We start from the raw sequence: 72,089 nt of genomic DNA, 5'->3' as shown, positions 1-72,089 counted from the left end.
TTCATTCATTCATTCCTAAGGATCATCCTAAGGAAACAACATGAAGTCCATTGTTGCTAATGACACTTTGGTCAAGCGCAGTGCTAATCTTGTCACTTAGGTGCAGCTGCCAGAATTGGGACATTTCCTATGAGGCGCTTCTGCCGGTATTGACCTTTTAACTCCACTGTCATGGTTATAAGGCTCCCTATTAGGCGCAGCTGCCGATACTGTCCTTAGAGCGCATCTGCTAGGACGTTTACCGTAGATCTAAAACATCTACGAGTTGTGGCGCAGCTGCCAGTGCCCATCTATAGGGTACTAGGTCCACTGCTGCCAATGTATACCTATAGGGCACTAGGTCCATGCTACTAATGTTCCTATATTTCAGCTTTTATCCCTCATCATTCATCTATCCATGTTCTACCCAACATATTTTGTAGATATAAAATACATATACAGTTTAAATCATTGAAAACATGTATAAAACGTTCATCCAGCATAGATAGCAAGTATTCAGATAATATGCACACATAGCACGTAATTTATATAAAATACTTCATATCTATGTGTAAGCTGAAAGTAACTATGCACTCACCTGAGAAGGTGGTGACTCGGTACTTGGACAGCGCTTTGTTTACTTTAAAATAATTTCCTTTGACGAAACATAGTATTATCACCACTAGATTTTAGTCTAATATTACCGTGACTAATTATTAGTCTTATTATTATTATTATATAAGCGTTTAAACAATACTTTCCAACTACTATGTACAGACAGGGGCCAGACATAAAACACCGGAGGGCAGGACCATTTTGGCGTATAGCACTTCTGAAATCCAACAACCCTATGCGGCCCTTTAAACCAGATTCTCCGTACCGCGAGTAGTTAAAAGATATTATAACAACACTTATATAAGTCATAATAATAGCTCAAATATTTATCATAAATTTATAATAACAATACTAATTTTAAATATAAACTATATTTAAAATAGGGTAAGCATAACTTACTTTCAAGGGGATTTTAGCTAGGAGTCGGACTCTGCAGGGGCAGAACTTCGTCGCTGAATTTTTCTAAGAAAGATTCGTGCAGCGCTTCAGCGCTCACCTTACTATACTAAAACTACAGAAAGAGAAGTCGAATCACGAGGGACCGAAATGCTCGGGGGATAAGGAGAGAAAGACTTTTGAATCAAAAGAATGGTACAAGAAATATGAGAGCCCAAGGCTCTTATTTATACTAATTGAATTTTCAAAAACTACCCTCCATAATTACTTAATGACCTTTTAGTTATATAAACAACTAAACACCCCTCTATAATACTATTTTAAATGGATTTAATGATATTTGTACTAAACTAATGTCGAAAGAACTCAACATTAGTATTATAATGACCGCATCGTCGATACCTTTCTAATGATATATACATATGTATATATATGTGTACGTATACATGATTTATACTTTATTTTAATACGTAAATATGCTATTATAATTTGTAACTCGTTCATACGAACTCCGTTTTTGACGTTCTTTATATCCACGCGTAGGTGGAGACGTACTCTACAACTTTCGTTTAGACTCCGTCGGTTAATTTTGACTTTATTTTTAAAGTTATATTTTTAACAGGCCGGGACAGGATTGGTCCGTTAAAATCTCATAACTTCTTTATCCGATGTCCATTTTCATCTGTCTTTTTATCGTTACGCTACTAATAACGAGATCTTCGATTCTTGTTTAGGTTGTATCGGCTAAAAATCAATCGATCTAAAATTCGAATTTCGGGCTGTACACCGCTAATCCGAAACTTCGAAAAATCATAACTTCTTCATACAAAGTCAGATTTGGGCGTTCTTTTTATCGATGTTCTTAGTTTAACATATTCTACGACTTTCGTTTAGAGCGCTAAGGCTAAATCTCTCTCTATCATAAATTTACTATTTACGCTTCCCGGCGTCGTGTCGGTTCCGACACGAAACTTCGACGGGTCATAACTTCTTCGTTATAACTCGGATTTCGGCGTTCTTTATATGTATGGAAACCTTGTGACATATTCTACATCTTGGTTATTCTAAATAATCTTTTTGTCGAAAAGTCGTTTTCGACCCCTATTACCTCTAAATTGACTAGCCCGGATCTGCGGGCGTTACATGTAAGTTCATGGATTAAAAAGTCAATGCTACCTTGACCGATTCAACTCCACCAAGCTTTGTACATTCCTCTTGAACATCTACTGCTAATTCAACGTTTAAATTCTCATCAATCTGTCATTAAGAAACAAATTTAAGGTTATGTAAGTTCATGGATTTTATTATTTAGTACTACCATCAAGCCAAATTTTACTAAATTGCCCTCATTTCTGTTGGAGAGAACATGTATCGGAGAACAACAGTAGCTGGAATTAATAATTTTGAATCATTACGCCCACCTTAATCATAAAAAAGAATATATATATATATATATATATATATATATATATATATATATATATATATATATATATATACATACAAATTCCTAATTCACGATTTGACAAAAAAGTCTTAAACTTTATTTTCCTTTACAACAATGTCGTAATTACCGGCTAACCGGCAAAAAAAAATGTAAGTGTGTCAAAAAATGTCGGTAGTTAGGAGTTTACTATCAAAAAAATAAAGTTTTGAACTTTCTTATCAAATCATTGAATATATTGGGACTTCAATGCATATATCCCTAAATTCAAAGAGTGTGATTTAACCAAAAAAAAAACAAAAAACAAAAAACAAACAAACAAACAAAACAGAATTTTTTAAAACCGTTCTTTATTTGAATCGGTATATTTCCGATTCAACGTCGGTGTGTGTGTGTGTGTGTATATATATATATATATATGTGTGTGTGTGTGTGTGTGTGTGTGTGTGTCGGTCTTTTAATTATATATTATGAATAACCTGATTGATTGAGCTATTCAATTTTTTTGGAAATAAATTGTTTTTTTAATAGGCTAAGTGAAATACAACTATACAAATCCAATAATTGGTTCTATCACACCGGTTCTACAAAGGTTTTTGAAGAAACCTTCTAGTTCAATCCAGTATAAAACATAGTATTAAATTGGTCGTCGTTGAACCGTTTTCACTTCCCGTTCATGCTTCAAACCGGTTTTTAAAACACTACAAAATAAGCTATTCATGTTATTTTTTTTTCTTAAATATAGACACACCAATAAAGTATTAAACGAATCTACTTATATTTTTTATTATTAGAATCCTGATTAGTTTGTAATATTATAATATTAATCATTTTTTTAAATTATAAACATGTCGATATAAATATGGATGTATTCGATCAATAGCGAAGTTATGGTCGATATCACTTTCGGGAATTCGTCCGATAATATCAATTGGTTGAACCAAGTTTGGGTCCCAAATTCAAAATCCTACATAGAGTTGTCATCGCCGTCAATCCAACCATATTTATCAACCAAAATCCATTATCGACATTGATAGCTATTTCTAATATTGATTTGGTAACAAAGTTATGGTCAATTGAACTCACTTTTTTAGAGTTGTAAATCACAAATACTTAGTTCCGGGTTTAGCAAAGGAAAAAAAAAAAGAGAGAGAAAAAAATGAAAAGTAAATTGTGTTTTGTGTTTCGGAATTAGAAAGTAATGAAAAGAAAATTAAAAATTTTGTTCATTTCACTCCAAATCCTTTTAAATTTGAAGGAAAGTTAGAGGGAAAGTTTTTATTCCACTTCCTTTCATTTCTTTCCACTTATTTCTTTTAATGAAACTCAAAATACATAAATTACTTTTGATTTCTTCTCACTTCTATCAATTTCATTTTTTCCCTCGTTAAATTGAACTCAAGAACAGGTAAATCCCAATTTGATAACCATCCATTACAAATTCATTTAATAACAAAATTTTAGAAGAGAATAATTGCAAGTCTATTAAAGCGAGTGTATGATATAAAATATATATTTTTAGCAATCGATTAGGAATACGTAATCATCAGGTTTCTCCTATCGATTATGCATAATATGAAGCAACAAAGAATTAACTTTGAATAACCATATTATGAATATGAAGATTGGTTGTGTGAAGATATGCAAATGGATATTTTAGTAATTTAGTTATAATATCATTTTTAAATAGATTAATTATGATTAAATTAAGAATTTTGGTATATATGTGAGTTTATATGGTTTTATAAGAACATACATGTTTAAATTTTAAAAGAATATAAACTTAATTATAAAAGTTTATAAGAAGACCGACGAAATTCTCCCTAAAATCTTAAATAAAATTAGTCTAGATTCCAAATCAAAGGTCATTTTTCCGTTCCGTTTATAATCAAATTATCGTTCTGGTTTTCCAACGGTAAAGGAAATTTGATCTTTAATAACCGTGTTTCTCATTTAGCAATCAAATCAGTTATTCATATAAATTATTAAATTTATTTTAAACTTAAGTTTTATGTATTGATTTTGAAAATAGGATTCCGACAATAAAATTCAACTAAAACTATTATACTATTTCTATGTTACAATTCACGTCCCTCAAAACTTGAATAAAATAATAAACAAACCATAACTATCCATTCATAAAAATTACAACACCACATAACATAACATGGACTCATTCTCAATCTCCCATTTATTGGACAGACATAAATACCCTCACCATCCTCATCATTAAAAAACAACCCTAAAAAGTATGTCTAGTCGAGTCGCCAGTCTCATGTAACAAACACAACCTTAAAGTTACAGCATCAAAATCAATCACAAGAGTAACTAAACAACAATCCTAAAACACGTAAACCATATTATTCAACTTCATAACACAACACACTCAAAAGAAATTGAAGATTCTGTAGCTATTAAGTAGTAGACATGTGTCTTGTGTATCATAATCTATATGTGCATTGATACTTCAGAAGTTATTAATTCATTCAGCCTCAAGTTCAGCCCCAAATTTCTCCAACTGTTGGGCATCATGATCCAAATCCCTAACCAAAGCATGGTTCACCAATCCATCATCCTCACTAGCATGCACTTGCCTACCTCCAAACCTAAAACATAACCAAACCAAAATAATCAAACACTTTCACTAATCACACTTAACACATTCATTGTTTATAAAATTCAAAAAAAAAATACAAAATTTACCATCTTCCATTCATCAACTCAATACACTTTCTTGCATCTTGCCTGTCCTTAAATCTTACCAAAACTACCCCTTGAGGATGATTTTCACAAACCTACAAAAACAACCATAACCATAATATATAATATTTTGCTTAAGAGTAATAAAGTAAATTGATAATTAAAAAGTCAATGCTACCTTGACTGATTCAACTGCACCAAGCTTTGCACATTCCTCTTGAACATCTGCTGCTAATTCAACGTTTAAATTCTCATCAGCCTGACATTAAGAAACAAATTTAAGGTTATTATGTAAATTCATGGATTTTTTTTATTATTTTAAGGGTTAATGTCATAAAAACCCTCAAGTTTTCAGGGTTTTGTCGGTTTTGCCCAAAGTTGAATTTTATGTCCGTTTTTACCCTAACATTTTCCAAAAAATGTTCGGTTTTACCCTTTTACCGGTAATAACAGGTTACCATTATATTAGCTTCGCAAAAAAACCCTTAAGTTTATAGTTTTTTACGTTTTTACCCTTAAGTTTATATTTTTTTACACTTTTACCTTTTGTATTTTTTTTTTCATATTATATGTATTCATGCAGAAAAATTATATTTATATGCGAAAAAATTTTAATTAAGTATTGTATTCACATTTTTTAATGTTATTTCTTCATATATATATATATATATATATATATATATATATATATATATATATATATATATATATATATATATGTGTGTGTGTGTGTGTGTGTGTGTGTGTATGGGTTTTTTCTTAGATAAACCATTTAAGATGTAAAAAAAACGCAAATTAATATGTTTTTAAAACTACAAGTACATATTTTTATGCATTTAAAAATATACATATCAATAAAAAAAAAACATGTTGAATCATAAACATGTTTATATAAGTATATACATATATTCTTAGAAGTGTAAATATGTATTTGATATATGTTTTTTTAAAGTATAAATATATTTTTAGAAGTATAGATACATATTTATATATAATAATGTAAAAAGATGCATTTATACTTCTAAAAACTATATCTATAAAACACGTATTCATAATGCTAAAAATATTATTTATCTTTTTAAATGGTATAACCTTGCAAACACACACACACACACACACACACACACACATATATATATATATATATATATATATATATATATATATATATAACATTAAAAAAAATATAAATACAATATTTAATTAAACATTTTTTCGTATATAAATACGATTTTTTTACATGAATACGTATATTATGAAAAGAATACTTAGGGTAAAAGTGTAAAAAAATTATAAACTTAAGGATAAAAACGCAAAAAAGGGTAAACTTAAGGGTTTTTTTGCCAATTAAATATAATGGAACCTGGAAAACCTGTTATCACCGGTAAAAAGGTAAAACCAAATATTTTTTCGAAAATGTTAGGGTAAAAACGAACATAAAATTCAACTTTGGGCAAAACCGACAAAACCCTGAAAACTTGAGGGTTTTTATGACATTAACCCTTATTTTAATACTACCGTTAATATCATGCCGGATTTTACTAAATTACCCTCATTTCTGCTGGAGAAAACATGTATCGGAGAATAACTGTAGCTGGAATTAGTAATTTTGAATCATCACGCCCACCTAAATCATAAAAAAGAAAAATATATGTTTATGAATTATGATCATAACATCAAAAAATATTAAAAATATATGATTATGATAATAAACACATACCCCATCCAAGCATCTTGTGTTCCACCTTCTGAAGCTTCTTCTTTTTTCTCTTGTCCACTTGCTTTGCTATGAATTTTTCCCCTGTAAGAAACAATTTAAGTGAATTATTACAAAAACGAATACCCTTTTATTAATATAATAATAATAATTTACCTTTTTGTTCAAATTTAGCTGGTGTGACTGACATCACAACCTTGTCACCAGGTCGTAAAGGAGATCCATCAAGAATTTGCAAGGCCAAAGCAACTGAAGGTTCCTGAGTAAAACACACTACACATATCAATATAAAGAAATAATAATATTTAAAAAAAAAAAAAAAAAAAAGATTATGAAGGAAAAATATATATACCTTCATATATGAAACAAGAGCATCACCCTTTTTCTTTCCAGTTTCTTTGTTGACATAGATCTTCACACGAGGTTTCTTTGTTTCAGGATCCTATAATATTCCAGAGAAGATAATTAAAAGATTGGATGTGAAGACTTTCATAAAATAGTAAAATGAAAACAAAAATAGTATATTACAATAGTTAAAAGTTCCGAACCTCCTTTATAATCCCACACTTGGAAAACACCTCCACAACCTGAACCAAATTTAGATTAAATTTTAATAAATAACCGGATTATAAAGGTCAACCTTATCAAACAAAGTAGAGTCAACATCAAATCTATATATATTTACCTCATCAAAGGTAACATCATCTGGCAACCCTGTAACATATACATGTGTATTAACTTTCAACTCAAACCAGCTGTCTGGAGGTTGATTGGCTTCCTGAGATACACCACAAGAAAGATTTTTAAAGATGAAGCAATCAAATAGACCAGTTATACAAGCAAACAAACACAGTATTGAACTAACCTTTTTCTCAGCAGGTTTCTCAGGCAATTTCCTCTTCCCATTTGCTTCTATCAGTTCATTTGCATTATCTGTATCTTTTTCGGCAATGACATCAGCATTTGCTTTTACAGAAGTGTTGGTATCTTCTTTAACAGGAATACCATCAGCCCCAACTGTGGGAAACAGCTCTTCTTCTTGCTGAAATGTCATATGGTCAAGATCATATGGCTCACTTCCAGCAGCCATTTCCTATCATAAGTCGTAACATTCCGTGAATAAACAAGAAATCAAGAAATGGTCAAAATTGACAAAAGTCAAACTAACTTGAGGAACCCAGGCTCTAAGCTTTTTGTCCCACTTGTACACTGTCCCATCATCATCAGTGAACTCATTCTGACCATCTGGAGGAGATGAAGGCCTCTCATCATCAGCAGCAACTTCATTGTCTGCCTCTGTCTCAGCACTTCTCACTTCATTTTGCCACCTTTCAAACTCATCATCAATGGTAGCCGATGAGGGCACTAAAAAATTAACCCTAAATTCAGATTCATCTTCACATATTCAAAGGAAGACACCAGATATTGGTACAAATGACGAGGTACCTTGTTCGGAGTTTTCAGAGATTAGTCCAGGAACAGAGGACAGGGGCTGCCACTCGCTCCTTCCTTCAGCCCATACAAGTGTGCTCCCTGTAATATATCCACTAGAAAAATGTTCTGTGGATGTGAAGAAGATAATCTTAATTAGATGACCGAAAAGCTTCCGTGAGCATCTGAATGTGATATGATTTAGAACTCCATTTGCAAAACAAATGGAGTGCAATAATCCTACAACTTTCAGATTAAAAAAAACCCGCCCTTCTGCAAACACGAAGGAGCGTCTAATTTGAAAACAAAATGAACATTCAAAAACAATCATCAACATTAACTATGGCATGAATGCAATACTCACCTCTCAATTCAGACGCAGCATATGGACCTACATGTTGTTGATCTTCGGATAGTATGAACCACCCAACTTCAGTGCCCATATCAAACTTTGAGTAAATCGCCTACAACACTTCAAAAGAATGATATAAACACATAAAAACACGCATGTTTATATAGAAGAAGCAGAATAGAAATCAGATAAAGAAGGCGTAAATTTATTTGTACACACATAAGACAAAACCCATAGCAGATTGTTGGGGTTATTTCTTCAATTTTTAACATACATCTCTACATAGAGATCCCGTTTAAATGCATTTAGAGATGTTAAAATCAACTAAGCACACTGAGAGGAATTGGTTAAAATTAGGGTTAGTTGCCGGAGATTCCAACCGACGGCATACCTTGTCAATCGACGGGTAAGCCCTCGAAGCTTCTTCGTTTCCCCTTTGTTGTATTTCGAAAAAGTTGCGCTTCGGCCCCGTTTAAAACTCCTTTCTTTCAATTTACTCCCTTCAAAAATATTTGTTTTTATTTTCGATGAATGGTAACTTTAGTCCATATAAGACAAAATTGCAAAAATGGTCCCTGTGTTTGTCAAAATTATGTTGTTTTAGTCCAAAAACGTTTGGTGGTGCATTAGTGGTCCAATTTTGGATACTTTGTGTGGTTTTAGTCCCTATGGTTCACATTGTTGTGTGGTTTTGATCCATACCCTACATGAAAAGACCAATATGCCCTTCAATAATTATTATTTTTATTTTTTTTAATTAATTCCTTATTATTTTAATTAAAAAACCAAAACAAAACCCATCGTACCCTTCTAATCCCTTTCCCTCTACGACTCTACCTTTCTTTCCTTTAAAATCCAACCAAAAAAACACTCATACACCGGCGACCTTAGCTCCCTGTGCCGCCACCGGCCTCCGTTACTCACACTGCCGTCACCAGCCTTCGTCGCCCTCCTTCTTCCTCTAGTACCGACGAATGAGATCGATTTATACCATACACCTACTGATTTTGAAGGTGAGACAGGGGTTGCAAATTGATGTCTCGTAGAGGACCTGCAAAACGATGCCAAGTAATGGACCTGCAAATCGATCCCAAACACTACGCATTCAAGAAAGTTGTCGTCCCAAACCTCCATCTCGCCCATTTCCTTTTCCACTTGCACTAACCTCCACCCAGATTGATGGAGTTGTTTATGGTCTTTTTGCTTCACTGCAATAATGCTTCCTGATAAACTTAAATCTGAATATTAAAGTCCATGTATCGAAATTTCCACTAAAATCGGATCTCAAAATCGTTTCCAATTTGGTTTCAGGAGCCAAAATCAAAAGTCGGGAGTGAAGTAGAGTATTAGAGTAAAGAGATTGAGGGGGTTAATAGATTTTACAGGAAGGAGCTTGTAGGACAGAGGATGCAGTGGTGATGTATGTGCAAGAAGTGAAGCTGGTGGTGTAGGTTTCCGGCCACTAGTGGTGTGGGTTTCCAACCTATTGTCGTCGGTTTCCGGTGTGGGTGTTCTTGAGACTGTGTGTTTGTGTGTGTATTTGAAAAAGATAGAAAGAAGTGAAGTTGAGTGATGTCTGGTAGAAAGATATAAAAGGGTGATGGTGGCGAACCAGGTAACTCCGGTGAAAATGGAGGCCACCAACGCTGGTTACAGACACTGGTGATGGAGGATAGTGGTGATGATTAGGATTCTCTCCTCCTTGGTATTATGACAGGGATGAAAGGGTGAGTTGGGTTTTTATTTTTTTGTCTTAAGGTAAATTAATTTAATTAAAACATTTCAGCAATTAAAAAAACAGAAAATATAAACTATAAGGGTATAAAAGTAATTTCAAGTGTTTAGGGACTAAAATCACTAAAAAGATCCAATATTGGACCACTTATGCACCATGAAACCATTTTAGACCAAACCCACATAATTTTGACAAGCATAGGGACCATTTTTGCAATTTTGTCTATATTGTTTGTTGATCTGTTAAAGCTAATTCAAATTTGTTTCATCCTAGCAGAAAAGTGTTTTTATCATATTTCTGGTTTTGGATGGACATTAAAATAACATGTAAAATAATAGAAAATACGGGTTTGGTAATCTAGAATATGGATTTCTGAAAATAATGTATGTCTTTTTTTATGTATTGATAGTTCTTCATTATGGGTTACTAATAAAATTCAGTTTAAGATAATCTTTAAGCAACAAGTATTTGTTTAAGGCACAAAACAGGAAACAAATAAATCACTTTTTCAGGAGAATATATGGGTTGTTAGATTTCCTAGAGAAATCTAAGAAAGTGAAATATAAATATTATGTATTTATTTTATCTAAAACATGAATAAGATCAATGAAAGTTACGAAATTTGCAGTTAAAAAACGATTTATGGAAGAATAAAACACAAAGTAGTTTAGTTGCACATAAAGTCAAGTTGTGTTGTCAAGCAACTTGGTTGTCAACAACATCTGGTTTTAGTTAGGCAACTTGAGTTGTCCTCGAGCAAACTCAAACTTATATATTTCGTAAAGTTTATTACATTTTGAATTAATTGTGAGACTCGTATATTATATGGGTTAATTTATATATATATATATATATATATATATATATATATATATATATGTATGTGTGTGTAAATATTTGAGAACTTTGAATTTATAAGAAAATCAAAAAAAAAAAAAAAAAAAAAAAAAAAAAAAACTAAGAATTATTAAAATGGAAATGTTTTTTTATCTAAATAAATAAAACTAAAGAGCTTTAATTTTGAGAATTTTGAAATTAAAAGTAAGTTCATTAATGAAAGACCCTAACTTACGTATCTATGAAATATCCGAACTTTCATATTTGACAATATAGTTACCCCAAAACATGTTACTTGCATATTCATAAAAACAATATTTTACATTGATAAAGAGGTTACAAACTATTGGATACAACCCGACTATTTTAAAGTGTTATATATTACATTACTTCCCAGGATTCTATAGTTTTATACATATGGGAATGCAAAATACAATGGTTTCAAACCATTCATAAGCTTTTATCGATACAATAGTTTCAAACTATTCAAAAATCTTCTACCAGTATATAACTATACTGGATGCTTATCTCTTACAATTTGTTAAACATTGAGAGGGTAAGCGGTGACGCTTAGTGAGTTCAATAATAGATACAATATAACGTTATGCCATATATATACTTCAATATGGCAGAAGCAAAGAGGAACAAAGAACAACAAGGGCATATGTGAATCATGTGACAAACATTTCATATCAATCATTGATTTGATTTAAAGATATACAATCAATGAGATATAACAATTTCCATACTTGATATACATCAATAAAGCTTTGGCCAAAATTGCACAAAAGACATACAACTTCGAATTAACATTTTGGTAGATTTTAGGTTTAAACACTGTGTAACCATTTATCAATACCATAGAATAGAAAATCATTCTCTTACGGAGACATGCTCTACATGGCCAGAGGCTACATACCAGTAGCAACGTGAATCTAAGTTTTTTCACTGATCATATGGTCAAAGGTATTTATTTGCTATTAAAAATAGTGAATAAAATTAACCTGGAAAAATGACTCGGAATAATAACACTGAAAAGCACATAGCACATATAACACATAACATACAATTGTTCATGTATATTAAACTCATCGTGAAATAATCGGGGGCTAAAATATTAATTTGGGCAATATTTTGGTTCTAAATATAACTTTCGTCGTTGAAAACCGGGAGTTTTATTGAAAATCGGGCTTTGCGAAGGTAGAGCTTCAAAACGAAAAGATAAATTTTCGGGCTTCTCGAGCACTTCGGGACGTATTCCAGGCTTTAAAAATGTTACCGGGGCCTCAGGGCAATTTAAAATAGTGAAAAATATTGAAAAAAGGGGCCAAAGATGCCAAATTCTTAAAAATACCCGGGTTGGTTCGCAACCTCCCTTTTATAGAGGCGAATCCGAAGTCGGCCAAAGAAGGAGAGTCAGCAGCGAGCATCTCGGTGACAACAATAACAAAGGACACGCGTCTATGCGAGGCGTCTTAGGAGACGTCTCAAACGTCGCCTCATACGCCAAAAGGCGCGTCGGATGGTCACTAGTCCGAGGTTCGGTCCTATCAGATAGCGACACGCGGCGTGATGACTCGACACTTCGGATACGTGGCGATCTCCGGCGACGGTGACGTGGCCGATGCGAGATTCCTCGGAAATTGCACCCAATTCTTCTAAGATTCATAACTTTCTCATACGGGCTCCGTTTTTGACGTTCTTTATATGCACACGTAGCTAAATTTATGCTCTACAACTTTCGTTTAGATTTCGACAACTAATTTTGACTTTAATTTTAATATTATTATTTTTAACAGACCGGGACTGGAAAGTCAGTTAAAAATTCATAACTTCTTCATCCGACATCCGTTTTCGTCAGACATTTTACCGTCGTACTACTAATGACGAGGCCTTCAATTCTCGTTTAGGTTGTGTCGGCTAAAAATCACTCGATCTAAAATTCAAGTTTTTAGTTGTCTACTGCTAAGCTGAAACTTCAAAAAATAATAACTTCCTCATACGCAGTCAGATTTTGGTGTTTTTTTATCGAACTTATCGGTTTAATGAATACTACAACTTTCGTTTAGATTACTAAAGCTAAAAAAAGTAGTTTATCAATAACTCACTTTTTACGTCATTCAGCGCTGTGCTGGTTTTGTCGCAGATCTTCGATTGGTCATAACTTCTTCGTTATAACTCAGATTTCGATGAGGCTTTTGCCTACATGTTTCTAACGAGATTATCTACAACTTTCAATAATAAAATTTTACTTATTTCAAATTTTATATTTTCGCTATATTTCACTATTTGGCTTTTAAATCGGAATCTCATGTGACTTCCAATGTTTTATGAGTGATTCTAAACATAGTTTACTTCATTTATCGTAAAAACTATCTGTTAGAAATCAACATTCAAATTCACATAATATTTCATAATATTATTTACTTAAAACACGATTTCAAAACGTGTATGTTACAATTACCTCCTCCTTTTGAGGATTTTGTCCCCGAAATTACATCGATTAAAATAAATGGGGATATTTTGCTTTTATCTCATTTTTATTTTCCCAAGTATAATTTGGACCTCGATGGTGTTTCCACTTGACAAGTACCAACTCCACTTCTTTATTACGTAGATTAGTTGTTCTTTCATTCACGATCTCTTCCGGCTCTTCTACATATCTTAACTTAGTATCCAATCTCACCTCGGATAATGGAACTGTCTCATCATTGATGCTTAAGCATTTGCGCAGATAGCTTACATGAGACACATCATGAATATCTGCCAAATCTTCAAGTAATTCTAAGCGGTATGCTTGCTTTCCAATTCTTTTGATGATTTTGAAAGGACCAACAAATTTAGGGCTTAGTTTTCCTTTCTTTCCAAGTCTCATAAGGTCTTTCCATGGGGATACCTTCAGCATTATGTAATCACCCACTTAAAACCATGGTTTTCAATCGAGAGTTATACGTATTAAACTGTCTTAATAAGAAAATATGAGATTTTCTTGGATAACAAATTTTTCAGAAAACTAAAGGAAACATGTTCATTTTCATAAAACAAAACACTTATAAACTCACCACCTTTATGTTGGTTTTCAAACTGTTTGTATTCTCAGGTCCGCATTAGACAGGTACCCGCAACATTTTGGAGAAGACGGAGCGTTTTAGAAGACACGTCTTCACTTTTGTTCAAACTTTTGTATAGATAATCATGTATCACCTTACTGTTAAACAATTGTGATTACTCATACGTAATGTAATGTTTCATGTTTACTATGCTTACTATGTACATTGGTTGTGATACTTACATGACGTCCTCCACCCCGGAGCATTTCCGCCATCGGTTTCGGGGTGTGACACCCTCCCTCTACAGTTATTTTCAAATGAAGTCCATAATTTACTCTTTAGCCCCTGCTTCCATAAATATTTTCATAATAAGTCCCATACTTACCAAATAACCCCTGTATTCTAAAAATCTTTACAAATAATTTTCGGAACTTACCCTTCTAGCTCCAAACTTCTAAATTATGCCAGTTAAATCCTCGAAACCAATACCTTGCTATATAATTATTGAGTTTAGGGATACGATTCATTCATTAATTAGTTTGTTTATTTATTAAATAAAATGGTGTTACATATTGGGTCAAGAACATGCCATGCTCAAAAATCACCATTTTGGGACAAAAAGTGTCTTAAAGGGAGAAATGTCTAGATATACAAGATAGAATGATCAAGTTGCAAACTTTATACATCATGGAGGTTGCTAACAAGAAGGAAATCTCAGATCCAAAATGTTTCCAAGCTCTAAGCTCTTTTCACCACCTTCTTCTTCTTCAAGAACACATGTGAAACACTCCAAAGGGCCTAAAATGTACTTTTTCTCACAAAGGGTTTGCTTGGGATCATTTTTCATAGAGAGAGGCTGATGAAGAAATGAGACATGAAGCTGTAATAGGGTTTAAATATGGACCAAACCCTAAAAATTAGGGTTTGCACATTTTTCACGTACGCCCACGCACGAGGTGTACGCCCAACGTACACACCATACACTCAACGTACTACTACACTTGAACCAAATTACCATATTGTAACTATGAGCCATTTTGCAATCCTTTTCAATCCCAATGGCTAAAATACCATATTTTTTCAAACATAGGGTTGCAATTGGAATTACCTTGACATCGGGATGTTATAGTTGTTAAGCTTTTTCCTCTCTTTTAGATGGTGGCTGAAACTGTCTTTCTTATTCCCATCTCTCTCTCTCTCTCTCTCTCTCTCCCAGTCTCTTATTTCTTTCTCTCTCTCTCTCTCTCTCTCTCTCTCTATCTCCCTATCTCACTCTCTCACTCTCTCTCCATCTCATTCTCTTTGAAGCTAGTTTGGTGATTAAAAGCCCTAATGAGTTGTCTCATTTTGTACTTAATTAAGTTAAGCTCTCAAATGTTCAAGACACTCAATAATACAATAAGGAATTAGCATTTCAGGTGCCTTATCTTAATGATTTATACTTGTAGAGAAGCTTATACACTTTGTTTTTTTTTTTTTTTTAATCTTCATCAACACTCCAAAACCAAGTGGCTTCACAGACTTTAGATATTGTCATTCTAAAACACTTTATGTTTGTTTTAATATAATTCTAACATCTATAAATAAATTATAAATGATTTGGTTTTGTTATAAACTCAAAAATAAACTTGCTATTTTTAACGTTTCTGCTGATTGTTTTTTTAAATGAAAAACACATTTATATTTTATATCAAGTTCCATCAAAAGGAAATTGGGAAATGAAATTGTAAATGGCAAATCCATCATTTTGAATTTTTTCAAAAGAAAATGGACCAAAACCGTAACAAAATTAAAGTTTTGGACCAATTGTGTTATCCAATTTTTTTTTTTTTTTAACAAAAATAACAATTTTGGACATACCACATAGATCATTTTTGCACCTTCATCAATAATAGATGAAAATTTATTTTAGATTATGGTATGATATATATACATAGTTACATACCACACACCATATTTTTAATTATTAAATACCACCGTATGATGTGTGATGTGTCCCTTACAACTTAAGACATCTACATATTTAATAATCAAACCAATTTAATCAAATAAACAATAAAACAAGTTAATCAAATAATCAAATACAATATTCTTCATTTACTATAAAAAAATAATTTATTTATAAAATTTCATCATCTGTGTTTTCAAATCTAATAATTTAAATTAATATCAATTTTTATCAAACATTACAAAATTAAAATCACAATAATTAATATTACGTTACATCTAAAAATAAGACCTAGATCTAGTGTAGTGAAAGAAACAAGGAAGACATAAAGCATCGAACCCATCCGTATGTTCTGGGATGAACCACGGAGGGTGCAATCGGGCGCGAATAGGGTCTCGAAATCGAATTATTAAGCGGCAAACATATGATTTCCCACCATTTACTTTTCATCAAAGCGGGAAATCGATACCCTAGTTTTATTTTCCATTTTTCGTTTGCACCTCTTGATATACAACACTCGATTACAAAACCCGAAAATAAAGTAAGAAAGGGAAGAAATAATACGCTTGTTGAAAGCCTCAAGTCCTCAACAGTCGGCACATTTACCCCACCCACGTATCCTTTTACCCCTATTCTTAAAAAAACCCAAAGAGATTCACCAAAACTGGACCATTTCATCAGAATCTAGGTTGGTTTAAGTTGATTCGAGGCAAGAAATTCTGGTAAATGCGATAGTTTGTGTGCAAGTGAAGTTTGATCGGAATCTGAAATCTCTTTAGTTAAATCGGAAGAGGGTTTTGAAAATTAGGGTCTAGGGTTTGTCGAAATGGGCGATGCAATGGTTGTCGACGTTCCAAAGAAATCGACGAAGAGGAAGAGGGTTGAGTTAGTGATGAGTACACAAGAAAGAGAAGCACGCATTGGGGCTTTACGTGGGGAACTTGATAGTTTGTTCAAGTATTACAACGAGTCTCTTAGTCGGAACGCGCTAATCGATGTAGACTCAGTTAAGGCGAATGGTTCGACTAATTTGATGATTGCGTCTTTACTGGAAGAGAACAGTCTTCCATTGTCAAAATTGGTGGAATTGATTTTCTCTACACTGAAAGAGAAAGAGGGTTCGATGACACCTGCTTCTGTGAAGAGCTCTGTGCTTCTTATCGGCCAGAGATCTTTCTATGGAGTACAAAACCCAAATGCGGATGTATTGGAAGACGACTCTCCTTCTTCCCTTTGGTGTTGGGAGGTATAAATGAAAATTTCCTGCTGTGATTCCTTTATAGCTTATGATGATCTGCATTTAACGTATTAGTCACTCGAATTACTATCAGATTTAGTGAGTTTGAGTATCTTTATGTATATATAACTGATGCTAAAACCCCATTAATCTTGCAGACAAGAGACATAAAATTACTCCCGAAGTCATTTCGTGGTGCGATTAAAATTCGGCGTACTTGTCGCAAAAAGATCCACGAAAGGATAACTGCTGTTTCTGGTTAGTGTTCGATTGCTCTTAACTTTTATTTGAAGTTGTGGTTTTTTGGCCTCTTAATTTGAAAGAGAAACTGAAGAAAAAAATTCCCCAATTACTCAAGATTTCAAACTGTTTGCTTGTTACCATGTTAAATGAAGAAAGAACAAAACTTTCCTTGATAGCTTGTTATGATGTTTAATTACATTAATTGATCAATTTCAGATGTTATAACCGAGTTAATGAAGCCAGAGAGCGCTTCAAATGGTGTTCAGAAGGTTCTGAAAGCATCTGAAAGGCTTATTAAAGTGTTGAGTGAAGTGGAAATACGTTCACTAGTTGAAAAAATGGAACAGAAAAATGGTGCTGACGTGTAAGTATATGCTGTTGTATTGTTGATTATTTTGTTACATGTTATTGTTCTTGGTCCATAACTTGGCATTTGTTCATGGGTGAAGTGCTGAGAAGGAAGTGAAACGTGAAGAAAAACTAGTGGTGAAGCAATTGGAGAAAAACAAACGTGAAGTTGAGAAAGAGAAATTGAGAATTGAGCGAGAACTTTTGAAGGAAAAGTTGCAAAATGTAAGTTTTATTTTTCCTTTTAAATACATATATATCACAACATATGTTTCTATGTGTGTTATCAAAGTGGTTATTGCTACTTAAAGAATTAGGATCAGATAGTTAGTCATGTTTCTTTAAACAAAAACTTTAATGTTTTAAACTGCTAAATTGATAAAATGGTCAAAGTATGTTGTGCTTTTCCTTAATATCAAGATTGGGAAACCTGGAAGAATGTTTTTTTAAATGGTCAAAAAAGTATAATGGTTTAATCACTACAAAAAATAGTTAATTTGCTAAATCAAAGAAAATAGTGAAAACATTGTGTTTTCCTGTATTGTGCCCTTCTCAAAATGTTCTAAAAAGTTATCTATTTATTTATATGCGGTGTAAGATATAAATAAATAGAAAGTCACCATCTATAGGTTAGTTTCTCTTATGTCAACTTTTTTGTTCTTTAAAGATGTTTTGATACTATTTTGGTCAATGGTTGACAGGAGAAAGAAATGAAACGTCTGCAAGATGAGGCTGAAAAAGAAGAGAAACGCCGTGAAATTGAAATGAAAAAACAGTTAAAAAAACAACAAGAGGAAGCAGAAAAAGAACAAAAACGCAAAGAGAAAGAAGAAGCTGAACAAAAAAAGCAACTTGCTTTACAAAAACAAGCATCGATCTTGGAAAGATTCCTCAAAAAAAGTAATGGAACTTCACCAATGCAGGTTGACCAATCACCAGTCAAAGATACAGAAAGTTCACCTAAACAAAAAACACATGTGCCCGAATCAGTAGTTCAATCAATGGATGATGCCATTTCACTCAAAAAAGAGTTTGATTCAAATGAGTTATGGAAGTAAGCTCACTTTTTATGATATTTTTTATACTTCTTTGTGTTTTGTAATTGGTTTTTGACATTTTTTTTTGTACTTACAGTGTACATTTGAGATCTTGGCATCAATTAGTTCATTGTGGTAGCAAAAAAAGGCATTGGGGTATGCGGTTGACTCCAAAGACTGTTGTGGTCAAAGAGCTGAAGTTGACCAATATTGAAAAACTAATTGATGGATGGAATGAAAATAAAAATGATTCAAAAGATAATTCGGTTATTGATAGCCAGAAGTTTAGAAGAAGCAAACAGTTGTTACAGTTTGATAAGAGTCACAGACCTGCATTTTATGGTTATTGGCCTAAGAAAAGGTACATAATGTTACTAATTATCTGTTACCAAATTTGAATTACTTTAAATTATATTTTAGGTTTTGATTAGATTTAGTTTTGGATTTGTTGTTTTTTCAGTGAAGTTGTTAAACCTCGTTGCCCTCTTGCTAAAGATCCAGAGCTGGATTATGAGATTGATAGTGATGAAGAATGGGAAGAGGTTTGTATAATTAATGAATCTGTTCATTATTGTTTATTAAATATATATATTTTTTGAATATATCAGTTTAATAAATGTTTCATGATACAGGAGGAACCTGGTGAAAGCTTATCAGATTGTGATAAGGAAGAAGAAGAAGAAAATACAGAGGAAAACTTGTCAAAAGCTGATGATGAAGATGAAAGTGAGGATGGGTTTTTTGTTCCTGATGGATATCTTTCTGAAAATGAGGTATATTTAGTATTTACCATTTAATATTCTTCTCAATAAATTGCTATTTTTATCCTCATATCTTAACTTTCTTTATTTAACACAGGGTGTTGAAGTTGAAAGAATGGATCACAGTGAGTTAGTTGAAGAAGCAAAGGGCTCACCAAGTTGTCCCCAAATAGAAACCGAAGAGCTTTCTTTATTTTTCAAACAGCTAAAACATCTCAACACTTTAACTGAACATGCTCTGAAGAAAAACAGACCTTTTGTAGTTTCCAACTTAATGCATGAGAAGTCACAATCACAACCTCTCTCTTCTACCCCAGAAAGTGAACAAACATGCTTGCAAGCTTTGAGCATTCGTGCTTTCCCTGTGGGCCCATCTATAGATTTAGTAGCTCCCAATGACATTCAAGAAGATGAAAAACAGAAACAAGAAGACTGTTCTTCAAGTAGCAAAGTTGGTGTTGTTCCAGTAGCAAGTGGAGCCACTATTACTGATTCAGACTTACCTGAAATTGTGAGTAATTGGATTGTGGTAATTGAGTTTTTTGTTGTGAATTGTTTGACTTTTTGACTTTTTGATTGTTTCAGGTAACTATCATTCAGTCCTGTCCACATGGGATCAATGTAGTGGTGAAAAGTTTACGTGACAAGTTTCCAAATGTTGCAAAGTCTCAGTTGAAAAGTAAAGTTCGTGAGATATCTATGTTTTCAGACAACCGCTGGCAGGTTTGTATTTTATAATAATGATCAAATGTCTAAAATACCCTTGTCGTGGGTAAATGAGTAATTTTTCGTTTCGCAGGTCAAGAAAGAGATATTGGAGAAATTTGGGTTATCGCGTACTCCAGGTAATCTTTTGGACAGATGTGATTTTTCTTCTTTTGGTTTTATTTGGTAATATTTATTTTGTTTTGTTGCTGAAAAAAATAGAAAAAACTGTGAGGCGAACGAAGTCTATAGCGGCTTTTTTCTCAAAAAGGTGTTTGCCTCCTGCTGGTAAAACAACGAACCCTAATCAAGTCTCTCCACAGCCGATGGAAAAAGCTCCACAAGCTGCTGCTGATTTTGAGATGCAGAATCAGAACAATACATACGTGAATCAGTAGCTTTCTTGTTTTCACCTAGTTTTGGTGGGTTTTTGGGTAATCGATTATATATGGATTATGGCCTAGTGAATATCTTCATAAACCTTGATGTTTTTGGTCAACTCATGTAGAAAATCAGTTCTATGGATTATTTCGTGTTTCAACTTTATGCTCTATATCTTTACATTTGCATTTACGGTGTGTTTGGTACACTTGATGTCACTAGACATCTATCTCCCTCTACTCATTTAATCGTGGAGGCTCTCGATACAGACCTGTTGGATGGATACTTGGAATAGCCTCTTGGTTCCTCTCTTTTTATTAAAAAAATCAACAAACCCATTGCGTTTCATATGCCACATAGAAAAAGTAAAAGTTGTAAATGTTGGAGAATTTGTTACATAGTAAAAGAACACGAACATAAATGATGATTAATGAACAAAGTTAAATGGAAATTGAGATCATTGGTTTTCTTCGTTAACTAAACGGGCAAAAATTATGTTCATATTTGTTTGTTTATTAAAAGGAAAGTGACTCGAAATGAATATACTTTAGCTTGGTTTTAGTTTTTACAACCTATTATATTTTTGTTGGCACAAAGGACATCCATCTTCATGATGTTCCAATACCATTTCCTAGTTAACCGATCACCTCTTAGTTACAACCTAAGGTAAATGGCATAAACACCAATTTATTTTAGCATATTCGTCATTTTCACAATCGGTTTTTTTGGTTTGAAATATATCATTCTTCTTGATTTTTCCCAATATTTACCACATAAGGTGCACTATCTTGTTTTGTCGGTTTAACATCTAGTTTCAAGTTGTTTCTTATTTTGGGATTGTGGACCTTGATTTGATCAAGTAAAGGACTTTGGCTTCAAAGGAATAAAGTTTAGATCTTATTGGGTATTGATAATTTTGGTTAGGTGAGTTAAGTGCTTGAATTATGTTTTGGAGCTAAAAAGGATAAAATAGAAAAAAGTGATATTTTGGGACTTCTTGCATTAATTAATAAATTAAGTTCGTTATAATTTAAGTCGAAATTAATTGGATAAGATTATGGGGCTTATTAATACATTCACGTGCATATAAAGATCACTAAAAATAGAGTTGAAACAAAGAAGTTTTGACTATTTGAAGTTGGATGAAATAATTGAAAACTCGTCACCATGAGGTGGTGAGCAGGTCACCACAATGTGGTGATCAGGTCACTACGAGGTGGTTGATGTGCAACTTAAGCCCATGATTTTTAGGGGTTTTAACGTATTGAAATGTAAGGTTCCATGTTTTAGGATATTTTCTCAGCCTTCATCACATTTAGAGCTCATTGGGAGCAACCATAGCCTCACTTTTCAAGATTTGAGCTCATCCTTTCTCCTTCAACCTATTTTGGGTGCTTTTGGTGGTGATTTGATGAAGCTTGAAGATCAAGAAAGCTCTTTTGGTTGCAATGAATGTTGTTTCAAGTTTGGATCCATCAAATTCAATGAAAGCTCTTCTAATTGTTAGTTACCGCTGCTTCGCTTTCATGTATTTCAAACTCCTACTCGATAACGCTTTCACTTCGTGATGCATTTATACATGTTATTGTCTCTATATGACTTATACCTGTTATTGTCTCTATTCCACTTATACTTGTAGTCGCTTATACCTGATAGACGCTCTTACTTCACTTATCGTCGTTTCCACTTCGTGATACACTCACACCTGGTACACATATACCTCATGATTCGATTATCCTACTCTGTACGCTTATACTTCACGACTCAGATGTTCCACCGTACACTTATACTTCACTGTATGATACCACTTGATACACACTCAAGCGTAGTTAGATCTATGTTTGTGCTTGTATAGATGCATATAAATAATGATTGAAGGACTTAGGAAGGCTTTTCAGCCCTATTTCCTTTTCTTCGTTGAGATGTGGTATGGTGGGATCGGATGTCCATCCGAAGGTCGTTCGATTCATTAGTTATATATTATGTACATAAGCATAGATATACAGGAATTCTCTAGTCAGTTCAGTTAAGAGTCTCTACCTCTAGTCTACACTTACATTAGAAACACACTACCCACTGTTTGGAAGTCTCTACCTTTATTACAACACTTACATTAGAAACCCACTCCCCTCTAGAAACATACTATCCTCTATTTGGGGATGCATCTTTGGGACGTGGCCTTCTCCGTCGTCTAGTTGGTAACCAGAGTCTCCTGTAGGGAGAGCGGACATTGTGTGTATATATCTATACGGGATTGACACCCCCGCACCCTGACTACTAGCTACAGTCCACGGCTCACCAAGCCAAGGGGTGACAAATGTCACATTATATAGACGCTTGTAGGGCGTCTGGTACTCTAGTGTCGGTTAATATGATTACGAGTATCCCGGGTTACCTTATAATTCATGGCTTTAAGGTAATGGTATTTCGCCAGCAATTTACACTGTATGCTGGTAATTCATTTTCAGAGTCACACTGTTTTGACCCTACAAGACGTATCTTTCATTTGATACTGTCTGGGATCTGTCTCCTCTGTTTTGACCCTACAAGACGTATCTCTCATTTGATGATGTCTGGGGTCTGTATCCACTGTATTCACTGTTTTAGACCTGGCTAGACATATCTTTCATTTGATATTGCATGCGGTTTGTATTCACTGTTTTGGGCCTTACTAGCTGTACCTTTCATTTGGTACCTTCTGGGGTCTGTGTCTCTATTTGTTAGACTGAGCCAGGCGTGTCGTTCGTTCAATACTCTCCTGGAGTCTATGATTCCTTTGCCTTAGTCAGCAGTCCTCACTGCTGAGGCATATGTTATTTCCCTGTCGTCTCTTGCTTTCTTTAATAATCAAATTCAGTATTTTGATAATGATAGAAATCAAGGGAAAACCACTTTTACCACATAACACTGACCAGTCTTGGTAGAAGGCTGCTTTGATTAAAGAAAATATAGGATTTTTTGGAAAGAACTCTAATACACTGTAAACACTTAAACTATTACTTTATGAAGTTATTTGAATGAAATGTCACTAAATACTTATGAACTCACCAGCATTTGTAAAAATGTTGATACTCGCTTTTCAAATAACTTGTATTCTCAGGTTAGCATTAGACAGGTACATCTCGGAACTGTTGGTGAAGATAGTTTAGTACTGCGCTGTATCTATTCGATTATTTGTATTACTTTGATGTATTGATGTAACCATGTAAAACTATTACTATTAATGAAATGTTTTGTTGTACTTTGATTACTATAATGCATGTGTTGTGATACTTGACATGACGTCATCCACCCCAGAACGTTTCCGCCGTTCCGGTTTTGGGGTGTGACAACAACCCATCAAAATACACCAAAATGGCCTTAGAGCACACAAACAAGGCTAGGGTTTTGATATACTGTCTTATGGGAGTGATAGGTACGAAGGAGGCTGGGATAAGTTGTTTAAATAGGGTGAACACCCTAAGATTTAGGTTCTCACTCAAACAATACCTACTCGCCGAGTCAGGCTCCCGACTCGTCAAGTAGGCCACTTAAACTCCCCCACGGCCACGACTCTACTCGATGAGTTGGGCCATCAACTCGTCGAGTCTCAAAACAAATACAATAAACCTTGAATTAAATATGTATCGGGAATCAGGTGTTACACTAGGGGTATCCCGTGACATTTGTATAAAAGACTATAGAGGTAGCTTATGACACTTGTGTATAAGACCTTGGGTAGCCAAGGCACTGCAAGGGAAGACCATGAGGGCAACCCACGATAATGGTATGAAAGACCATGAGGCAACCCATGACACTTGTATGTAAAACCATATTGGTAGCCTATAACAATGTATGTTGGTATGTGGTATTTTGGGGAACTCACTAAGCTTTGTGGTTACGATTTTGTGGTTTAGCATTTTTAGGTACATCCAGTTCGAAAGGTAACGATCCGACGTGATCGCACAACATACCCTTGATTTTATTCTGCATTGACATTTAATTTCACTCCGATGTTGAAAATACTTTATACTATGGTTGATTTGGAACAAATTGGTTGTATTATTGGGTGATTGAAAAATGAAAATTCTACCACTGTTTTTTTTGGATGTTACACTTGATGATTATAAAGAGGATTGATTTCTTTTTCTTTGTAAAGTGAAATAGAGTTCAATTGAGTTGTTTTGGTATTCACTTTCTGCTGCAATGAGAGAAACAAAAGCAATCTACTTAACCTAAAAAAATATCGGAGGGCCACATCACTATCCATGTTGGCAGTCGCATAAGAAAAAAGCCACATTAGGATCATAACAATAGACAAAACGAGGTATAGCTTGTTACGTGATCAACATTGGAAAATAACTCAAGAAGATAAATGCATTGTGCAAATTAAAAATTTTAAAAGTGACGAAAACAAAGAGGAAGCTAAAGTGTAGTGAGTTTTTTGTCTTTTGCCCATTCGTTGTAGTCGAGAGGTGACTATTTACCGACTACTTACTGGGTAAATGATCAAAAATATAAAAAAAAAAAAATCAAGAAAATGGGTGTCTTATGTGTCATAAAATAAGAGTAAAAGGTTACAACTCTTATGTCATTTGATATTTTTTAAATAAACAAATATAAAGGAACTTTCTGATTTCAGTTGAACAGTTTACGAAACGTTCACTGCATGTTTTGTTCAATGCTTTTTAAATTTAGTTCATGATTATCATAGCCTATGTTTACAAATGAGCTTTAATTAGGATAAAGATTGCATAAAGTGGAATGAAACAACTTACAAGCAACTAAGGATGGAAGATGAATTGGCCGGTTTTGCAAATTCAGGTGAATATGTTCTTGTAGCTCTTCATTCGTCTTCATGATATTCGCTATATATGGTCAAAACCGTAACAGGATCCATACAAATTGATATTTTAATATAGTTTAGACAACTTATTATAGCTATATTCATATATGTTGAAATACATTACAAATTCAAGTACTTCAATTACATAATTACATTACATTTGTTGTGTGTATTATACAAATATCATATATGCTTCAAAACCAAATTAACCAAGGAACTTTTTAAAGACTTCAATGATCATGCCAGGAACTTGTGAAATAGGTCCTCAAATTTTTCCATTTCTTTCCTAGGCAAAGCCACCAAGACGTTGACTTCATTGTTGCTCTCTCCGACGATGTCCGGAAATAGTAATATTATATCTTTCCGGTGATAAACCACCGGACAACTGTACCTTGGTTTCCCCCATGGATACTCCACGTCTGCAAATCCTAATCGCCACCAAGACGAAATCAGAAACTCACCATTCGGAAACCCTTTGTTCACTTCTCCCCAATCAATCACAGATTGTGCATATTCACCCGTCATCCGTTTAGTACCTTCAGTCACCATCTCCACCAGCTTCGACAGCGGACCTTCTTCAATCTCCTTGCATCGCGCAGATGCATACGCGCTCAGAACAGCGTTGCCGGCGTATGACGGCGGCAGACCCAACCGGGACCGGATGTCTACGGCGTACAGAACCGTGGAAACCCTCTCTGGGTCGTAATCGGTGCCGTAGGACAAGGCTTTGCACCGCCAAACATGCGCGGCAACCACATTGAACCCTGTGATTTTCGCGTTGGTCGAAAAGGGTTCATCTTTGGCCTTCTGCTTGAGGTGGGCTATGTCGTTTGAGGTCAGCTTGAAGATCTTGAAATCGAGTTCACCTTCTGGGGTGTCGAAAACCGTAGGGCTTGGGAAGTCGATTCCGGTTGGGATCTTGAGCAGCTCGGGGTGGTCGAATTGGATCTGCGGTGGCGATCTTGCTGCCAGGAGGTGGCGATCGTTGCAGGGAGTGGTAGCGAGGGGTTTATCAGCAGCCAAAGAAGCTAAGTTTTCTAGGAAAGTTTTGACGCTTATGCCATCAGAAATTGCATGGTTTGTTGCCACACCAATTGCAAAACCCCCACATCTGAAGGATGTTAACTGTTCAAAACACAGGAAATTTTACCATATTCATTACTCACACGGATTATTTTATTGATATATGATATGTATATCAACTGGTTAACTAAAAACAAACTGAATCTTTATTTGGAAACCAGTTTTGCAATCATTTAGATGTTTTAGAAAAGATTATTGCAATTTAAGATAAAAATAAAATGGTTAGTTTTGAACTATTATAAAACTGATCATAGTTTCGACTTTATAAAGTCAAAATAATAGAACCTAAACGTTGCATAATGGTGACCATGAGAAAAAGGTAAATAACTGCAGCCTTCGGTATCATAAATAAGTGATGAACAATGGCTACCTGCCCTAAATAATTTTCTCTAGGCTTTTACTTCGGCACCTTCACATGCACGTGCCAGATAAGAGATGAACAATGGCTACAAGTCTACAACATTTAATATTAGAGTAAAAGGTTAAAAAAGTTTTTTTAACATCTCAGGTTTATTTATTTATCGGTGTATCCATTTAGTTTATATCATATTATTAACGAGTAGAAATAAATTTACTTTTTTTAAATCCTCGATTTTAAGGAATAAGGAGAACATCTGATTCTGCTCGGTAACAAGCCGTTGGTGAATACAATTACTTAAATTGCCTTATTTAAGAATTAAGAGGATTATTCTAATAATATATTAACCATATTATATATCGTGTAAAAACTAAAAATAAGATACTTTTTTGATGTTAATGCTAATAAATACTTTTCATCTTGGTAAAGTTGCAATTGGCATAATCATGTTTTAACATCATATATTCTATTCCAGATTTTTCTTTTCCAAAATTGGGTATATACCCTTACATGGTTTTGATCACACATATATATATATATATATATATATATATATATATATATATATATATATATATATATATATATATATATATATATATATATATATATATATATATATATATAGAAAAGTGAATATGTAGTTGTCATGTATATAATATTAGGTATGGAACCATCTAAGTTGACATCATTTTAATTAAAAAAACATAATTTTCTTTCACGGTTAGCTTCTTTCTATTGCTTTTGAACCCATATAATTGTTTATTTTGTAATTCATTTCCAAACATCTATGTATTTCAAATGTTTTTTTTTTATAAAACCTATAATAGAAAGTTCATAACTTTCTCCGAAACCTACCTTGTGTATACTTGCATTGTTTTTTTTATTTTATTTTATTTTATTTTATTTTATGGATTATGGGAAGCGTTTATCGAGTTTCTAATGAACAATTTCAATCGTTCATTATAGTTTTCTGTAATAAATTTCAATATACTTAACTACATGTAATTGATAAAATATTCTTATATACGGTTTGTGGTGCAAAAAATAAACTTATAAAACTCAATGAAAAATATATATGAAGCCATTTATAAGCTCTAATAGAGGATACAACAAATACCATAGAAATATTTGATTGAATTTTGTTAAATTTATGTAGTTTTTGATGGTTCTATACCTAATATTAGGTACATAACAGTCACATATATTTTCTAACTCTATATATATATATATGTTATAATGCGGATAAACAACTATTATGCGTACGTGTGGAGAGTGTTATTCTACGAGAATTACTAAGAGAATAAGATGTTTAATAATTTTACTACGTTTAATTTTATACAACCATCGTTATTTTCATGAATTCTCACTAATTATTATTCATTTTTCCCTCATTTCTATTTTTACAGAAAATAACTCAATAAACATTCTGACAACATTCTAACAGAATAATAATAATAATAATAAGTTTATAATAACATTATAGACGATTTAATTAGTGAGAATGTATGCGAACGACTAGTTATATACGATTGAACGTATTTATATTATTGAACAATATATGGTCTTTATCATTCTGACAGAATAGTATTGTCCACACGTCCGCACAATAGATGTCAATCAACATCTGAACCTAGCTCTCTCTCTCTCTCTCTCTCTCTCTCTCTCTCTCTTTCTATATATATATATATATATATATATATATATATATATATATAATTGGGTTTAGGGCTGTAAACGAACCAAACGAACACGAACAAGGTCTTGTTCATGTTCGTTCGTTTAAGTTAGCCGAACAACAAACGAACACGAACGGATAACCGAACGAGATTTTCTTGTTCGTGTTCGTTCGTTTAACAAATTACTTTGTTCATGTTCGTTCATTTATGTTCGTGAACATGCTAAACGAACATAAACGAACAAACATAAACGAACAAAGATATAAAAAAAAACACAATTAAACATATATGAACATAATAATATAGCAATATAATAAAAACTAATTGAATATAAATGAATATAAATAAACTTAAACGAACGAACATAAACGAACGTAAACGAACGTTCACGAACATAAATGAACGAACGAGACCATTGTTCATGTTCGTTCATTTAACTAAACGAACGATAATTTTTGTTCATGTTCGTTCATTTATTAAATAAACGAACATAAACGAACTTCCCGTCGAACAGTTCACGAACGGTTCGCCGAACGTTCAGTTCGTTTACAGCCCTAATTGGGTTCTATGGAAAATAAATAATTAGTACATCAACAATTGACATCCTTTCTTTATTCATATGTAATCTAATCTAGAAGTTATTTAAATTAAAAAAAATAATATGAATATCAGGATTATTCCATTAATAGCTTATTAAGGGTTAACGTCATAGATTATTTAGTATTTTCCTTTTTCTGTTATTAACTGTTCCGTTTTCTATAAATATGTTGCATTTTATCATCATAAGATTAAGTTGAAAAACAATATAGTTCTTCACATTTTTTCTTAAAAATTAAGACGGGTTGTATTTCTGCTACGTGTATAAGCTCATCGGCAAAACTAATGTTTTTTATGGGCTTTTTTTTTTTTTTTTTGAATTTATGATTTTCTAAACTTTGTAAACGTTTATCAATTAAATCATGTAAATAAATATACCTGAATAATGCAAAGTGGTCTATCATGTATGGCCAAATCATCGTAGCTCTTTTGTACCAGTTGTTTGAAACCAGGGTTTGGATACACCAAATCACCAATTTCACCCAACTCGAACTCACTCTTACCCACCACAAACTGAGCCCCGGCTCCGTTACAATCAAGCTCAAACCTTTGAGACTCAAGGTTCAACTTCAACCTTCCTGCCAAGAAATCGTATACAACCAACGCCTCACTCAGTGCAGATTTAAGCTTTTCTTCCACTATTTGTAGCGGAAACCGAGGGTTCGCCACAAAAAAATGGACAGTTTCCACGTTAAAATTGAGAACCTGGTCGATGTTTGATAAAAACATCGATTGCTTTTCGGTCTCATGTGAAGGAAAGATATTGATGGTGTCATGGATGGTGACCTTGAGATCTTGAATGATTTTAGAAATTAAAGATTTAATAGGGGATTGGTTGAGAGTTCCCATTCTGAAATTTGGTGCATGCTTTGGAATTCTGATTTTGATGTTGGTATACCCTTTTATAAGCATGATTTTCGAAAAAAAAAACAACAAAAATTTATTAAAATAATACGAAAAAAAGGTAAAGAGGACCTTTGTTGTTTGTTTTAGATAAGATATAATGGTCCACAAGGTGTCAGGGTCAAGTGCAAGTACAACCATATTCTATTTAAATGGTATACGTCTAACTGTGTCGATCACACGTTCAATAGGATTAAAAACATGAAAGTGATCACACGTTCAAATGGATTCATAACATGAAAGTTTTTTATATGAAATATACTAATACAACATCAAGTACGTACACATGGCGCCATTAACAGATCGTTACATATTTGTTGTTTTTAATATGAGAGGTATTATTATTGTAACATAGTTATAGGAATGTAAGCGTTATTGCACCACAAGAAAAGTTTTAACATATTAGAAGTGGTTTAATTATATTGTTGTGAAAGTGATACAGTGCACCAATTAAATTCTATAATTCGGTAGGAATAAATGGGATGGGCGGTGGGGTTACAGTCAACAATATAATTAAATTCTATAACTCCATCAGCCCAGGGGTTCTTTCTCTTTGAGCTACAACATACATAAGGTGAGAATTCGTTAGGATTCTTTGATCTAATTTAGTCCAATTAATGTGAAAATTTTATAAAATTAACCTGAAAAAGGGCATCAATGAATGTGATTAATTTGTAAAATTAACCTGAAAAAGGGCATTGTGGTAATTTTACATGTCACTTATATCAAAATCAATTGCTTTCCTTATTTTTATGGAAATAGAAAATTTCCATATCTTATCTTATCCACCTCTATCTATCTACTTCTGTCTATCTAATAAAACTAATAATATAATACATATATTGTCATGTGGCATCTTATCACCCCATCCCCAGATTTTTTTTTCCGGCCTAAAAGTTTCAATGTGAAATACTGAAAATACGCTTCAGCCATTTTGTTTTCCGCTTAATACAATGGAAATATCAAGGTTGGTTTATCCTAATCTCAAAAAATCAGGAAGGGAATTTTCTTTGTTTTTGAAATCAAATCACTCAGTCGTATCATTCTTATTCCTGGATTCCATTGTTTAGGATAAGAAACTTATAAAAAAGATCAATATAAAACTATAAGAAACTTATAGAATTATAGAACTAATGTTTTAACCCTTACACTTATGGTTTAAATAAAAAAGATGCATAATTATATTATGCACCTTTATCCATGGAATCAAATTCATAAAATACATATAAATTATTAAATAAATCAATTTAAGTATTTTTAGTTTCCAATTTTATCTCATATTTTTTTAATTGTTCCTAAAATCATTCCTAATATGAAGAATTGAATGATGCCGGACTAATAAAAAACAACCCAGGGATTCATCTCCTTCGTTCCTCTCTATTCTCCATGTACGTCCCTTGTCATCCAGGACCGTTCCAGAGGGTGGATGATATGAACGACCGTCCAGAACTCATATTTTAAAAGGACCTAAAAATTTTATAGACTTTATTATATATAAATATGTATACGTAACTTTTTTCAATTATCAAGTTAATATAAAAAAGTTGATCAAATTTTTATATATTTTAAGCTATACAGTTATTGCAGTCTAAAATCTTGTAGTGATCACTTGCCGTGATTTCAAATAGCAGTTCTCACGGTAGGATTGCGGTATATATATATATATATATATATATATATATATATATATATATATATATAATCACAAAAACTAACCACTTTACTAGTTAAAACTATAACATGTTGCACAAAAAGAGTTACAAAATAAATGAATAACTAAGGTTTGATACCAAAGAGCTTCTAGCCCAATGGTATGTGTTGCCCTCTCTCATTAAGGTCAAGGGTTCAAATCCTATAAGGGATATATGTGGAGAATTAGAAGTAGAGTAAGAGTAGAATATATTTGTTGTTAAAAATAAATAAATAAATAAATAAAAATAAATAAAAATAAAAAACTAAGGTTTGATTACGGTTACAAATTAGATGCATTATTTGAGGTTTAATTACAAATTAACTAAGGCTTTATATCTTTATTTGTTCTAACTTGGTTCTATCTAGTTTTTTCCGAGTTCTGATTAGGTCAGGTCACAACGTTAACGAAATGTGATTATGATTATAATATTACAAGTTGTGGGCTAATCCATATCAAAGTACTTATTTTATTTTATTTTTTTAAATAAATTTATATAAAAATCCCCAAAAAAATCAAATAGCTGAAAAAAAAATAGGATACTGGTATTGAAATATTGATGAAATAGCAGCCGATATCAACGATAATCTTGGCTTCGATATTTCAGAACGCTATTTGAAACCAGGATTTTGCAAACACCCGAGAAACGTTATCCCACCACCGATATGTCACCTAGATCTTGGCGCTATTAACTTTAAGGGTCGTTTTTTTCTCTGTTGCCCAACGCCTAAAATATGTTCGGAATGTCTTGCTGTGATCTCCCTCCTCCTCTTAATTTTCTCTCCGACGAGATCGATCGCCGATCATCACTGAAGATGCCACAACCTTTGACGATAATGTTTGTGCCTCAAAACCCTAGCCGTTGCAGTAAAAACTCATTGTCGTAAGTTCATAGCTGTGAAACCATGTATTTACAAGTATTGTTGCTTTCAATTCACTCTCCTTGATTGATTTCACCCACAATTGTTATAGCATCTTTGTTCCTCAATTTGTTTCTCGATGAATTACCCACTTACATTGATTTCTTCTTGCTTTGTTTCTTAATATTTTTTTCAAGTATTTGTGATTAGTGTGTTTTTATTAAATTTTGTATCAATATATAAGCTCGTCAAAATTTTAACGAGAGGAGAGAGAGAAACTCGTTGTTTGTGATTGGTGGAAATTCTTGAAAGTGATTTACAATTCAACAAAATTCAATCACCCCCCTCTTTTTTATTAATAAACTAGTTTATAACATGTGGAAACCACGATTATAGAATAAAAAATGATATATAAATCAGAAAATTAAGAAAATTAAAATTTTAAAATAAACATATATTATAAAAAAAAACAAAGAATTTTATAAGAAAAATTAACAAAGTCTTGTTAACAATAATAATAAAACATGTTATGAAAACTAATATTTTACAAACTATTTACAAATTTCTAAAAACTTCTTTATAAACAAAATTTGTATACATTTTTGGTTTAAATGATAATGTTTTGATTCATTCCATTTCTTTATGTATTTATAGTTATTATAAATAGAAAATGGAAAATTAAACAAAAATATTTGTAGTGTATTTAGGATTGTAAAAAACTTGAAGATGAATTATATAGCTTTTGTAAATTAGTGTTTATAATATTAATTTGTGTTAACTAACTAAAAGTTATAAACGTATCTATGATTCAAGCTAAAAAAATAATTTAAAAAATAATTTAAAGAAAAAAAAAGTAATTATACAGTTCCAAAAACTTATTAGGAAAAAAATAAAAAACAAAATACCAAGATGATGTTATTTAAAAGTAAAGGGGCTATATTATAACTTTAAATTAGGCATGAATAAGAGAAGTTATAACAGATTGTTCCATACGATTTCTTAAAGGGATTAAAAATAACACAATGAAAATCAAACTCCTTTAAAATGTTCGGAAGAAAAATCGGTGCAATTTGCTGTGATTTCCGATTCAAAATGAAAGGAGGAACTTTGGAGATATATTCAACCATGAAGATAGTATGAAGCTGCGATTTTAACATGTAACAAATTAGGGTTATATTTTTGGAGAAGACGAAAATTGTTTGGGGTGGAAGAGTTAATATCTTGGTATTTAACCTTTTAATGTGGTACAAAATTACATCCCGAATTTATCTCTTATATCTTCTAAAATTTTATAATTCCTGGTAATGTAATTTTATTTTGGGATTTCAAAGTTCCCGCTTGGTTGAGTACATTAATCTTTTTTGATTTTCTCATCTGTTAAGATTATGTTTCCTTATGTTTTAAGTTTCGTATTTCGGTTCAAATTGATCCCACTTTGTTAAACTCTGATGAATTTTGTGTCTTTGATTATTATTCTTTAGTGGGTTTGCTGGGATTTTGTGTTTTCTTAACTAAATTTACACAAAAGAATGTTGTAGTTACTTAGTTTTAGCTAATACTTTATAATAAATGATAGAAAAAGTTCTCTATCCTTTGAAAAACAAAGCTTTATATAAATCCTCATACCTTTGTTTCCTATTTTACCCTCATGTTTTTTTATTAATGAAAAAATTTCCTATTTTACCCTCATGTTTTTAATTAATGAAAAATGGATTTGAAAATACAAGGTCATTGCAATGGCCACCATCACTTGGTGCAAAATGTGAGTTTGAATGAACATCAACTGTGAACCAAAATAAATTATATAACTTATTTTCCAAGAACTCAAACAAAAAGTGAGTGTTGTTATTAGAAAAAAAAATCAAATTATATTTGAAAAAATGAAAGGGATAAAATGGTCATTTAGTCAAGAAAACAAATGTGATTAATACTTAAAAAAGTTAGTGAGACAAATCCATGATTATCGATTCAGAAAATAAAAAAGGAGGATGGAAACTTATGAATTTAGTCTACTGACAACAACATAGTTTCATATATTTCTTATTTGAATATTTTACTTCTATAATTCTACAAAACTACATTGTTGTTATCAACATATAAAAAACAATCAACATAAGAAACTAATAAGAAATAATAGGTTCGTTTGTTGTTTTTCAGTGTGATTTACTGATTTTGTGTGACAGAAGATGAGAAAGCAAACCGAAACTGGAAGCTTACTATAAGGACTAACGTATCATTGTTTTCTATTGTCTTTGTGTTTCCAGTGGTGGTAGATTTGAAGATGTGAAGAAACAAACAGGAAATGGGAAGAAATAGATGGAATACCTGTTGTGTTGAACTTGTTTAGTAGCAGAATATGAAATAGAATCAGGAAAAAGAATCATGAATGAGACGAATGATGAAACTGTGAAAGCTTTCTTATCGTATGAAGGTGTATATTTGTATACTTTTCATTTGCCAATCATCCAGAAAATTATAAAATTAGGAGATATTAGCTTTAAAATCGATAATTAAGGATTTGATACCCGGTTTTTAGTTGGACAAATTTATTGTATACCTTATTTACAGATGATGTTTGTAACATCCGGATTTTTACCAGGTATAATGAAAGTTTAATTATGTTATTTTGTAAGAGGGACTCGGCGAGTCGGGGCTCAGACTCGCCGAGTAGAGACGCGGGATTGAGCGAAGATGCGCGCTTGGACTCGGCGAGTCCAGGGCATGGACTCGGCGAGTCTGCGCTGTGTTATGGAACCCTAAATCCCCGGGTTTGTGGCCTATTTAAGGGGCCTTATGGCCGTCATTTGCGCTCATCCAACCCCCAGAGTGTGTCCCTAGAGTTCTTGAGCGTTTGGTGAAGGATTGAGAGCAAATCTTGACCTTGTGAGTGTTGTTTAGCAAGAAGAAGGAGGCTCTAGGCAAGAGGAAGCAAAGGAGGTTGCTATTTCGTGGATTTGGAGCTTGGATCATCACTCTAGAGGTATTATTTTCGGACCATTTCCTGTTTGGTGAAACTTGATGCAAGTTAGGGCTTAATATGATCATTTATGGGGTGATTTGGTGCCCTTTTGTTCCCTCTTTGAGTTGAGACCATGGATCTGGATCCATAGAGGTCCAGAGGGCCTCACTCATCAAGCTTTATGGGTGAAAATGGAGTCCTTGGCCTTGTGTTGAAGTAATAGAGTCAAAATCATCATTTGTGATCATGTAGAGGTTATTTATGCATCAAGATTGTGACTTTACGTGCTAAATAAGCATGGGGGGACTGGATCTATGGATTAGTGGACTGGATCTGGCCTTTAGGGCAAGATTGAGTCAGTGCATGGCACGGACTCGCCGAGTCCGAAGAACAGACTCGGCGAGTAGCTTGAATGTTGCACGACCACTCAGCGAGTGGCCTCGCCGAGTTGGGATGAGTGAACTCAGTGGGTCAAGGGGGAGTCAGGATGGATAGGTGGACCGAGTCAAACCGGACTCGCCGAGTCGTTCTTGAGACTCGACGAGTTGAGTCGTGGTGGCCCCACAACTCGTGCCAGGTGGAGCTCGTCGAGTTGGGAAGGGATGCTCGACGTGTCAAGAGAGGGTTTCAAGGAAATTGGTGATTGCGCTCAGACTCGCCGAGTCGCTATAGTGCACTCGCCGAGTCCGGTCAAGTTGACCGTTGACCAGCGTTGACCTAGATTGTCCTGTTATGGTATGGTCAACCCTAGTTGAGAAAGTGTTAATTAGAGATATATTGTGCTATAGGGGGACTTCAGCTCGGCGGATCGAGTGTTTAGTGATTTCAGGGTTTCGATTTACCGAGACACACGGGGTGAGTCTTCTCACTATACTTTACCTTGAGTAGGTAACCAGAGTTATGTGTTAGAGTATTTGTATGCCATGTATGTTATGTGTTGTACTGCATTACTTTTATGTGTTTGATGCTGTGCATGTTTACAGAGCTAGAACCGGAAGGTTCACAGAGTTAGAACCTGAGGGTTCACAGAGTTTGGGTGCACGGACCCACAGAGTTATAGCCTCGAGTGGCTAATATGTGTTATATGTAGTATTTTGGGAACTCACTAAGCCTTGTGCTTACAGTGTTGATGTTATTTGTTTCAGGTACTAGTGACGACCGTGGGAAGGCGCCGGCTTGATCCGTACACACACGTTTGGAGCTTGACATTTTGATCTTGGGATTTTGTAATATATTGTTGAACAATTAAAAAGGGGTTGTTTCTATGAATATTGATGGAATTATGCTTTTATAAAAATCGAAAATTTTGTTTGAAAATTTCAGTGTTACAAATTGGTATCAGAGCCTTGGTTTGAGGGATTCGGGTACACCTTCGGGGGTATTTGAACTCAAACTGAGGAAATGAAGAGATATTTTCAAAATAAAAACCAAAATTTTCTAAGAGTAAAGGGTTTTCCAGGAAGAAACGTGTGTACGATCAGTCAGCGCCCGAACGGTGAATTCCCAAAATATCTTTTGTTATGTAATAACTATTATTGTGATGTGTGTGCATGCTAGAGTAGGCTAGGTATTGCTGATAGGGCTAGAGTGGCCTGTTTTGTGATGCCTTAGCTTAGGAATGGTGAGCTGCTATGAGATGCTGAGAGTAATTAGGTAGCAGCTAGGGTTTGTGTGAGATCTGTTCAGAGAGATTTAAGAATAATAGAGTACTTGGGGACTGGGATCCGAAGAGGACGATTTGGAGTGTGTACCGAGACGGTGCGGACAGTAGTATTGGGCCCGTACTACTAAAAGCACCGGAGCGGTACACAGTTCAAATAAGAATCTGGGGATGCCAAGAATCAATGAGGGGTGGATTGTTGAATGTAAGAGTGTTCGAGTGAATTCTAATTATCGCATGTTGTATTTCAGAGGTTGATCATGGTGAGGACACGACACATGCCGGAGGATGCCGGATCTAGTGATGAGGATATTCGGCAGATCATTCATGAGGAGGTGGCTGCGGTCATCAGAGCCGAGATACCAGAGATGTTCGGGTCTATTAAGACCGCTTTGATTGAGACGTTTGACGAGCGCTATGCCGCTCTTTCTGAGGCTGCGGTTGCAGCAGCTACCGCAGCGATTGCTGCGGCGAGACCCCAGGGAGGTGATGCGATGTTGTTCAGGGAGTTCAGCAACACCAAGCCACCAGAGTTTGATGGTACGCAGGACCCGGTGGCAGCTATGAGGTGGATATCTGATATGGAGGGATGCTTCTTCACTTGCTCGTCCCCTGAGCATTTGAAGGTTCGGTTCGCATTGAACCAGCTTCGCTTGGGAGCGAAGGACTGGTGGAAGTTTGTGACTGCGCATTTCACACCGACTGAGCTTTCGGCAGTGACCTGGGAGAGGTTCACTTCCATGTTCCGAGATGAGTATGTTCCTCAGGTGGAGAGGGAACGTCTGGCGCAGGAGTTTCTGACCCTCAAGCAGGGTACCGAGTCGGTTACAGCGATTACGAGGATGTTCCAGGAGAGGGCGATGTTTTGCCCTGAGCACGTGTCCACCGAGCAGGCACGTATGAGCCGTTATCTGAGCATTTTGAGGCGGGATATTCGGGAGTTCGCTGCGAACTCCTCGTATCGGACATTTGCCGAGCTTCAGGCAAATGCTCGGAAGAGGGAGATTGAGCTTGAGACTCAGGACAGGGAGGAGGCGGAGTCTATGGGGAGGGATCGGCGACCGGCACAGTCCCAGCCGGCAGCCAAGCGGGCCAAGCCCGCTGATCCCAGACCCGAGAGCCAGAAGGGGCGCACTTGTGGGAAGTGCGGCAAGGGTCACGATGGCGCCTGTCGGGCAGGGTCTTGCTACAAATGTGGCAAGGAGGGGCACATGGCTAAGGACTGCCCCAAGGGATTTGCAGTGTGCTTCCACTGCAACCAGACTGGACACCGGAAGGCGGAGTGTCCGCTGCTGCGCGGAGCATCTCAGGGGTCTGCTCCCGCCGCCATCAGAGCTACTGCTGCAGAGAGTCGGCCCGTGAAGGCCGAGGCACCGAGGGCTCGGGGGAGAGCCTTCCAGCTGACTGCGGAAGAGGTCCGCGCCGCGCCCGACGTTGTGGCTGGTATGTTTCCTTTTCATTATTGTTTATGGTGTTGAGATATTATGCTTATATCATGCTATGCTTAGGTACCTTCCTTGTGAATTCTGTACCTGCTTTAGTGTTATTTGACTCGGGTGCGAGTCGATCTTTTGTGTCCTTGGCATTTAGTCAGCGTATCAGTGTTAGTCGTGGAGTATTGAGTCGGCCTCTGCGGTTTCCATAGCCGCCGACAGGGTGATTTGTGCTACAGAGGTCTTCCGGGGATGTGTATTGGAGATATTCGGGGTCGAGTTTCCGATCGACCTGATTCCGATTGCGATGGGTGATGTTTGTGTTATAGTGGGCATGGATTGGTTGAGCCGATTCGGGGCGGTTATCGATTGCGAGCGACAGCTGGTGACTATACGAGATCCTAGTGGGGGAGTTCTTTCAGTGTACGGCGAGGGTACACGTTCTGGATCAGCCTTTTGTTCGGCTGCTAGGGCGAGACAGTGTTTACAGCAGGGCTGTAAGGGTTATGTAGCGTATGTGATGGATACGCGAGTGATCTCCGAGAGACCGAGCTCTGTGGAGGAAGTTCCGGTGGTGCGGGAGTTTCCAGATGTATTTCCCGAAGAGTTACCAGGAGTGCCTCCCGCGAGGCAAGTGGAGTTTGGCATCGATTTGGTTCCGGGGGCCGCACCTATTGCTAAGGTGCCGTATCGCCTTGCGCCTCCAGAGATGCAGGAGTTATCCTCGCAACTTCAGGAGTTGCTGGGGAAGGGGTTTATTCGGCCGAGTAGCTCGCCGTGGGGAGCACCCATCTTGTTTGTGAAGAAGAAGGATGGCTCGCATCGCATGTGTATTGATTACCGGGAATTGAATAAGCTGACGGTCAAGAACCGTTACCCGCTGCCGAGGATCGACGATTTATTCGATCAACTACAGGGAGCATCTTGGTTCTCCAAGATTGATTTGAGGTCGGGCTATCATCAGGTGAGAGTGCGGGACGAGGACGTCCAGAAGACAGCATTCAGGACACGTTATGGGCATTATGAGTTTGTGGTGATGCCTTTCGGGCTCACTAATGCCCCGGCTGTGTTCATGGACCTCATGAACAGGGTATGTCGGCCGATGTTGGATCGGTCGGTGATTGTTTTCATTGATGATATTCTGGTATATTCGAGATCTAGTGAGCAACACGAGGAGCATCTGAGGGAGGTGCTTGGGGTTTTGAGAGCGGAGAAGCTTTACGCAAAGTTCTCCAAGTGCGATTTCTGGTTACGGGAGGTCCAGTTTCTGGGACATCTCGTTAACCAGAAGGGGATATTGGTCGATCCGGCCAAGGTTGACGCAGTGATGAGGTGGGAGGTGCCGAGGTCACCTTCTGAGATACGGAGTTTTCTCGGGTTGGCAGGGTATTATCGGAGATTTATTAAGGATTTCTCCAAGATTGCGGTTCCACTCACCAGATTGACCCGGAAGGGTGTGGCATTTGCATGGGGTCCCGAGCAACAGACCTCCTTTGAGACGCTTCGCCAAAGGTTGTGTGAAGCTCCAGTATTAGCCCTTCCGGAAGGTATGGAAGGTTTTGTGGTATTCTGTGATGCATCGATCCTAGGATTGGGAGCGGTATTGATGCAGAAGGGTCATGTGATAGCTTATGCATCGAGGCAGTTGAAGCCTCACGAGACGAGGTACCCCACACATGATTTGGAGTTGGGGGCAGTGGTGTTCGCCCTCAAGATTTGGCGGCACTACTTGTATGGGGTTCGTTGTACGATTTACACGGACCATAAGAGTTTGAAGTACTTGATGGATCAGCCTAACCTAAATATGTGGCAGAGGAGATGGTTAGATGTGGTCAAGGACTATGATTGTGAGATCTTGTACCACCCGGGCAAGGCTAATGTGGTAGCCGACGCGTTGAGCCGCAGGGCGGAGAGTACTCCCCTGCGAGATGTATGTTTGAGATTGACCGTGATAACTCCAGTTCTGGACGCCATTCGTGGGGCTCAGGCCGAGGCCGTGCGTCCGGAGATGCAGAAGAGAGAGCGGGTTGTTGGGATGGTTTCTGAGTTTGTATCGGATAGTCGAGGCCTTATGACTTATCAGGGCAGGATCTGGGTACCGTTTGTGGGCGGTACCCGTGCTACATTGATGGAGGAGGCTCATAGATCGAAATTTTCGATCCACCCCGGGGCCACGAAGATGTATTTGGATCTAAGGAAGGAGTATTGGTGGCCCTGTATGAAGAGGGATGTAGCATGGTTTGTCGAGAGGTGTTTGACCTGTCGAAGGGTAAAGGCCGAACACCAGAGACCGCATGGCAAGTTGCAGCCATTGGAGGTTCCCGAGTGGAAGTGGGAACAGATCACTATGGACTTTATCACCAAATTGCCGAGGACTGCCAGAGGAGTTGATGCAATTTGGGTGGTTGTGGATAGATTGACAAAGAGCGCTCACTTTCTTGCCATCAGTGAGAGTTCTTCAGCAGAGAAGTTGGCGGAGGTTTACGTGAGGGAGGTTGTATCTCGGCATGGGGTGCCGATCTCGATTATTTCAGATCGCGATGTGCGTTTCACTTCCCGTTTTTGGAAGAAATTTCATGAGGAATTGGGTACTAAGTTGCATTTTAGTACCGCATACCACCCCCAGACCGACGGTCAGAGTGAGCGGACGATACAGACACTCGAGGACATGCTTCGAGCTTGTGTATTGGATTTTGGGGGTAGTTGGGACTCGTATTTGCCTCTAGCGGAGTTTTCCTACAATAACAGCTATCATTCGAGCATTGGTATGCCGCCCTTTGAGCTGTTATATGGTAGGAGGTGTCGGACTCCCATATGTTGGGGAGAGGTTGGGCAAAGGGTAATGGGCAGTACAGAGATCGTGAATCAGACGACAGAGCAGATACAGCTGGTCAGGCAGAGGTTATTGACCGCTCAGAGCCGGCAGAAGAGTTACGCGGATAGGCGCCGGTCCGAGTTGGAATTTCAAGTCGGCGACTTTGTTCTCCTGAAGGTCTCTCCTTGGAAAGGAGTGATCCGGTTCAGGAAGAGGGGAAAATTGGGACCCCGGTTTATTGGCCCGTTTCGGGTGATCGCCAGGGTGGGCCGGGTAGCCTATCGGCTGGAGTTACCAGCAGAGTTGGGACAGATTCACAACACTTTTCATGTATCGCAGTTGAGGAAATGTATAGCCGATGAGTCGGTAGTGGTTCCACTTGAGGATATTCAGGTTGATGCAAGCCTGAACTATGCGGAGAGACCAGTGGCTATTAGGGATCGGAAGATCAAGGTTTTGAGGAACAAGGAGGTACCTCTGGTATTGGTTCAGTGGCAACATCGGAAGGGATCAGAGATGACCTGGGAGCCGGAGGATATGATGCGGGAGCAGCATCCAGAGCTGTTTTAGAGCGGGACTTCGAGGGCGAAGTCCAGTTCTAGTGGGGGAGAGTTGTAACATCCGGATTTTTACCAGGTATAATGAAAGTTTAATTATGTTATTTTGTAAGAGGGACTCGGCGAGTTGGGGCTCAGACTCGCCGAGTAGAGACGCGGGATTGAGCGAAGATGCGCGCTTGGACTCGGCGAGTCCAGGGCATGGACTCGGCGAGTCTGCGCTGTGTTATGGAACCCTAAATCCCCGGGTTTGTGGCCTATTTAAGGGGCCTTATGGCCGTCATTTGCGCTCATCCAACCCCCAGAGTGTGTCCCTAGAGTTCTTGAGCGTTTGGTGAAGGATTGAGAGCAAATCTTGACCTTGTGAGTGTTGTTTAGCAAGAAGAAGGAGGCTCTAGGCAAGAGGAAGCAAAGGAGGTTGCTATTTCGTGGATTTGGAGCTTGGATCATCACTCTAGAGGTATTATTTTCGGACCATTTCCTGTTTGGTGAAACTTGATGCAAGTTAGGGCTTAATATGATCATTTATGGGGTGATTTGGTGCCCTTTTGTTCCCTCTTTGAGTTGAGACCATGGATCTGGATCCATAGAGGTCCAGAGGGCCTCACTCATCAAGCTTTATGGGTGAAAATGGAGTCCTTGGCCTTGTATTGAAGTAATAGAGTCAAAATCATCATTTGTGATCATGTAGAGGTTATTTATGCATCAAGATTGTGACTTTACGTGCTAAATAAGCATGGGGGGACTGGATCTATGGATTAGTGGACTGGATCTGGCCTTTAGGGCAAGATTGAGTCAGTGCATGGCACGGACTCGCCGAGTCCGAAGAACAGACTCGGCGAGTAGCTTGAATGTTGCACGACCACTCAGCGAGTGGCCTCGCCGAGTTGGGATGAGTGAACTCAGTGGGTCAAGGGGGAGTCAGGATGGATAGGTGGACCGAGTCAAACCGGACTCGCCGAGTCGTTCTTGAGACTCGGCGAGTTGAGTCGTGGTGGCCCCACAACTCGTGCCAGGTGGAGCTCGTCGAGTTGGGAAGGGATGCTCGACGTGTCAAGAGAGGGTTTCAAGGAAATTGGTGATTGCGCTCAGACTCGCCGAGTCGCTATAGTGCACTCGCCGAGTCCGGTCAAGTTGACCGTTGACCAGCGTTGACCTAGATTGTCCTGTTATGGTATGGTCAACCCTAGTTGAGAAAGTGTTAATTAGAGATATATTGTGCTATAGGGGGACTTCAGCTCGGCGGATCGAGTGTTTAGTGATTTCAGGGTTTCGATTTACCGAGACACACGCGGTGAGTCTTCTCACTATACTTTACCTTGAGTAGGTAACCAGAGTTATGTGTTAGAGTATTTGTATGCCATGTATGTTATGTGTTGTACTGCATTACTTTTATGTGTTTGGTGCTGTGCATGTTTACAGAGCTAGAACCGGAAGGTTCACAGAGTTAGAACCTGAGGGTTCACAGAGTTTGGGTGCACGGACCCACAGAGTTATAGCCTCGAGTGGCTAATATGTGTTATATGTAGTATTTTGGGAACTCACTAAGCCTTGTGCTTACAGTGTTGATGTTATTTGTTTCAGGTACTAGTGACGACCGTGGGAAGGCGCCGGCTTGATCCGTACACACACGTTTGGAGCTTGACATTTTGATCTTGGGATTTTGTAATATATTGTTGAACAATTAAAAAGGGGTTGTTTCTATGAATATTGATGGAATTATGCTTTTATAAAAATCGAAAATTTTGTTTGAAAATTTAAGTGTTACAATGTTATTGAAATTTAAAATTTAAAAACCACATTTTATGGACTATAGACTATTAAATTTAAGTAAAATGTGCAAAATTATAGGATTTGCAATGGGTGAGTTCAGTAAATCAGTAATTAGTATTTGGTAACTTTTGTTATGAAATTGATATTGGAGAAGCAAAACAATGACATGTGGCATAATATTGGGTTAAGTGTTTGACACATGGCAGAAGCACATTAACATTATTTATTTATTAGATATGGAGATCCGATTTTTCCCAAATTTAATAAAAATTCAACTTTCTACTAACCTTTTTTATTAATAAATCTTATTTTTACCCAAATATAGCTTAAATTATATTAATTGTTTGTGGTTTAAAAAAAATTCAACTTTCTGCTAGGAGTGTTACTAATCCCTATCAAATGCTAAGATTAGATGTTAAATGGTTAAAAATGAGGTGGCACTAAAAAATATGACGTGACAATGTGTTATGAGTGTTACCACTCCCCTTGGCCTTATGCTTTTGTATCTTCTTAAATTGTATGTAATTTTTTTAACCCATTTTTTCTGTTTTTTATATCTTAATGCTCAACATCAATTTTTATTAGCAGATCATTAGAAGAATTATATGAAGCTTCAAGGGTAAATGACACAAAAAACACTATTTTTACATAGAAATTCAATTTTGACACCGTGTTTTTTTTGTGTCAATTTGACACTGTGTTTTCCAATTTGTTACAATTCTGACCACTTAATCGGTTAACCAGGTTACATGCTGACGTGGCATGATGACGTGTCAGTTTTGACGTGGCATGCTGACATGATATGCTGACGTGTCAAAATTGATTTTTTTTCCACAAAAAGCACTAAGTTTTTACTTTTTTCGATTTTGACACTAAGTTTAATTTTTTATTTCAATTTTGACACTATGTTTTTTTGTTCCAATCGAACATCATTAATCAAATTTTGCTCAATTTTGTCTATTTTCCATTTAAAATCGTATAAATATATTTTTTTATTACATTTTAAACCGTATAAATATATTTTTTTTCATTTAAAACCATATTTTTATTTAAATACAAGGTGTTTTTTTTCTTACATTCAAAGCATTAGTTATATCATGACAATCAAACTAACCATAAACTTCTAATAAGATGTAAAAATTTGATGGGTTATAAACTTGATATCTGAGTTTTGATCGACTACACGTCTCTAAACCTCCAAGCACATTTTAAAATTGCATATTTAATATAAAATACAATTTTTATATAACTAATACATATTTATATATAAAAATATGGTTTGAGTGTAAAAAAATGTATTTATACAAAACTATGGTTTTTAAATGAAAAAAAACATATTTATACGGTTTAAATGTATTAAAAATATTTATATGGTTTAAATGTATTAAAAAATATTTATATGGTTTCAAATAAAAAATTATCAACATTGAACAAAATTGGAAAAAATGATGTTCGATTTAGAACAAAAAAACATAGTGTTAAAGTTTAAAGAAAAAAATTAAACTTAGTGTCAAAATCGAAAAAAAAAAAAATGAAAACTTAGTGTTTTTTGTGAGAAAAAAATCACGTCAGCATATAATATCAGCATGTTACGTCATCAAAATGACACGTCATCATGTCACGTCAGCATTTAACTTGGTTAACCGGTCAAGTGGTCAGAATTGTAACAAATTGGAAAACACAGTGTCAAAATTGACAAAAAAAAAATACGGTGTTAAAATCGAATTTCTGTGTAAAAAGAGTGTTTTTTGTGTCATTTACCCAAGCTTCAATAACCTAGTAATATTCTTGCCAATAAACTTTAATTATGGGCAATAAACCTCAAAATCCTCTCAATTAGCACCATAGAGGATCGCATTTGATACATTTTTTTGGTTCTTTGCAACAGGAAACTACACACAATATGGTACATCTAATTCATTATTTTAATTCTCAGTACACAAAGAATGGTAGTTGTGATTTTTTCTTTTTTATTATTTCTATTTGGAATACCGATGTTCACTTATTGTTTGTTTAAGACATTTAGATTCTTTGACGGTGTTTGAGATTTTTGGTTTTTCCAAAAAATCAAAAATTTAAAAAGTTGTTTAGTAATTTGAAAACATCTTTTAAATTGTCTTTTTGAGAAGAAGAAAAATGAGAGGTTAAGAAGTCATGAATATGTGATTTTTAGCAACTTTTGCTTTACCTTTTATCACCTCAAAAATTTAAACAAACACATTTTAAAACTATCTTTTAGAAAATGGTATTGTTATAGACACTCCCTCCTAATAATCTATTTTTTATTAGGCTAATCATTTGATTTGTGTTTGTGAATAATTTAATCTAATTATTACATCAACTTTTTATTTAATTATTGTATTATTATTACCAACTTTATTATTAACAAAAATATTAATTATTAGAAAGACTAAAAAAAAAATTATTTCTTTTAGATTAGTTTGTTTTAATTAAAAACTAAATTTAGGCAAAACAATCTATTTAAATAAAATAATTAAAACTTAAAATTTATAAGAAAAACTTAAAAAGTTGTCACCGTGCCATGGAGCCCAAACCTAATTGATTACTCATTTTAACTCAAAACCCTAGTTTAAGTTCATAAAATTTTCAGTTTTTATTTCTATCAGTAGTCGGAATCGGACGACCATCGCCGGCATACCACTGCAGCTACCGCCTCACCGGACCACTCCTCGACCAGACCAGACCAAGCGACTATCTTTGTCTTTTTCTTTTTCGATTTGATTTTTTTTTCAGGCGAACTGTCGGAGGCAAGTCGCCATCGTTTGGTCTCGATCTTTCTTTCTTTCTTCGTCTCGATCTTGTTGTTACCAGACCAAGCGACTCTCTCTGTCTGTCTCTCTATCTCTCGATCTCATTTTGTTCAACATGGCGGCCAACGTAAGTCACCGATGGAATAGACAGTAATGGCAGCGGTGATGCTCCGGTTGTGGTGATGGTAGTGGTTAAAAGCCACATTATGATTTTATTCAATGGTTACAACATCTTTTCTGCAAACACATTTTTCAAAATTACGTTGGAAAAATAATAAATTCATTTTTCATCATCACTTTGGAAATAGAACAAAACTTAAAGTCTTACTGGAAATAGCTATAAAATCTAAAAAGTAACCAATAAAATTAAGTTGAATTATGTAATTAGGTCAACATTAGAATGGAGTATATTAGAGTGGGGTGCAGTTATAAAAGTCTTTAGAAAATGACATGAATCAAATAGTTCTTTGCTAAAAAGGATTTTTTAATTTAAAAAGTTATTCCAAACACCCCGTTAATCTAACTTGTGCAGGTAAGGTGTTTGGTTGTTTAATTTAAAATTTTATATTTAAGTGATCATAAAATATTTGTCTAATAAGTATATAAGTTTTTCTTTCTTGTTTGGCTTAAGATCTTCTACGCAATTGTTATGTGCACTTTTATAAACAAGTTTTGTCAACTGGTTTTTTTATGAAGTTAATATTTTTCGTATGTGTGTCATTTTAATATACACTTGTTAGCATTTGAGGAAAGGCTAACGTTGAGATACTTAAGGTAGCAAAAACAATATCGTGGAATGGAACCAAAAATGCATTAAATTAAATTACTTGCTTTAGCATATTTAGGGAATGTATTTCGAAAATGTATATATTCGTAAGTGAACATGTGTATTTTCACTACCAAATATTTGTATGTCTAGTATTGAACTTGTATGAACATGATCATTTTTTTTGGGTTTTGTAACAATGTTCATCTATGAAAATATATTCATAACTCAACATGTGTATGTTCATTTTTGAATATTTGTATTTCCAATACAGAACTTGTATAAACATGATCATTTTTTGGGTATTGTAAAAATATTCACCTATGAACATAAGCATATTGTATAACTACTCTCGGTATTAATGTTAATTTGTGAACATAGTCAAATTGAATACATTTTATATTCATTTTTTATCAAAACATTCATACATATTCATTTGCGAACATGTATGTGTTGGATTAGGTGTCTAAGCCAATAACTAAATTGGTATATACTTCAATTATTAACAAATTCCTATTGGGTTGCCCTTGTAATTGAATATGATGACATTTAAAGTTAAGGCTTCTCATCATCTTTCACCTCTCAACATCTATATCGTCTTTCATCTCTCATCATCTTTCATCTACCCATCTTTACCGAATATATTTATAGGTATAAATTACATATAGATTTTAAATCAAATAAAACATGTATAAAGCGTTCGTCTAGCATTGATATCAGGAACACAGATAATAAGCACATATAGCATGTATTATTATTAAATACTTCATACGTATGTATAAGATGAAAGTAACTATGCACTCACTTGTTCAAGTGATGACTCCAAACTCAGGAAGCGCTTCGTTTCTAACAATTTTATTTGCGTTCGACGAAACCTAGTATCATTATCACTAGATTTTAGTCTAATATTTATCGTGACTAATTATTAGTATAGATTTATCATTAACTCAAGGTCTACTGACAATATTGTTTTTCTTGTATTATATAAGTGTTAAACAATACTTTTCAACTACTATGTACAGACATGGGCCATACATGAAACACCGGATGGCAGGACCATTTTGGCATTAAAGTGGTTCTGAAATACAACAACCCTATGCGACCCTTCAAACTAGATTTCCCGTACCGTGAGTAGTTAAAAGGTATTATAATAACACTTTGTATAACTTATAATACTTAGCACGTATATTATTTATAGGTTCATAATAACAATAATGAACTTAAACATAAGTTATAATTAAAGTAGGGTAAGCATAACTCACTTACAAGGGGGTTTAGCGGGGACCTAGACTCTGTGCGGGCAGAACTTCTGAGTCGAAAGCTCTTCTACACAGGGCCTATGGTGCTCCAAGACTCGCTTCTAACACCTAGGAGGTGCTAGGGAAAAGTTTAGAGGGTCTAAGGGTGTTTGGGAGAGAAATGGAGGAGAAGATGTGACAAAAATAAGTGAAAATACCTTCTGTTTATAGGCTACCTACAGCCGTGTACGCGGGGCGTATGCATTTGATACGCTAGGCGTAATGGCCAAAACAGTAGTACGCTAGGCGTACTTCGAGTTACGATAGGCGTACTTCGAGTTACGCTAGGCGTACTCCGTCCAAGTGTCACAAAATCGTTCCAAACTGTGAGGAGGAAGGTGTGGCCCAGATCTTGTCATGTGTCACTCGCCGGTTAATCCTAAACATTAATTATCTTTTTAAATTCCGCAACTTTTGTATACCAACTCTGTTTTTGACATTCTTTATATCCACGCGTAGGTAGCAACGTGATCTAAAACTTTCATTTAGACTTTGTCGACGAATTTTGACTTTATGTTTAAAGTTATGTTTTAACACTCTTAGACATATAAACTCCGTTAAAAATTCATAACTTTGTCATCCGACTTCCGTTTTCGTCTATTTTTATATCGTTGAGTTCTTATTAACGAGATCTTCAATTCTCGTTTAGCTTGTGTTGGCTAACTGTAGTGACAAAGAACATGTTTTGGCATGCGGAATGAAAGCTTGAACAATTGAACATGGTGATTTGGGTGCTAAAAGATATATTCGATCATAGTAAATGAGTACAAAAACGGATCTAGTCTAGAGCTTCATATATATCTCACTCACTAATCACTATGACTACATCTCTCAAGCACACCTCTACAAGTGGACAAACCCACCTTATATATAGGTCTTTACATGTCTCTCTCTCACTCTCACTAACAAATGGGTCCAAAGGCTAATACACCACATGCAAGTGGGTTTTACAAAAGTCAAACATTTACAAAGTCAATCATGGATAACTTTGCACCCTAACATTCTCCCCCTCAAAGTTAGGAATGAATGACCCACTTCAAATCTTCCAAAATCAAGCACTACGCGGTTTGAGCCTCAAAGGTGACACATGTCGAAATGAACTTCAATCTTCAATTCTTCCATGACTCTTCAATTTGGGCTCTAGGATGTGAGACCATACAATCCGAGCAGCAACGAATGATCAAGAGTATTCCAAACTCCAAATAATCACCCAAATATTGCGCATAAAAACACACCCCAAAAATCTTCAATAAATCCAAACCCATTTCGAATACATCACTTCTGAACTTCCAATTACATCATCTCGTGGCTTTAAAACTCGAAAATCACTTCGGTCTTCAAATCCGCGTAATATGAAAAATTCAAGTTCGAATTTCCATATAAAACTTCTCTCCCTTTTTATAATCGAAATTTGATTATAAAACTCCAAAGGAAAAAGAACGTGCTCTATTCGGAATTTTTCGTGTCAAAACTCCCCCTTAACATATGGCATAAATTTTGTGCTTCAATCCGAAAAACCCAAAAAATAATCAATTTTTATTGCCGTTCACGGATCGCCTTTGACAAAATTTATCAAAAATGGGTAGAAATCGTCAATTTCAAAATTCTGCAGTGACCCGTTGCGCCCAAAACAGCCAAATATGCAAAATTCTCCCCCTTTTCCAAAGTTGGGTAGAAAGAGTCAATTTGCACAAACTGCAAGGGCCTGAAATGCACAATCTTCCATTTTAAGCAAAAACAGTCCTTTTTCGAATTTGGGTATGAACCGCCAAACATTCGAAGCCTCAGGGACGATTTTCGAAAATTCTGCCATTTGTGTTCCAAACATACCAAGACTAGTACCCAATATGCGAAGCATCATTCGAAGTTGGGTGAAAAATATCAAACATAGGAAACTTGCTTTAATTTTTGAGTTTGCCAAACATTCGAAATTTCAGGGGTGATTTTCGAAAATTTTGCTTTTTGGGCAAAACATACGAAGCCTTGCTCAATTCATACGAAAGTATGCTCATTCCCATTTCGTACCTATTCATACGAAACTTTACTTTGGCCATTCGTACGAAACTTTTAAACTGTGTCAAACTAAAGAAACTTTAAGGGCTATATACGAAACTTTGATTTCTTCTTCTCAGTTCCAATTTGTACGAAATCCTCTGCATAACCAAGACTTCACATTTGAACGAAACTTTCAATTTTTTGTCTTTGTACGAAACTCAAGTGCACCCTACATACGAAATTTTCAACATCCTCTTTCGTTCGTTTCATTCACCAATGCAAATACCTTCGTTTAAACCCATTTTGAACCTTCGAAAGTAAATCAACAAATTTTTCCAGTTCGTTTGTTTCACAGTTCGTGAATATCAACACCAAACCTTTGATTCATTATTTTCTCAACCCAATTTTCGAACATCACCAAAAAAAACTTTCGATCTTTATTCCCAATTCGTTACAAGGCATTCGTTAATCCAGTGAACCAAAAATTTTGTTAGTTTTAGCCAAGAATTCGACACCAAGAAAACTTTCGTTAGTCCTGGAATCAACAAAAGGTTCGTTTCGTTATTAGATCATCTATGATTCTTCCTCAAAGCATTAAGCAACTTCGCTTCGTTAATTGACCATTGAACCAACATATCTTCACTTTTTGAGTCGTTATCATACAAACCATTATCCTGTCGACAAACACTCCCAAATGAGTAAGTTCCAAAAACGAAATCAGATTCTCTTTGATTTGTTCTCAACTTTGATTCCATATCGACTTCGAATCCTTGACCACTAAACTTGATTTCCAAGTTAAATCCATTCACTTCCTGTTTGACGTCCCAAACGACTCAAACAAGAACAACAAATCCAACTGATTTCGAAATTAACCTCAAAATTGAACTTGAATTCAACACACACAGCCTCAAAATAACTTGTATATACCAACTTCTTCTACCAATTGACCAATGCACCTCATAAACATCGGGTTTGACTTTGTTCTGTGTTTCACTTTTCGAAGTCAAAGATGAACAAACATCAAATTGATGAGTCAATAAACAAATTTCGGATCAAAACAGGATTATCTCACTGTTCTTCATAACCTTCAAGTGTTCTTGATCAAGATTTATAAGATCTCAAAAACCAATTTCCGATTTCAAAGATATGACTCATATAAAATCGATTTCATCATATAATCAGTCATATGAAATCGATTCATAGTTTCAAATTATCAATCAATAAGAATCGATTGTTAAGAATGAAACACAAATTCGTTTGAACAAAATGGGAGTTTAGGAACAATGTACAACAGTTTCAAGCATATGACGTAAAGAAACGACAAACAATTGGCAACTCAAGTTAAATGGATTTATCGATTCATTGAGCTAGAATAATGAAATCGGATCAAAACAAATGTATTTGCTCAAAATTGATGAACAGTAACAGATTGATTTATTTTTGGGCTTATAAATGTATCGAATGAAGATATTTTATTGAATCAGCTAAATTGGATTGGGCTCAATTCAATAATGTGAACAGTAACAAAATATGAGAATCAAGCTTCAAATTTGGATCATGAACAATAAACAAATTTTGATTTTAGGATCAATTTTTGATCTAAGCAACAATAAATGGATCAATCAATGGGGTGAAAAAAAATTTGATACATTGAGGCAAAACGATCAAACAATCAAGAACGTAACGCACGAATCAAAAATTACGAGAGATCATAGAGAGAGACTCACCAAAATTGCCAAACCGATAATCGTTCTTCAAATATCACTTTGATCTTGAAGACCCTCTCTGATACCAATTGTAGTGACAAAGAACATGGTTTGATATGTGGAATTAAAGCTTGCACAATTGAACATGGTGATTTGGGTGCTAAAAGATATATGCGATCATAGTAAATGAGTACAAAAACGGATCTAGTCTAGAGCTTCATAAATATCTCACTCACTTATCACTATGACTACATCTCTCAAGCACACCTCTACAAGTGGACAAACCCACCTTATATAGAGGTGTTTACATGTCTCTCTCTCACTCTCACTAACAAATGGGTCTAAAGGCTAATACACCACATGCAAGTGGGTTTTACAAAAGTCAAACATTTACAAAGTCAATCATGGATAACTTTGCACCCTAACCCTAACAATCGATCTAACAATCATGGATAACTTTGCACCCACCTTATATAGAGGTGTTTACATGTCTCTCTCTCACTCTCACTAACAAATGGGTCTAAAGGCTAATACACCACATGCAAGTGGGTTTTACAAAAGTCAAACATTTACAAAGTCAATCATGGATAACTTTGCACCCTAACACTAACAATCGATCAATCTAAAATTCGATTTTCGAGTAGTGTACTGTTATGCAAAATCTTAGAAAAATCATAACTTCCTCAAGTGAAGTCATATTTAGACCTTACGTTCTCGGTTTAATGTCTACTACGACTTTCGTTCAGATCGCTAAGGCTAAAAAGTTGTTTATCAAAAATTTACTTTTTACGATATGTGACGTTGTGTCGATTTAGTCGTAAAACTTCGATGGGTCATAACTTCTTCGTTATAAGTCGTATTTCAGTATTCTTTATATGCATGGAATCCTTGTGACATATACTATAACTTGTTTAAGATTATTTAATCTAAATAATATTCTATCAAAAAGTCATTTTTTACGCTTATTGTCTCTAAATTGAGTAGCCCAAATCTGCGGGCGTTACATGGTACTTTGGGGGAACTCACTAACCTTTGGGCTTACAGTTTTGGGTTATGTTTCAGGTACCTAAAATAAATGTGGGAAGACGAATTCATGATCGTACACCACCTCATGTTTTGATTTATGATTTTGTGAAAACTCTGGTATTAAACATGTTTTGACAACTATATTGTAAACAATGATGATTTGTGGATTGGTTTTAAACGTTTAAAATTTTCATGGTTTTTATGGGTTTTACAAATTGGTATCAGAAACTTGGTTTGAGTTAATTGGAGGAAAACTCGTGTGAATCCAATCTCAAACTAAGGAAAAAGATTTAAAAATGATTTTTCAAAGTATTTTTAAAATAATAAAGGAAGATGCGATGTGTATGATCAGCCAGAGCCAGTAAGTAGACCCTAAATTACCACACTATTATTCGATATTGTGATATGTTAGAACAACATCCTAGAGATAGGCTAGAGATATTCAGGAATTGCATGATAGAATTGTCTGATTACATGATGCCTGATAGCCTAGGATCCTTCCTTTTATGAAATTCAGATCATTACTAGTGCATGCATCATAGTTATACATAACTAAGATTCTATAGCTTGAGAATGTTTGGTTTGGCCTTATTTCCTGTTCCAAGAGTGGTATTGATAATAAAAATATACTACCTATAAGTAACCCCTCTCACTAAGGCCGATCTTCTAAGCTGCGTGCAACAATCATAAGGCACAAAAGAGAAAAGATACAAGTGTCAGCCCCCGCTGAGTGAGATCATAAAGGTTGATCATAAAACATACAAACCCCAAATGGTTCAATCATTCATTTTATGACGAAGCATAAAAATGATAGATAAATACCATTTAGAAAACAACCGCATATCATAATTATTCAATCATATATTCAGTCGCATACATGTATATACGTTCAACTGCAATTTTTACCACATAACATATATGATCAACCAAATACCATATAAACAACTGCATATCATGTAAACAATCACATTCTATATATTGGCAACCCGCATATCATGTAAACAATCACATTCTATATATTGGCAACCTTTACTTATTCAACCTTTTATCAATAACCAACCTTTTGTTACATATTTAACCTTTTAATATACAACCAACCTTCTATTATATATTAAAACTCTTATTATATCGATCCAATTGATTGATAGAAAAGTGTCCCTTAGTTCTACCTAACCCAAGAGAAATACCCCATTCACTACTTGTGTGTACGGCCAACAGATTGCTCTAAGTGGCTCATGACTTCCACCCAAAACACCAACCCCATGAATCCACTTTCGCTACTCCAACTTTGCAAAGTACACGTACTTCGCAGTGTTATTCAGGAATTGGTACAAACGGTACCAATTCTACCGTAATACCTCCTGACTCCCACGTGATGTTTGCATTGGCCATGAACGAGAGACCAACATCACTCCATCTCATGAACACCAAAGTTCCCGCAAACTGTCACACCCCCAAACCAGAATGGCGGAAACATTCGGGGGTGGATGACTTCACGTAGTATCACAACGATTGAATATTGTAAAGAAAGTAACACAACCATCATATATATAAATTGAAAACGTATATTGTTGCGTTATACATGTTATCAAAAGAATATTACAATATGATGATAAATGTTTAATGATAAAAACATCCTTTGTGTTCCTTCTCCCAAAAGCTGGTAGTTTACCTGTATCACTGATTCCCTGAGAAATACAAGTGGTTTTGAAAAGTGTCAACAATTAAGTTGGTGAGTTCATGAGTGTTCCGAGTGGAAAAGTATATCCCTTTTGGTAGTAAATTGGTAAACGAGGTTTTTAGAAAATCCAATATTTTCTTGTAAAATGAAAAAGGTTCCAAAGTTGGAATGTGTTAGTAACTTTTATAAACAATTGATAACAATAATTTAGTATGAAGATATAATGTAGGAATACTGCGATGCACATATGAATCTCGTAAATCAATCTTGTTTTATACTTTTTATGTGAGTTTTATAACCATACTATTGACACTGACGGCCTGTAACAACATTCTTCAAGTGTTGCAGTGTTATGACATTTGTCACCCCAGACCTGCCGGTCTAACTATAGCTAGTAGTTTAGGTGCGGGATTGTCAATCCCGTATAGATCTATACACAAGTATCACGCTCTCCCTCCAAGAGATTATGGTATATAATACAGGACTTGAAATGCATACAAAAATGTACGTTGAAGTTTAAATATCTCACATTACCTAGTATAAGTAGATTTACAATGAAATGACCTTACTTCTTTTGTTTCGTTTTTCAAATTGTATAAAAATGTAGGATTGACTTGCTAACTATACCCATTATAGTTTTTCAGATAGTATGTTCCATTTAGTAGAAATAACTTAGTGATATAATCGCCCTTGTATACATAAGATGTTTGTATCGATATTCGAAGTTAGAAATTGCACTTATGTTTATAAAACGATACTTTTAACGTGTAGTGTACTTGTATTCCCCCCCTAAAACATGAAAAAGGATTGAATAGTAGGGGTATGAACTCACTCGTTAAGTTTGAAGAGAGGGGCTAGAGTTGAGCAGAGTTTCGATCGCGGATAGTTGCGTCGTCGGGCTCTTCGGGGATCTCCGCAACGTAAATCTTTCGTCGGGGCTCGAGTGCGGAAACCAAGGCAATAAAATGGTCTCTGGAACAGGGAGAAATGCTGAGAAATTGTGAAGGTGTGCCAAAACTCGAGTTTTATGCCCTCTATTTATAGGGCTGAAGATCCTAGTACGCGACGCGTACTTCCGGAGTACGCGGGGCGTACTTCGGTTACGCGGGGCGTAATAATGCGTCATGGCTTACGACTCCTGGCTAGCTGGGCGTAGCTTGGGCGGGCCGATGGGACTCGACTCTGGGTCTAGTACGCGGGGCGTACTCCCAGAGTACGCGGGGCGTAATCCCTGCTTCCAACTTCTAAATTCCGTAACTTTCGCGTACGAGCTCCGTTTTTTGCATTCTTTATATCCATGCATAGGTGAGATTATGCTCTACAACTTTCATTTAGACTCCGTCGGCTAGTTTTGACTTTATTTTTAATGATATAATTTTAATAGGCCGGGACTCCTAAAGTTCGTTAAAATTTCATAGGTTCTTTATTCGGCGTCGGTTTTCGTTTGTCTTTTGATTGTTTTATTACCACCGAGGAGATCTTCAACTTCCGTTTAGGTGGCGATAGCTAAATAACACTCGATCTTTAATCCGAGTTTTTAGCCCTCTACTACTGTTACGAAACTTTGAAAATTCGTAACTTCTTCATACGAGGTCCAATTTGGGCGATCTTTTTATGCACGCTCATCTTTCAACGAGATCTACGACTTTTGTTTAGATACTTTAAGGCTAAAATGTATTTTATTGAGATTCCACTTTTTACGTCAAATTATGTTTTAACGTCGTGTCGTAATTATACGAGTGGTTATAATTTCTTCAATATAACTCGGTTTTGAGTGTTCTTTATGTTTTTGGAAACCTGGGCATGATATCTAATATTCGATGCATCCCAACTTAGATACCTGAACACTTTATTTTCGAGGTTAATTTCGTTGTTTTTAGCTTTCGAGTGTTTACAATGCTTTTGGGAAAAATAGGGTTGTCACATCATCCCCCTGTTAAGGGAATTTCGTCCCGAAATTTAATCTAAGATAGATATTACAAATTAGGAAAAAGATGTGGGTACATTTGTTTCATTTGATCCTCTCGTTCCCAGGTGTATTCAGGTCCTCGCTTGGCGTTCCAGCGGACCTTTACGATAGGTATGCGGCTTTGTTTAGTCCTTTTGACTTCCCGATCCATGATCTCTGTTGGTTCCTCTACAAATTGGAGGTTTTCGTTTATTGCAATTTCGTCTAGAGGGACGACAAGGGTCTCGTCGGATAAGCATTTCTTCAGGTTTGATACATGAAAGGTAGGGTGTACGTTGTGGAGTTCCTGAGGTAGTCTAAGTTTGTAAGCCACTGGACCGATCCTCGCAAGGATCTCGAATGGTCCGATGTATCTGGGGTTCAGTTTCCCACGTTTTCCGAAGCGTATCAATCCTTTCCAAGGCGAGACTTTTAGTAGGACACGGTCTCTAACTTGGAATTCCAAGGGTTTTCGTCTCTTATCTGCATAACTCTTTTGTATATCCCTTGATGCCTTTAGACGTTCTCGGATTTGAACAATCTTCTCCGTAGTTTCCCGTATGATTTCTGGCCCAGTAAGTGTGTTGTCAGTTGCTTGTCCTTTTGCTAGTTGGGTGTCTCCCACTTCGGCCCAGCATAAAGGTGACCTGCACTTGCGGCCATAGAGGGCTTCGAACGGGGCAACTTTGATACTGGTGTGGTAGCTATTGTTGTACGAGAACTCGACCAAGGGTAGATGCGTGTCCCATGCTTTGCCAAAATCGATTACGCAGGCTCTCAGCATGTCTTCTAGGGTTTGTATGGTTCTCTCGCTCTGGCCGTCGGTTTGAGGGTGATAGGCGGTACTCATGTCTAGTCTTGTCCCCAAAGCTTTTTGTAGCGACTGCCAAAATCTTGAGGTGAATCTACTATCTCGGTCCGAGATAATGGATACGGGCACACCGTGCAGTCGTACAATTTCCCTGAGGTATGTCCTTGTTAACTTCTCCAATTTATCCGTCTCTTTGATCGGTAGGAAATGCGCTGATTTAGTTAACCTGTCGACAATTACCCAAATGGTGTCGAGTCTGTTTGTCGTTTTGGGTAACTTGGTTATGAAATCCATAGTTATCCGCTCCCACTTCCATTCGGGTATTTCTGGTTGTTGTAATAAGCCTGAAGGCTTTTGGTATTCTATTTTGACCTTAGCGCACGTCAGACATTTACTCACGTAGGTAGCAATTTCGGCTTTCATGTTCGGCCACCAGTACAACTTCTTGAGGTCGAGATACATCTTGTCGGAGCCGGGATGTATGGAGTATCGTGTTTTATGGGCTTCATCCATGACGATTTCTCTGAATCCACCAAACTTTGGTGTCCATATTCGATCCATGAAATAACGAACTCCGTCGTTCTTGGTTTCAAGATTCTTATCCATTCCTCTTAAGGCTTCTCCTGCCACATTTTCAGATTTCAAGGCTTCTATTTGGGCTTCCTTGATTTGCGTGGATAGGTGGGAACGGATAGTCATAGTTAGGGACTTCACTCGGCGACCTGAGTATTCCTTCCTACTGAGTGCATCCGCCACTACATTAGCCTTTCCGGGGTGATATCGAATTTCGCATTCGTAATCACTTAGTAGTTCTATCCACCGTCTTTGTCTCATGTTGAGTTCTTTCTGGTTGAGGATATGTTGAAGGCTTTTATGGTCAGTGAAGATCGTGCATTTTGTGCCGTAGAGGTAGTGTCTCCATATCTTTAGAGCGAAGACGACTGCTCCTAGTTCAAGATCGTGCGTTGTGTAGTTCACTTCATGCGTCTTTAGTTGTCTTGAGGCATAGGCGATGACCTTCCCTCGTTGCATCAGGACACACCCGAGTCCTTGGTTTGATGCATCACAATAGACCACGAAGTCCTCCGTCCCTTCTGGCAGGGTTAGGATGGGCGCACTACATAATGCTCGTTTTAGCGTTTGAAATGCGGCATCTTGTTTTTCTCCCCAGTCGAAGGTCACATTTTTCTGAGTTAGTGTGGTGAGTGGCTTTGCAATCTTGGAAAAATTCTGTATGAACCTTCGGTAATACCCGGCGAGTCCCAAAAATTGTCGGATCTCTGTAGGGGTTCTTGGAATCGTCCAATTCTCTATTGCCTTGATCTTCGAGGGATCCACGTGTATTCCTTCCTTGCTTACTACGTGTCCTAGAAAATCCACCTCACGAATCCAAAATTCGCACTTGGAAAATTTTGCGTAAAGTTTCTCTGCCCTTAATGTTTCCAGAACCTGGCGGAGATGTTGGCTGTGTTCTTCCTGGTTTCTAGAATAGATGAGTACATCATCTATGAACACGATCACGAATTTGTCCAGGAAGGGGCGACATACTCGGTTCATCAAATCCATGAACACTGCTGGAGCGTTTGTCAATCCGAAGGGCATTACTACAAACTCGTAGTGACCATATCGTGTTCGGAAAGCCGTTTTGGGGATGTCTCCTTCCAGTACTCGTAGCTGGTGATAACCGGATCTTAGGTCGATTTTTGAGAAGTAGCTCGCTCCTTGTAGTTGGTCAAAAAGATCGTCTATACGTGGAAGGGGATATCGGTTCTTGATTGTCAGTTTGTTCAGTTCTCGATAATCGATGCACATGCGAAAAGATCCGTCCTTCTTTTTCACGAATAGGACTGGTGCACCCCATGGTGAGAAGCTTGGCCTGATGAATCCCTTGCTCAACAGCTCGTTCAATTGACTGGACAGTTCCTGCATCTCGGCTGGAGCTAAACAGTAAGGTGACTTTGCTACTGGGGTGGCTCTGGGAATCAAGTCGATTCTGAATTCGACTTGACGTTCTGGTGGGATTCCTGGGAGATCTTCTGGGAAAATGTCTGGGAAGTTGCAGACTTCTGGAATATCTTTAATGTTCTTTGGTTCTTTCTTCTGGTCTACTACGTGGGCTAGAAAGGCATGGTATTCCTTGCGAAGATATTTTCGTGCTTTAACACAGGAGATGATTTGTAATTTTGCACTAAGTTTGTCTCCATATATGATGAGATTTTCACCGTTGGGAAGATTGAGACGAACGGCCTTTTCATGGCAAAGAATGTCGGCATGGTGAAGACTCAGCCAGTCCATACCAATGATTATATCAAAACTTCTTATCGAAATGGGCATAAGGTCGATTTGAAATAAGTGTTCGTTTAAATTTAATGTGCACCCGACGTACATATCACTTGTGCTTTCTGTTTTTCCATTAGCCATTTCTACAGTGAATATTTTATTAAGTGGTTGGGGTCTCTGGTTAAGTAGATGTTTGAATTTATGGCTCACAAAACTTCTCTCCGCACCACAATCAAAGAGTATGCATGCATAAATGTTGTCGAGGAGAAACGTACCCGTAACTACTGTTGGATCAGTTATTGCTTCATTTTGACCTATCGCCAGTACTCTCCCAATACCACCAACATTCCTTGTCTTGGGGCAGTCCCTCTTGAAATGCCCGGTTTCTCCACATCCATAACATGCTTGGCTTACTCCAGTACCAGGAACTTGAGTGAATGGCCGCGCTGGTGCCTTACAGAAACGGGCTGTGTGCCCTTTCCTGTCGCAGTTCTTACAATACATCTCGCGGCAATTACCGTGGTGATGGTAGTTGCATTTGCTGCACTTTGGCAAGTTCCCTGCATATTGTTTTGTTGGCGTCGAAGTTGTAGGAGTTGTGCCGGGAGTAGTAGCAGCATGAACCGCCACCATTTGTCTCTTTGAAGGTTCTTGCGAGGTTAGTCCCTTCCTCTTGTTCCAAAATTTCTTCTTGCTGTTGTTATTGTTGTCGTTGTTCCCTTTGGTTGGTTCAGTTACGATAGTCGTGCCTCCTTGGCAGACGCCATGATCCACAAGAGATTGCGCCAGTTCTTTGGCACTGTCGAAGGTCATGGGCTTGGAAGCTAGCACACTTCCTCGCAGTTGGGGTGATAATCCCCAGATGTACCTCTCCACTTTTTGGCTTTCTAGAATCAACATCCCAGGACAAAGTGTTATCAAATCGCTGAACCTATTGGTGTAGCCTGCGATGTCCGATCCTTTCATCGAAAGGTTCCACAATTCTTGTTCCAGCTTCTGAATCTCGCCCCTTGGGCAGTATTCTCGTAGGAGCATTCGCTTCAAATTTTCCCAACCCATGGAGTTCGCCACCACCAGGGTTAGTGTTTTGACGTGGCCGTTCCACCATGTCAACGCGCGTTCATAGAATGTACAGGCAGCAAATTTTACTTTGCTTTCTTCCGGGCATGCGCAAATTTCAAATACGGCTTCCGTTTTCTCTATCCATTGGGACAGAGCCAATCTTTCGTCGCGGTTACAGCGGTCGTTACAGCAGTTTGGAACATAGTTGCATCCATAGTTGGAGGAGGTGGTGGAGGTGGTGCTGGAGTTGAGTTTCTGCGTGTTGTTCTACAAGGAGGCATGTTCTGGTAGAGAAAATAAGAATGAATACTATAAGTTCTACAAGGAGGCAACGTAAATCTTTCGTCGGGGCACGAGTGCGGAAACCAAGGAAATAAAATGGTCTCTGGAACAGGGAGAAATGCTGAGAAATTGTGAAGGTGTGCCAAAACTCGAGTTTTATGCCCTCTATTTATAGGGCTGAAGATTCTAGTACGCGGCGCGTACTTCCGGAGTACGCGGGGCGTACTTCGGTTACGCGGGGCGTAATAATGCGTCATGGATTACGACTCCTGGCTAGCTGGGCATAGCTTGGGCGGGCCGATGGGACTCGACTCTGGGTCTAGTACGCGGGGCGTACTCCCAGAGTACGCGGGGTGTAATCCCTGCTTCCAACTTCTAAATTCCGTAACTTTCGCGTACGAGCTCCGTTTTTCGCGTTCTTTATATCCACGCATAGGTGAGATTATGCTGTACAACTTTCATTTAGACTCCGTCGGCTAGTTTTGACTTTATTTTTAATGATATAATTTTAATAGGCCGGGCCTCCTAAAGTTCGTTAAAATTTCATAGGTTCTTTATTCGACGTCGGTTTTCGTTTGTCTTTTGATTGTTTTATTACCACCGAGGAGATCTTCAACTTCCGTTTAGGTGGCGATAGCTAAATAACACTCGATCTTTAATCCGAGTTTTTAGCCCTCTACTACTGTTACGAAACTTTGAAAATTCGTAACTTCTTCATACGAGGTCCAATTTGGGCGATCTTTTTATGCACGCTCATCTTTCAACGAGATCTACGACTTTTGTTTAGATACTTTAAGGCTAAAATGTATTTTATTGAGATTCCACTTTTTACGTCAAATTATGTTTTAACGTCGTGTCGTAATTATACGAGTGGTTATAATTTCTTCAATATAACTCGGTTTTGAGTGTTCTTTATGTTTTTGGAAACCTGGGCATGATATCTAATATTCGATGCATCCCAACTTAGATACCTGAACACTTTATTTTCGAGGTTAATTTCGTTGTTTTTAGCTTTCGAGTGTTTACAATGCTTTTGGGAAAAATAGGGTTGTCACACAAACCATGTGTAACACGGTCATCTAGAAAGACCATAAACTAAAAACCTCTATGGCTATAGCTCTTCCTATAAGTGCTCTTTCAACCTGGTAGGCATCCTCAATGATCTAGATAAGGTTTTAGGCAAAGATAATGAACTACCAAAACCCCCTACACATAATCCCACACTGTGAATTATACATTAAATAAAGCTAATTCATACCATCTAAATGTGTATTAAAACATGCATTATATTCGCAACCAACACATCAAGCACAATCATATATCATTCTTTCAAGCAACTTAATATAACATGCCATGTACAACAAGTCATCAAAATGTATACAACATACCAATTACGTAATAACATGGCAATAACACAAAGCATAGAGTAGCATCACTGGAACGTACCAAAAAATATGAGGAACAAATTTCATTTTTAATTCAAACAAAATACTAATTAACTTTAAGTCAAACATTCATTATCCTTTATCTAATTGTTCAAAGGTTCTTTATAAGAAAACAGTTATCAGAGTACAATCTAAAAATCATCATAATGCAAAAACATGGGTGGATGCGCTGCGATCATGTTGTGCCCTTCCCTTTTGAACCGTAAGTACTTGAAACCATAACCATAAAAACCGTATGGACAAAGCTTAGTGAGTTCCCCAAGATACCATACATACAATTAAGGATGTTACTCGGGTCGGAATCGAACTGAACCAACTCGAACCCGAATAAACCAAAAACCGAATAAAGGTACTTGTATGAACCGAAAACCGAGCCAAATAAGCAATACAAGTTCGGTTGTAAAGCCCCGTTTATTTATTAACTCAATAAATAAAATAATGAGCGAATAGTAGCACTAAAATAAATAATTATATATCAATGGATGGTCTCGAGGGGCTAATTGTCATAAATTTAGAAGTGGAGGGCTGAAGGGAAAATATGGGATTTAATTTAAAGAGGACTTATGGGGAGGGACCAATTTTTCCATTATGGCAATATGTTATGGTGTCGGGTATATAACACATAAGAGAACCCTAAACCTTGAATCAAATGCGGCCGCCACCATCCCTTTTCACTTCTCATTTTTCCGATCAGCAAGGCCGCTACCCTCCTCCTTCATTTTCGATCGTCGCCATCACCATAGAAGCTCCTTCAACCACCGATGGCATCACCAAGTTCGATAGCTCTCATCTCTGCCTATTGCTTCGTCGACGAAGGCTTCCATTCCACCACCTGTTGCCGTCGGTTAGGTCGTGTATGGCCGGAGATGGCCTGTGACCGCTGCCCATTTCGAACTAGTCACGTTGCTACCGTTTTCTTCTTTTTCTTTTGCTCCATCCATTGCCAAGGGCTCACTTCTGTTGCTCCGGTCATGGTCACAACCCCAAAGGGCTGTCGAGTTCGTGTGGTTTATCACCTGTCGAGTTGGGGTGCGCTTCCTTGCTCAGCTCATCTCCGTACGTGTATGCCTGCTTGCAGTTGGCCAGAAAAGCGTGGAAACCACCATAGCAACCGCTATGGTGGCCATTACCTTGTTGCCGCCGGCTTATGCCACAAAGTGAGTGGTTGGCTTCCCTATCCGAGTAAAGGAATGAAGAGGTGCATGATTCAGTCGATGTGTGCGTGGGTCTTTGGCCGGAGTCCTCGGAAAAGGCATCACCACCACCATAGGGTGGTGGCTGCCACTATCTGCCGCCGTCGGCCACCACAAGGTGGCTGTGTGTGTGTGTTTAATTGTTTAGTGTGTGTTTATTTTGATATTTAGCATTGTAAAATGTAAATCACAGCTTGGAATAATAAAAGAACTTGAAAACCACCACCTTAGGGTGGTGGCTGCCGCCTCCTGCTGCCACCGGCCGCCGTGTCGGGTGGCGGTGTGCTTTGATGGTGTTTGGACTCGTTTGGATGATTGAACAAGGGACTAAAACCCTAATGGGCCTTGAAACCCTATTGGGCCTAACGAAGCTTAAGGGACTCTAATGGACCCAATAAAACCCTAATGGGCTTAATAATATTTTAGTGGGCTTGATAGGCCCGATAAAGCCCTAATTGACATAAAAGGCCAACAAATTGACAAATGGGCTAATATTTGGATTGGAAAACCCTAATGCCATTAAAACCCTAACTTTAAGAATTATTCGGGTCACACAAGAATTATTTAATAACTTGAGATATTAAATAATAAGCATTGGCAAAGATTAATCTAAGCGATAATGGACTTAATGGATTAAGTCCTTAATGGGTTAAGTAGGAAACTTAACCCTAATCATCATTTTATGTGAAACCCTAATTTTACTTGGGTTTATTGTTGGACCTTTCTATTGGGCCTTGATGATTGGATTAATAATGGGCCATCCAAGAATAATTATATGGACTAAAATGATTTAATGGGCCTAGGGTAAGTCCCATGTAAGGGGTTGGGCCCAATTTGTAAAATTGGGCCATAGATGGACCATAGTTGGAAATTAATGATTGTATGATGTTGGGCCTTAGAATAAGACCATGTATAGGCCTGGGCCCAATTTGGAAAATTGGGCCATATGTTGGGCTTTGATTTCCTAGTGGACTTTGGGCCTAAGGATTGGGCCTTGGGCTTGCATAAAGTCAACCTTGGGGTAATGTAGTAATTATCCAAGTGAGTATCTATGATTATATGTTGGAATCCAATTATTAATTGGGTGTTATTTTTGTGTTGACAGTTTGGGAATCTATCATCTAGCAAGTGGGGTGAAGTCTGCGGGACTTCAGCAATGTGAGGTTATGTCTACGGGACTTCAGCAGTATGAGGTGAGTTACCTTCCAGTAACGGTGGGTCTAAGGCCACAATGCCGGCCCACCAGTAGGAGATGTATGATAGATGATTGTCTTTGTGATATCATCTAGGTTTGCTACTACCTGATATGTTATATGCTAGCATATATGTTGTATGTGATAGTAGTAGAGTTCGGTTGTTAGGAATGAAGGGTAGTCAGACACTCCAGATACGTCTGACAGTATGTGATGATATGTTTGCATGCTGGTTTGTTATGTTATATGCGATAGAGGTAGTAGGAGGGGACCAGTCCCCGAGTTCGGTTGTTAGGACCGAAGGGTAGTAAGCACCCCAGAATTGCTCGATATGGGTAGGTCAGCGCCCCAGAATGGCTTAACACGGGAAGGACGGCACCCCAGAATGGCCGCATGGGTAGGTCGGCACCCTAGAATGGTCGTACCGGGTAGGTCAGGCACCCCAGAAATGCCTGGCAGTATGTATGTGATATGATTGTATGGTATGTCGTATGATGGGGGAACTCACTAAGCTTTGTGCTTACGGTTTTCAGTTTTGGTTTCAGGTACTTCGTGTCTAAAGGAAAGGAGCCGGCTTAATCGCAGCGCATCACACTATGGTTTTCCGCACATGAGATCTTTGGGATTACACTCTGATATTGTTTTATGATAACATGTTTAATTATTTCTACTTTGGTTTTGACATGACATGACATTACAAATGTTTTATTACATTGTTGGTTTTATAATGACATATTTAAAAGTGAAATTTTTGGCCTGTATTTTTGGGATGTTACATCGGTTCAGTTCGAGTATTATTCGGTTTAGTTCGGTTCCGGCCAGAATAATCCAAATAACATGTACAAGATGATTAATGAGCCGAATAACCCAAATAACATTTACTATGTGATTATAAATATTTTATTTTGTATGACTTTTATAACTTAGGATAAACACGAATAACACGAATTAAACTATTCATGATATATAAAATGTGAAAGCCAACCACCACAATCTTAAAATATAGTTATTAAGCAACATATTAAACACTAAACATTAAACATCCAACCCAAAAATCTATCTATAACTATATAAGTTAAACATTAAAAATTGCATGGGTCTTTTGGGTAACGATTGATTGAACACAAGACCGAATAAGCAATCATGCAATGGGAAAAAATATGTGACTTTTCATATTCAGTTCGGTCCATTTGGACCGAATAAGCCCTTATTCGGGTAACCCGAACCGAATAACCCGAAAACCGAATAAGCCTTATATAGATACCCGAAAACTAAATCGAATTGCTTATTCGGGTCTAATTCGGTTCGGTTCAGGTTTTCGGGCCAAATTTTCATCCCTACATACAATTGGGCCTATCCCTCACATTAGCCCCAACCCGCACATTGGGCCAAACCTACACAATGGGCCCAACCCATCATAATGGGCCTAGCCCTGCCAAACCAATGGGCCTAGACCAACATACAAATGGTCCTAACCCAACATACTAATGGGTTTTAACCCAACATGCTAATAGGCCTAGCCCTATGTACCATGAAAGTGTCACAAAGCCAACTAGATAACATATCCTAATGGGCCGACGCTGCTGCCTTCGATGTTGGTGATTTGTTATCATCAATGTTATTTAAGTGTAATGGGATTACTTTGTTGACCAAAACTAATCTTGATAAATATTAAATAATTAAGGAAGGTGTGGAGTACACACTTGTTTAAATTTGATCAAGTATCAAAGTACAATGTCATTTAGGGGCGAAGCCCCTGAACGAATGGGGGTCCGGGGGCAACTCCCCTGGGAGCGGGGTCCAAGGGGCAGAGAATTGACCTATTTTGATATTTATTCAAAATACCTGTTTTATGACTGTTTTAGTAGTTTTGTGACAGTTTTAAACTGTCATATGACAGTTTTTAGACAAGGATCTGAAAGTTAGTTTTGGTCTCTTTTTTTGGTACTTATGAAAAATACACTATCATTCTCTTTCTTTCTCTCTGAATTTTCCGAGTCATATCCAATTGGGGATTTGGGAGTACCATCCAAATACTTCGATTTGATAGTGATAATCACGATTCTCAGCTTTCCAAGTGCTATTAAATCCATATTTCTAACATTCGACCCACGAATAAAGTGAGGAGACTCATCTCTACTGATGATTACTAAAACAAAACTTGATCTACGGCGAACACTGCTGCTCACCGTAAACCAAAACCAGAAACAAACCTAATCAATAATTAGGATTTAAACCAAACACATGGTCTAGTCCATTCCATATCAAGATAAAGGAAAAGACCATTTTCCCCTTTTTATACAAGCCCAACTACAATAAGCACAAGACCCCTAATCACCCAAGGCCCAAAATCAACCTATTAGGCTTCTGCATATAACACCTGAAGTTCCTCCCTACTATGTCAGACGTCCGAATGCTGAGTGTCACACCCCAAAACTGAGAATGACGGAAACGTTCTGGGGAGGAGGACATCATGTATAGCATCACAACACAATATAATAGTAAACAAGTAAACAACATCATCCATTGCATTAAATATATAATTTTAATACAAGTGTGTTCTGTAGTATATAAGACACCAAAACATGAATCAAAATATAAGATGAGTCTTGAATGCGCTCCATCTTCTCAAAAGATGGAATCGGTACATGTCTACTGATGACCTGAGAATACAAGTTATTTTGAAAGAGTTTATCAGCATTAAAGCTGGTGAGTTCATAAGTATTTATTGTCTATGTTTGTATCCAAATGTTTGAACCGTTGTTTGAAGTACGAGTTTGTAAACGTTTGTAGTAAAAGTATGTGAATGTTTGTAAGTGTTTGTAACCCCTAGAAAATCCTATATTTTCTACTAAAAGTAGCCTTCTACCAAGGCCCAACTGTTTTGTATGTTTGTTATTGTAAAAGTGTGTAATTTTCCCAAGTGTAACTATCATTATCAAAATATAGTTTATACATTAATGTTTTGGTGAAGTAATCACCAAATAAATGTAAAGGGTAAATTAATGAAGTACTCTAGTGTTGTATTATAGGAACTACTGTTGTACTAACTACCTTAAACCATATTATTGATTGGAAAACACAACAGGGTAAAAGGTATGACATTTGGCACCCGAAGACCTGCAGGTCCCACTGTAGTGAGCAGCAAGGTGTATGATAGTCAATCCAATATAGATCTATACGCAAACTCACGCTCTCCCTCCAGGAGAGTCTGGTTACAACTAGGGCCATGACAATGAAGGCATGCTCTGATAAAGTGGATCACATTTATGTCAAAATATACTTGTATATGTTGTATTGTTTCTCATATATGTTCTCATCATAGTATAGTTGTATATGTTCTTATCATAGTATAGTTTTATATGTTCTTATTGTAGTATAGTTGTATATGTTCTCATCATAGTATAGTTGTATATGTTCTCATCATAGTAATAAGTAATGACTCATGAATGAACTGACTCTTTTATGCTTCATTGAACTAGAAGTAGTAAGTAGTATACCCCTAAACAATACCTATTATAGTTTATTAGTAGACTTGTTTGTATGACTGAATGAACTGAGATTAAAGTCTTTATATCTATACATATATACATAATATATAACTAAGTACTCAACGACACTCAGACAAACAATCGGGTACTTTAAGACCACAACCAAACAAGGACAGGAAGTAAAGTGGGTTATCTCTCCTAAGTCCTTCAAACCTTATTTATATAACTATATATGTAGTAGACATAGTTTTAACAATATATAAGTTTAAAGACTATAAAAGAAAGGTTTAGTATTCAAAAGTGAATTTGATATAGAGTTTGACATGTAAAATAGCTTGATAAACAGTTTGAAGTCATTTGTTTGGTAAAACAGTTTAAAGTATGATAAATCCATTTGTATGCTAATTATTAATCACATGTGAGTGATCTAATAACTAACATGATTCAACTTGTATCCCCCCATAAAGCATTTAAAACATTTAAAAGGTTGATTAAGTGGTATGAACTCACCTGTAGTGAGTGGTTTGGATGAACGGATGATATAGGATGCTAAGTGTCAAGTGAAGACTTGAGCACACACACGGATCCTATTTATTATATAATAACACATATATGTATACAATTAGTCATTTAACAACTAATTAACCAAGTTAAGACACCCTAGGATGTAACAGCCCGGAATTTCAGGTATTGTTATAATTATGTTTTTGGGGTGTTTTAAGAGGGGACTCGGCGAGTTGGAGCCAGACTCGCCGAGTAGGACCACAGACTTGGTCGCGGGTTCGCGACTGGACTCGACGAGTCCAGATATGGACTCGGCGAGTCTGCGCTGTTCAGCGGAAACCCTAGCCGTTTGGTTTTGGAACGTATAAAATGGACTTATAGGCCGCCATTGTCCGTTTTAGCCTACTGAGAAGAACCCTAAACCGATTGTGTGCATCTGGAGCAAGGATTGAAGATCATTGTTGAGTTTGGAAGAGTTGTTGTGCAAGGAAGAGAAGGGCTTTGCTAAAGGAACATCAAGAGAATCACGTTCTGAGGTTTGGGGACGCAGAGAACACGTTATTCAGGTAATAAATCGAATTACACTCTTCCATGTTGATGTGTATATGGATTTAGGGTTTATGGAACCCTTTTGGTGGCTAGATTGAATGTACCTTAGTCCCCAAACGATTGGAACCCTGTTCTGGGACCTTTAGAGGTCCAGAATGTCCCATGCCTGTGCATTTCGGGAATTAAGAGAGGTTTTGGATTGGAATCCTTATGCCTTAAGTCAAAATGTAAATTATAAGTCTTGGGGTGTAGCATGAGCACCTAAATGAAGGCCTTACGTGATGGACCAGCTTAGGAGGACCAGATCTATGAATGGTCGGGACAATACTGATCTTAGGAAGCAGTTTGATCGACTGCATGGCATGGATTCGCCGAGTCCAATGAGCAGACTCGGCGAGTAGCTTGGAGAATAACTGGGACTCGTCGAGCTGTTCTTCAGACTCGGCGAGTGGAGTCGGGGTGGCCCCGCGATTCTTCCACGAGGAACTCGTCGAGTCAAGAAGGATACTCGACGAGTAGAAAGGGAACATCAAGGAATTGGTGAAGACGTCTAGACTCGCCGAGTCGCCATAGCACTCGCCGAGTCCGGTCAAGTTGACCGTTCACCGTTGACCAGAGTTGACCTACATGTGATTTCTTAGGGGCAGTTGTCTTGAATGATAAAAGTGTTAATAAGGGATATATGATATTATAGGGAGTCTGTAGCTCGGCGGATCGAGTACGAGTGATTTCAGGAGTTGCTAGCTTTAGATATTCACGAGGTGAGTCTTCTCACTATACTGTACCCGGAAGGGTTTGACTGTGTGACCGGAAGGTCGGATATGATATGTGATATATGTGCTATATGTGGTAAGTTAATTATTATATGTGCTGTGTATGTTTTATGGGCCGGAAGGCAAATATGTTATGGGCCGGAAGGCGATTATGTTACGGGCCGGAAGGCGTTGTGTTGTGGACCGGAAGGTCAGGGCCTGGAAAGGCGTATATGTGTAAGTAGTATACTGGGGAACTCACTAAGCATTTATGCTTACAGTTGTTATGTATGTGTTTCAGGTACTAGCGAGGACCGTGGGAAGGCGCCGGCGTGATGCGTACACACTGTTCGATATTTTGATATCTTGGGGATTTTATGATTATATTTTGACCTAAAACTTGGAATAATTATATTTAATTTGAATAAAGTCACTTTATTTGCAATGGAAAATTTGTTTGAAAATTTGCGTTGTTACAATTGGTATCAGAGCCTTGGTTTGAGGGATTCGGGGGTACCTTCGGGTGTAACTGAACTCAAACCGAGGATTCGAGGAAAATTTAAAAAAAAATAAAAATAAAATAAAGGCGTAAACTTTTACAAATGATCATGTGGTAAACAAGAAACAAGCAGTGTGTACGATCAGCCAACGCCCGAACGGTAAAGATCCCCAGAATATCTTACAATGTTATGTTATGCAATGAATTATGAATTGTTATGCATGCTAGAAGACTAGGTATTCATGATAGGACTAGATTGGCCTGATTTGTGATGCCTTAGTCTAGGGAGTTTGCCGATATGAGATATTTGATAGCGTGCAGGTAGATAGTGCATATCAAAAGTAGAGTACTCACTTTTCGGGGTTTGGGGAGGAAGATTTGGGACGAATGCTGATACGGTGTGGTCGGTAGTATTGGGCCCGTACTACCGAAGACACCGGGTCGGTGGGAGACCCAATTAAGAATCCCTGGATATCGGAGACTGAGTAGGGTTGCGTTATCGAGTGCAATTGTACTTGATAGAGTCTCTGATAATTTTATGTTGTATTTCAGAGACATCATGGTTATAACACGCCACGGGGCGAGTTCGAGCAGTGTGAGCGACGAGGATATTCGTCAGATGATTCAGGAGGAGGTAGCTACAGCGATCCGGGCTGAGATCCCGGAGATGTTTGGGTCTATTAAGACCACCCTGATGGAGACGTTCGAAGAGCGGTACGCCGCACTGAC

The 72,089-nt window shown here is 36.7% G+C and overlaps 3 protein-coding genes and 1 long non-coding RNA gene across 4 annotated transcripts in view; 1 reads left to right on the top strand and 3 right to left on the bottom strand.

The window, feature by feature from the left end:
• Positions 1 to 1,168, bottom strand: part of LOC145018149 (uncharacterized) — a 2,438-nt gene extending 1,270 nt beyond the window's left edge. Inside the window, exon 1 of the long non-coding RNA XR_013666855.1 lies at positions 994 to 1,168. This is a non-coding gene — a long non-coding RNA (uncharacterized LOC145018149). The remainder of the gene's footprint in view (positions 1 to 993) is intronic.
• Positions 1,169 to 4,540: 3,372 nt separating this feature from the next.
• ELF9 (RNA binding (RRM/RBD/RNP motifs) family protein) lies at positions 4,541 to 9,113 on the bottom strand. The gene is made up of 14 exons (XM_078972304.1): positions 9,026 to 9,113; positions 8,647 to 8,754; positions 8,298 to 8,411; positions 8,020 to 8,216; positions 7,717 to 7,944; positions 7,537 to 7,629; positions 7,400 to 7,438; positions 7,204 to 7,293; positions 7,008 to 7,110; positions 6,855 to 6,935; positions 6,685 to 6,761; positions 5,313 to 5,393; positions 5,138 to 5,229; positions 4,541 to 5,040 (listed from the first exon to the last, which is right to left on the bottom strand). The coding sequence occupies exons 2-14, from the start codon at positions 8,723 to 8,725 to the stop codon at positions 4,917 to 4,919; spliced, it is 1,398 nt and encodes a 465-aa protein (XP_078828430.1). The 5' UTR covers positions 8,726 to 8,754; positions 9,026 to 9,113; the 3' UTR covers positions 4,541 to 4,916.
• Positions 9,114 to 16,591: 7,478 nt separating this feature from the next.
• FAS1 (chromatin assembly factor-1 (FASCIATA1) (FAS1)) lies at positions 16,592 to 21,081 on the top strand. Its single transcript, XM_078972303.1, has 12 exons — positions 16,592 to 17,450; positions 17,600 to 17,699; positions 17,901 to 18,048; positions 18,134 to 18,257; positions 18,734 to 19,086; positions 19,167 to 19,430; positions 19,530 to 19,611; positions 19,702 to 19,842; positions 19,928 to 20,341; positions 20,416 to 20,553; positions 20,630 to 20,675; positions 20,758 to 21,081. The coding sequence occupies exons 1-12, from the start codon at positions 17,031 to 17,033 to the stop codon at positions 20,931 to 20,933; spliced, it is 2,406 nt and encodes an 801-aa protein (XP_078828429.1). The 5' UTR covers positions 16,592 to 17,030; the 3' UTR covers positions 20,934 to 21,081.
• Positions 21,082 to 25,863: 4,782 nt separating this feature from the next.
• On the bottom strand, positions 25,864 to 30,324 carry LOC145018379 (acyltransferase GLAUCE-like). Its single transcript, XM_078976276.1, has 2 exons — positions 29,837 to 30,324; positions 25,864 to 26,866 (listed from the first exon to the last, which is right to left on the bottom strand). The coding sequence occupies exons 1-2, from the start codon at positions 30,305 to 30,307 to the stop codon at positions 25,979 to 25,981; spliced, it is 1,359 nt and encodes a 452-aa protein (XP_078832402.1). The 5' UTR covers positions 30,308 to 30,324; the 3' UTR covers positions 25,864 to 25,978.
• Between the last annotated feature and the right edge of the window lie 41,765 nt (positions 30,325 to 72,089).

Source organism: Lactuca saligna, chromosome 9 (genome assembly GCF_052625555.1).
Source record: "Lactuca saligna cultivar CGN05327 chromosome 9, ASM5262555v1, whole genome shotgun sequence".
Taxonomy (NCBI): domain Eukaryota; kingdom Viridiplantae; phylum Streptophyta; class Magnoliopsida; order Asterales; family Asteraceae; genus Lactuca; species Lactuca saligna.
This window is presented reverse-complemented; position numbering and strand designations above follow the sequence as displayed.

Excerpts from the sequence above, each read along its gene's own strand:
- ELF9 (XM_078972304.1), bottom strand. The coding sequence starts at position 8,725 with ATGGGCACTGAAGTTGGGTGGTTCATACTATCCGAAGATCAACAACAT. Across the intron at positions 7,630-7,716 it reads AGAAACCTGCTGAGAAAAAG|GAAGCCAATCAACCTCCAGA; the intron begins GTTAGTTCAATA and ends GGTGTATCTCAG. Across the intron at positions 5,041-5,137 it reads GAGTTGATGAATGGAAGATG|GTTTGGAGGTAGGCAAGTGC; the intron begins GTAAATTTTGTA and ends GTTATGTTTTAG.
- FAS1 (XM_078972303.1), top strand. The coding sequence starts at position 17,031 with ATGGGCGATGCAATGGTTGTCGACGTTCCAAAGAAATCGACGAAGAGG. Across the intron at positions 19,087-19,166 it reads GATTCAAATGAGTTATGGAA|TGTACATTTGAGATCTTGGC; the intron begins GTAAGCTCACTT and ends TTGTACTTACAG. Across the intron at positions 20,554-20,629 it reads TTTCAGACAACCGCTGGCAG|GTCAAGAAAGAGATATTGGA; the intron begins GTTTGTATTTTA and ends TTCGTTTCGCAG.
- LOC145018379 (XM_078976276.1), bottom strand. The coding sequence starts at position 30,307 with ATGGGAACTCTCAACCAATCCCCTATTAAATCTTTAATTTCTAAAATC. Across the intron at positions 26,867-29,836 it reads GACCACTTTGCATTATTCAG|TTAACATCCTTCAGATGTGG; the intron begins GTATATTTATTT and ends TGTTTTGAACAG.